Source organism: Saccoglossus kowalevskii, chromosome 14 (genome assembly GCF_978046115.1).
Source record: "Saccoglossus kowalevskii chromosome 14, keSacKowa6.1, whole genome shotgun sequence".
NCBI lineage: Eukaryota > Metazoa > Hemichordata > Enteropneusta > Harrimaniidae > Saccoglossus > Saccoglossus kowalevskii.
Window position 1 is genome coordinate 23,673,241 of NC_140654.1, and position 72,089 is coordinate 23,745,329.

At 36.5% G+C, this 72,089-nt stretch overlaps 5 protein-coding genes and 2 long non-coding RNA genes across 7 annotated transcripts; 1 reads left to right on the forward strand and 6 right to left on the reverse strand.

Annotated features, from left to right (window-relative positions):
- Positions 1-6,237: 6,237 nt before the first annotated feature.
- LOC144355215 (coagulation factor XIII B chain-like) lies at positions 6,238-14,659 on the reverse strand. Its single transcript, XM_078010610.2, has 5 exons — positions 14,593-14,659; positions 8,385-8,570; positions 8,087-8,257; positions 6,938-7,117; positions 6,238-6,437 (listed from the first exon to the last, which is right to left on the reverse strand). The coding sequence occupies exons 1-5, from the start codon at positions 14,657-14,659 to the stop codon at positions 6,238-6,240; spliced, it is 804 nt and encodes a 267-aa protein (XP_077866736.2).
- Positions 14,660-20,902: 6,243 nt separating this feature from the next.
- Positions 20,903-26,527, forward strand: LOC144355238 (uncharacterized). Its single transcript, XR_013421197.1, has 6 exons — positions 20,903-20,955; positions 21,332-21,478; positions 22,202-22,276; positions 24,389-24,440; positions 25,671-25,713; positions 26,385-26,527. It is a non-coding gene; the product is annotated as an uncharacterized LOC144355238 (long non-coding RNA).
- Positions 26,510-31,687, reverse strand: LOC146734606 (uncharacterized). The gene is made up of 2 exons (XM_085507703.1): positions 31,564-31,687; positions 26,510-28,940 (listed from the first exon to the last, which is right to left on the reverse strand). Exon 2 carries the CDS (start codon positions 28,906-28,908, stop codon positions 28,378-28,380), a length of 531 nt encoding a protein of 176 aa, XP_085363829.1. The 5' UTR covers positions 28,909-28,940; positions 31,564-31,687; the 3' UTR covers positions 26,510-28,377.
- Positions 31,688-34,427: 2,740 nt separating this feature from the next.
- LOC100374559 (uncharacterized) lies at positions 34,428-36,512 on the reverse strand. The gene is made up of 2 exons (XM_002731056.3): positions 36,292-36,512; positions 34,428-35,216 (listed from the first exon to the last, which is right to left on the reverse strand). Exon 2 carries the CDS (start codon positions 35,146-35,148, stop codon positions 34,513-34,515), a length of 636 nt encoding a protein of 211 aa, XP_002731102.1. The 5' UTR covers positions 35,149-35,216; positions 36,292-36,512; the 3' UTR covers positions 34,428-34,512.
- A 1,608-nt stretch (positions 36,513-38,120) lies between these two features.
- On the reverse strand, positions 38,121-44,309 carry LOC100374404 (uncharacterized). The gene is made up of 5 exons (XR_438077.2): positions 44,152-44,309; positions 42,894-43,030; positions 40,607-40,690; positions 38,751-38,811; positions 38,121-38,261 (listed from the first exon to the last, which is right to left on the reverse strand). It is a non-coding gene; the product is annotated as an uncharacterized LOC100374404 (long non-coding RNA).
- A 7,800-nt stretch (positions 44,310-52,109) lies between these two features.
- Positions 52,110-55,473, reverse strand: LOC102810228 (cytochrome P450 2U1-like). Its single transcript, XM_006811885.2, has 3 exons — positions 55,090-55,473; positions 53,533-54,498; positions 52,110-52,540 (listed from the first exon to the last, which is right to left on the reverse strand). Exons 1-3 carry the CDS (start codon positions 55,445-55,447, stop codon positions 52,353-52,355), a joined length of 1,512 nt encoding a protein of 503 aa, XP_006811948.1. The 5' UTR covers positions 55,448-55,473; the 3' UTR covers positions 52,110-52,352.
- Positions 55,474-56,910: 1,437 nt separating this feature from the next.
- LOC100374257 (cytochrome P450 2U1-like) lies at positions 56,911-65,004 on the reverse strand. The gene is made up of 3 exons (XM_006811884.3): positions 64,842-65,004; positions 59,970-60,929; positions 56,911-57,901 (listed from the first exon to the last, which is right to left on the reverse strand). The coding sequence occupies exons 1-3, from the start codon at positions 65,002-65,004 to the stop codon at positions 57,705-57,707; spliced, it is 1,320 nt and encodes a 439-aa protein (XP_006811947.3). The 3' UTR covers positions 56,911-57,704.
- Between the last annotated feature and the right edge of the window lie 7,085 nt (positions 65,005-72,089).

A 72,089-nucleotide genomic window follows, 5' to 3' on the forward strand; every position in this document is an offset into this window, starting at 1 on the left:
GATATAAAAGCAATGAAATGTAACTTGCAGAGCGCATGGTAGGCATGTATTAGGTTGCAAAGGTGTAGAATGTTGAAGCAATGTTTAGGATGGCATTAACACTCACTCACCAGTACAATTGTAATCATCTACCAGTAAATAACCATTCATACATTCACAATAGTATGACCCATTTGTATTAATGCAATTATGATCACATTCATTTGTGCCAAGTTGACATTCATCAGTATCTATAATAGACAAAGCAATGTTATGAGATATAAAAGCAATGAAATGTTACTTGCAGAGTGCATTATGCATGCATTACGTTGCTAAGATGTAGAATGTTAAAGCAATGTTTAGGATGGCGTTAACACGCACCGGTGCAATTGTAATCATCTACAAGTAAATAACCATCCATGCATTCACAATAATATGACCCATTTGTATTAATGCAATTATGATCACATTCGTGCGTGCCAAGTTGACATTCATCATTATCTATAATAGACAAAGCAATGTTATGAGATATAAAATCAATGAAATGTAACTTGCAGAGCGCATGATATGCATGCATTACGTTGCTAAGGTGTAGAATGTTGAAGCAATGTTTAGGATGACATTAACACTCACCAGTGCAATAATAATCACCCACCAGTAAATAACCATGCATACATTCACAATAATATGACCCATTTGTATTAATGCAATTATGATCACATTCATGTGTGCCAAGTTGACATTCATCATTATCTATAATAGACATCACAATGTTATGAGATATAAAAGCAATGAAATGTAACTTGCAGAGTGCATGATATGCATGTATTAGGTTGCTAAGGAGTAGAATGTTGAAGCAATGATTAGGATGGCATTAACACTGACTCACCAGTGCAATTGTAATCATCTACCAGTAAATAACCATCCATACATTCACAATAATACGACCCATTTGTATTAATGCAATTATGATCACATTCATGCGTGCCAAGTTGACATTCATCAGTATCTATAATAGACAAAGCAATGTTATGAGATATAAAAGCAAGGAAATGTAACTAGCAGAGTGCATGATATGCATGTATTACGTTGTTTAGGTGTAGAATGTTGAAGCTATGTTTAGGATGGCATTAACACTCACCAGTGCAATTGTAATCATCCACCAGTAAATAACCATCCATACATTCACAATAATACGACCCATTTGTATTAATGCAATTATGATCACATTCATGCGTGCCAAGTTGGCATTCATCAATATCTATTACAGACAAAGAATAGTAAAGAGATACAAAAGCAATGAAGTGTAACTTGCAAAGGGCAGGATATGCATGTATTACGTTGCTATATTGCAGAATGTAAAGCAATATTTAGGATGACATTAACACTCACCAGTACAATTGTAATCATCTACCAGTAAATAACCATCCATACATTCACAATAATACGACCCATTAGTATTAATGCAATTATGATCACATTCATGCGTGCCAAGTTGGCATTCATCAATATCTATTATAGACAAAGAATAGTAAAGAGATATAAAAGTGTAACTTGCAAAGGGAAGGATATGCATGTATTACGTTGCTATATTGTAGAATGTAAAGCAATATTTAGGATGACATTAACACTCACCAGTACAATTGTAATCATCTACCAGTAAATAACCATACATACATTCACAATAATACGACCCATTAGTATTAATGCAATTATGATCACATTCATGCGTGCCAAGTTGGCATTCATCAATATCTATTATAAACAAAGAATAGTAAAGAGATATAAAAGCAATTAAATGTAACTTGCAAAGGGCAGGATATGCATGTATTACGTTGCTAAATTGTAGAATGTTAAAGCAATATTTAGGATGACATTAACACTCACCAGTACAATTGTAATCATCTACCAGTAAATAACCATCCATACATTCACAATAGTATGACCCATTTGTATTAATGCAATTATGATCACATTCATGCATGCCAAGTTGACATTCATCATTATCTATAACAGACAAAGCAATGTTATGAGATATAAAAGCAATGAAATGTAACTTGCAGAGCGCATGATATGCATGCATTACGTTGCTAAGGTATAGAATGTTAAAGCAGTGTTTAGGATGACATTAGCACTCACCAGTGCAATTGTAATCATCTACCAGTAAATAACCATCCATACATTCACAATAGTATGACCCGTTTGTATTAATGCAATTATGATCACATTCATGCGTGCCCAGTTGACATTCATCAGTATCTATAATAGACAAAGCAATGTTATGAGATAGAAAAGCAATGAAATCTAACTTGCAGAGCGCATGATATGCATGCATTACGTTGCTAAGATGTATAATGTTAAAGCAGTGTTTAGGATGACATTAACACTCACCAGTGCAATTGTAATCATCTACCAGTAAATAACCATCCATACATTCACAATAATACGACCCATTTGTATTAATGCAATTATGATCACATTCATGCGTGCCAAGTTGGCATTCATCAATATATATTATAGACAAAGAATAGTAAAGAGATATAAAAGCAATGAAGTGTAACTTGCAAAGAGCAGGATATGCATGTATTACGTTTTAAATTGTAGAATGTTGAAGCTTTGTTTAGGATGGCATTAACACTCACCAGTGCAATTGAAATCATCTGCCAGTAAATAACCATCCATACATTCACAATAGTATGACCCATTAGTATTGGTGCAATTATGATCACACTCATGCGTGCCAAGTTGGCATTCATCAATATCTACAATGGACAAAGCAATGTTATGAGATATGAAAGCAATAAAATGTTACTTGCAGAGTGCATGATATGCATGTATTAGGTTGCCAAGGTGTAGAATGTTAAAGCAATGTTTAGGATGGCATTAACACTCACCAGTGCAATTGTAATCATCTACCAGTAAATAACCATCCATACATTCACAATAGTATGACCCATTTGTATTAATGCAATTATGATCACATTCATGTGTGCCAAGTTGGCATTCATTATTATCTATAATAGACAAAGCAAGGTTATGAGATATAAAAGCATTTAAATTTAACTTGCAGAGGGCATGGTAGGCATGTATTAGGTTGCTAAGGTGTAGAATGTTGAAGCAATGTTTAGGATGACATTAACACTCACCAGTGCAATTGTAATCATCTACCAGTAAATAACCATCCATACATTCACAATAGTATGACCCATTTGTATTAATGCAATTATGATCACATTCATGCGTGCCAAGTTGACATTCATCAGTATCTATAATAGACAAAGCAATGTTATGAGATATAAAAGCAAGGAAATGTAACTAGCAGAGTGCATGATATGCATGTATTACGTTGTTAATGTGTAGAATGTTAAAGCAATGTTTAGGATGGCATTATCACTCACCAGTGCAATTGTAATCATCTACCAGTAAATAACCATTCATACATTCACAATAATACGACCCATTTGTATTAATGCAATTATGATCACATTCATGTGTGCCAAGTTGACATTCATCATTATCTATAATAGACAAAGCAATGTTATGAGATATAAAAGCAATGAAATGTAACTTGCAGAGGGCATGGTAGGCATGTATTAGGTTGCTAAGGTCTAGAATGTTGAAGCAATGTTTAGGATGGCATTAACACTCACCAGTGCAATTGTAATCATCTACCAGTAAATAACCATCCATACATTCACAATAGTATGACCCATTAGTATTAGTGCAATTATGATCACATTCATGAGTGCCAAGTTGGCATTCATCAATATCTATAATAGACAAAGCAATGTTATGAGATATAAAAGCAATGAAATGTAACTTGCAGAGGGCATGGTAGGCATGTATTAGGTTGCTAAGGTCTAGAATGTTAAAGCAATGTTTAGGATGACATTAACACTCACCAGCGCAATTGTAATCATCTACCAGTAAATAACCATCCATACATTCACAATAATACGACCCATTTGTATTAATGCAATTATGATCACATTCATGTGTGCCAAGTTGACATTCATCATTATCTATAATAGACAAAGCAATGTTATGAGATATAAAAGCAATGAAATGTAACTTGCAGAGGGCATGGTAGGCATGTATTAGGTTGCTAAGGTCTAGAATGTTGAAGCAATGTTTAGGATGGCATTAACACTCACTCACCTGTACAATTGTAATCATCTACCAGTAAATAACCATCCAAACATTCACAATAATACGACCCATTAGTATTAATGCAATTATGATCACATTCATGCGTGCCAAGTTGACATTCATCAATATCTATTATAGACAAAGAATAATAGAGAGATATAAAAACAATGAAGTGTAACTTGCAAAGGCCAGGATATGCATGTATTACGTTGCTAAATTGTAGAATGTTGAAGCTTTGTTTAGGATGGCATTAACACTCACCAGTGCAATTGTAATCATCTGCCAGTAAATAACCATCCATACATTCACAATAATACGACCCATTAGTATTAATGCAATTATGATCACATTCATGCGTGCCAAGTTGGCATTCATCAATATCTATTATAGTCAAATAATAGTAAAGAGATATAATAGCAATTAAATGTAACTTGCAAAGGGCAGGATATGCATGTATTACGTTGCTAAATTGTAGAATGTTAAAGTAATATTTAGGATGACATTAACACTCACCAGTACAATTATTGACATTTTTAATGTTTGTTATGACATGACGTTTACAAATAAATGATTAAATACTCATTTAAAAAAAAAATCACAACTACGCTATTATTTTCATTAGATTGTCGTCGATCCCCAATGCATACTAAAAAACAAAAAGCAATATTACCTGATGCAATCACATATTTGCGGAATACCACCAACTGGATGGCTGTATTAATGTGTTGCATTTTGTGAATAATAACGTGCTGATATGTGTGCGAAGTATAAGTAATAATTCACATTACCTATTTCGCAATTGATTCCATTATACCCAGTGCTACATGCACAGATATAAGAATTTATTTCGTTGTGACAAGTTCCAGCATGTTGACAGGGGCTGCTTATACACTCGTTTGCATCTGAATTAAAAATAATAGTTATGTAAGACTACGAACAATACTGATATAACAATGTATGTACATACCAATTGTTTTGTTACGTGGATAGCAATAAAAATAATAGACCTAAGTGAAACCAATAAGTGTACACGATTAATTGCGTAACCATGGGTGTACACCAGATGAAATAATACAACACGATCTCTTACCTGTCTCACATGTGCTTCCTTCATAGCCAGTGCCGTCACAATCGCACGTAAACGATCCAACGGTGTTAATGCAAATACCTCCATGTAGGCATTGACCAGTTAGTGTGCATTCATCAATGTCTAAATGCATAATTGAAATGCCATTAACTATCATCATTTTTTTTTTTTAAATCATCAATTGTTGGTCAAATTCACATTTATTTTGGTTGAGTTTATATCGGTTTGCACGCCGCTGGTGGTCGTCGTCCTGTTTGATGTGGGACTCATAGCACCGTTCGCACCGCGTTTAAAATACATTGTTTGTTTACAAGAAATTCGAACACGCGCTGCGCGACGACCACCGCTCTTTAATGTAACTCAATGTAACGTAAACTCATTTGATATCGTCCAAAACAGTACGGTGTTCATTCTTCAAGCTGATGTACCGACAATCCATAGCAATGGCTTCACAAAAATCTAATGAATCACTTATGAATATCTGAGCTACTCTAACTGACACACTCGACAACAGTTTTGAATCAATGATATCAGAGAAAAAACTGATGTGTAGAAGATATAAATCGTGGTTTTATTAATATGATTCCCATAGGGCATTGAATTGTGATCGTAGTAAACATAAACACATCACTGCCCACATAAGACGCCATTATTTTCCCATTGCCATATCTGAGTCAATGCGAAGCTAGTTACACAATTGTGTCTGATTGGCTACCTAATTTCTAACAATCAGACCAATCAGAGAGCGGCCTGTTTTTTTGACAGATGTTGGCAATCAAATGTTTCGACTCATCTATCTTTTTGGAATAAATAATCATGAGACAAACAGGTGGAATATTCCATAATTTTTATTTTTAAGGTATTTTCCCCGGTGTTTTCCGACAATATAACTTGGAGTATAAAATAACCTATGTAATCCTGGACATGGTAACGGCCGCGAATGGAACACTGTTTGAGGGACAAAACAAATCTCACGATTTCTCGCTCTCAGTGAGACCTCACCGGTTATTTCCGTCTAATATCTATACATCCAGCGTTTTCAACATGTAACCAAAACATTTACCTTGGCATGTTGGTGTAGGTGTCCACGTGCCATCGTCACACGTCACTGTACCCGATCCTTCATATCCCTCCGCACAGCTGTACACGACTGCACTCTGGTGGATGACCTCTGTCCCATTATAAATAACATTGTCTAATACTTCCGGTTCATTACACGGTGCTGTGCAAAATGACAAATATTATTGAATTACTGATTACTCATTGTAGATTATGACGTCAAATATTGTAATATCATGACAATATTGAGCTTGAAATATAATATCCGAAAATCTTGCTGACACAACCTTGATATCACTCACTAGACGACTTTGTACCATCATCGCCCATGCCATCGCTGATGATAAAAAACCCACGGCCCAGTTGTGACGTATGTTGGGTATGTAAGGTAATGTATTTTTGCGAGTATTGCAGTATATCCTGTAGCCATATTTTCATATTGGACACAACGCCATCACTCACATTCATACCCCCCCCCCCCACCAACGTCACAGTGCTAACCTATCGCTCTATTATATTTATATGCAAATGAAGCAGACGCGCGCTTGCTCACGGTGCAGCGTTATTGTAGTAGCGTTACATAAAATGCCATCCTAGAAAAAGCAAACAGGAAGAAAAAAAAAGAATTTTCAAGGGGCAACGCACCCGACCTCACATACTGACCTTTGCATTTCGGCAACTCGCCGTTCCAGAACCCATCAGTGCAAGACAACTCACTCGATCCATACAAAGTATAGTCTGTGTCACAAATCACGGTAATCAAATCTCCATGTGAATACCAACCGTCTACAGACGCTGGTAATATTGTGCTGTTAGCAGGCGCTCCTTGATCTGCGCATCCCACTGAAATAAATGAGAATGAAATGTGTTTTTAATGGCGATGAAAACAGTTTATTTATAATTATATCGTACATATGTACTTAAATTCACTGTGGAATTTAGTTAATTGCGGTTTGTTCGGCTCGCATAAAAAGTTGGTAAGGCACTGTGAGTATGATGAGGATTATCGAGTTTGTTTTATATTGCACGTAATATGTGATTTAATGTTAATCTTTAGTGTTACTATGACTGAAAACGCTGCAGTATTCGTTCGATGAAATTGTGAAAACATAAGTCTATATTAGACTTTCCGTTGATTGCGAGATTCCGCGTTGTGTGTGAAATTGAACGTGAACACAGGACAAACAAAGGTCATAGCGTCGTAGTGGCGACAAACATCGCGTGAGATTTGACAAACGCAAACGTATTTTAGAGGATATATTCCACGCTTACTAATATACACATTTGATGATGGTCAATTTCGATTAAGTAATGGTATTCTAACGCAATATCCCCTTGTCAAAGATCGGTCTTTTGAATTTGTGCTATAAAAAACGAAATTCGAGTTCAAAATCAAATTCTTACTCTTAAATGGTAAGTACTTAGTACTTCATTCATTCATTCAGTTCTTAATTGAACGAATACAGATATGTTTGCTGCTAAAACAACATTTTTATTTTAACAATAATTTTAACATCATGCTGTACCTTTCATTATATAATATGAAAAAAATATATTTAAATATGCTCAAAATACTCAAACTTATTCACAGTGTCTAATTTATGCAAAACTAATATCAATATGTGGATATATGGTGAGCTTATTCGTATCATGTTCGATTACGTCGACGTCAGAAACCAAACTACAAAGCAAACAGTTAGCTGTATAACATAAATATCTGGGAACGAGGATGTACGTAATTGGGGATTTGATGACGTACTGAGACCATTTGTTTTCACTGGACACGGTAACCAGCAATTTACAAAACCTTACCTTTACATACTGGTAACGCCGTCCACACACCGTTATTGCACGTGATACTTCCTGGTCCTACTCTTGAAAATGATGTTGAACAGTTAATTTCCAAGACAGTGAATGATATGTATGGCGCTCCATTGCCATTATGGTTACCATTCAAAGGGGTACCAGGGTCACCGCATGTAGCTACATGAAAACAAAACACATACATTAAATAATGTCATACTTAAATAAAATGAAATGTGCCAAAAGCAATTTTGTGACCACCGTGAGCGATGAAATAATTTACAAATTTGCGTATCTGCATAAATACCTTGACATCCTGGTACATAAGATATAGGGGGATTCCATGAGTTGTCGTTTTCACATGTTATATTGGGAGGTCCGAACAACGTCGTATTGCCCTCACAGCTAAATGAAACTGTGGAATTTTCGCTGTATGGTCCAATGGGGTTTATGATTGACTCTCCAAACGGTTCCAGAATTGGTAACATACACTCTGTAAAGGTAGAAATATAAATAGTTATTTTGTTCAATGTTCACCGGTTTTAGATTTTACTATCAAATATATATGTTTAAAAAATGTATTGCCGGTATAGCACATACCCACTGTAGTGTACTAGTCGTGGTTCAGTGGAAAATACATTATATTCGAGGCATTGCCGTAAACCATAGCTCAATAATAATTACAAACCACGCAATCCATAACCAATTATATCAACATTTCATATTTTATCCATACATTTTACACATTCTCTGTATTGGAGAATTTCAGAAAAAAAATATATTTCCTAAGTTTATCATCATAGTAGAAATAGTAGCACTGTTTTTAAATCAGTCATCTCCACTCTCCACAGTTTAAATTATATGATAAAATATTTATGCTAGCTCAGCCATGACTATTATATATTAGATTTGTTGCAGTCTACGAGCCAATCTCATCTTTTTTTTCTGTTCTCTGGCTATTTATGTGAAAATTACCCTGAAGTGTGCACCGAAAGTTCGCCACTGCAATATCTGTATTATTCACGGCATTGTAATTTAGCATGGAGATAAAATCCGAAAATGTTGTTCAATAAATGATGTGTGACAACTGCTGTCATTTTAATAATCCGTTAATGGCATTTAACTGTTAATTTGCACGTTGAAAAGAGGTTTCGAAAACAGTTAACTAAAAGCGGCCACTCATAAAAAAAAAGTACCCAGTATTTATTTAAGGTGCAATAAAGTCTACTCTCGTAATATAATATGTAATATAATATGTAATATAAAAATATTGACTTTAAAAAGTTGGGGGCCACCAGCCTAATTTTCGAGAAAACAAGTCATTGTTAATGACACAGTCCCCGTCCAAACTTTTGTGATCTGACATATCAATGTGATGCTGATGAAGTCATTGAGATTAGATTGAAACCATTAATAGGAAATGGATTTGTAAAAAAATATGATTTAGTGCTTTTACACGAGAATTGAACATTGGAAAGTCATATTGAATCAAATTACAAAAATAATGTTCACGTTGATGTATCTATTGGTATACTGTCTTTGTACAAAATTTAAACAGAACTGTTCTTTGCATTTATGGGAAAGTAGGCATGGGTATCATGCAAAACAAAATGGCCACCAGTCAGCCATATTAGTTTGAACCACAGAAAAAAAATGACGTGCGCCTTTAACCCAATATGTATGATCAACATATCAATTTTGATCTAAATTGGCCTAGTCATCTCTGAGAATCAGCTCCGGGCATGTAAAAAAATGACGATTTAACGTTTTTACAGAAAATTTGGGCGTCGGTCAGCCATATTGAATCGAATCACAAAAATAATGTTGGTACAAATGTATCCCTTGGTATTCTATTTTTTTACAAAATTTAAAGAGAAACGTTCATTGCATTCAAAAGAAAGTAGCATGGGTACCATGAAAAACAAAATGGCCGCCAGTCGACCATATTTACTTGAATCACGGAAAAAAAATATGACGTGCACCTATAACTCAGTATGTATGATCATCATACCAACTTTGATCCAAATCGGCCCAGTCGCCTCCGAGAAACTGCTGCGGGCACGTTTAGGTATCAGAAATAGCAAATTGTACATACAAAATGGCCGCCAGTCGGCCATTTTTGCTCCGATCATAAAGTAACTTGACGCGCATATGTAAGACATTATGTATTGTCTTCATGTAAAGATTAAATGAAATCCGTCAATGGGTTTCCGAGATATAGCTCCGTACGTACGTACATCCGTACGTACGGAAGGGCGGAACGAACCCAAATTAATAGTACCCGTTTTCGGACTTAGTCCGAACGTGGACTAATGATACTTGTATTTTAGTGGCCATGTTGTTAGTATTATAACGCTTTTACCATATAACTTCCTATGGCACAGATTTTATGCCATATCTCAAACTGTAAGCTGTTGATATAATCTGTATTGTTGGTTGTCCTGATTTAAAACAAAATCTGGGTTTCAAAAATAGGTCAAAATGCATAATTTCTTTAACAGCATTTTCTATAGAATTTTTCTAAAAAATAACAAATTTTGGAAAATATTAGGAAAAGTTTCTCATGTCACTGTAAGACCCAAAAAATGCCAACTTTCTCAAAACCTCCATGAGTAGGCTACTATATTATCGTTAAACTCTTTCCAAATGACCGTATGCTATTTAGCTAGCTATTGTATTGTTGTTAATGCGGTTACGATATTCCAATTCATGTTTATTTTTCGCCACTATGATAGAAATGAACATATTTATTTCTACCGACGCCAGACAGGTATTGAATTTAAAACGTAGTGGCGCACAAGTTGAACACAAGAAGCGTGAACGTGAACGCGTTATGATCGTTCATTTGACGAAAACGGTCAAAGAGACGCCGATAGATTTTTTGATCACACACCAAAAATATCTCTCACGACGTTTCATTTCTAGAAATGTTACATAAATCAGAAACACATCATTAGCAATAATGTTTACAGCGGGATTATTACAAAACATTCCATCTAAAAACATTGTGATTTGGACTGTATTATATTCAGCGAAAACGAACGCGTAAAATAAATTAAAAAGAGTAATTATTGTGACTTTTTTAATGTTTATCTTGAATCGTGTTCTGTTCGCTATTCACATCGCCTGAACCACGTGACCATTGACTGCGTTGAAAACATCCGTGGTTACAATGTCATAATGTCTCGTTGAAAGCAAACGATTGTTTTTACATAGTAGGATTGAATGCCGTCAATGAAACGTTTGTTAAAGGGCGGTGGTCGTCGTACCGCGTTCTGTTCGACCATACCATAATCATAGCGACATACACGGCGCGTATACTGCATTGTTTGTTTACATGAAATTCGAACACGCCATGTTACGGGGTTGATATTAGAACGATATATATAGTTTTCATGATACTTGCATCAACTCGATAGTCGAGCAGTTAAGGTATAGATGCAGGTTCGTGGACACTCGGAGTGACATTTTTTTTTTGCTTTTCTTACCCAGACAGTCTTGGCTAGATAGTGTTAAAATTTCAGAGCATTATCAATGCTGTAACATACTCAAAAATCAATTTTAAAATATAGGGAACCGAGGCACGCGTATGTGATTAATAGTCCCAGTGTACATATGGGCGACTAATGGTTACACGACGGACACAATCATTGTCTGCGAAACACGTGCAACCAAACTGGCGTCGCTGATTATAATTCCCTTTCTAAGTGCAGTACCAACCGTTCTTTGTTTTCAATTGATGTGATCTAAACACCTAAACACTATATTTATCATCGGAAACGCAATTTTATCTGTTAACACATTCACGAGAAAACAGCTGACACGCCTACTTGTGTTCACCTGTAAACAGGCGTACTTGTACCCTCAGTGGGGTCTGGTTGTGCGGATAGTGACGGATCTTAAATCAACTCGAAATCACATTCCCGACACTAGCATGTTGTCATTTGTAGATTTATATCACTGCATCTAGTAAAGACTTCACAGCGTTTCTTGTCCTCGCATCTCTAGACTTCACAGAATCGCCTTCAGCAAAGTGTTCGAACCGTTGACTAATCGCGGATTGTTCTAACACATCGGGGATGTGTTCTAACATCTATTAGTAGTATTTTGCCGAAATTCACGCAAACTCAGACTACTTAATAGTCACGCGAGGGGACCCCAACAAAGCCGACATTCCAATGCAATGACGTATGCACGTCAAACCCCGCAAACACGTTGTGCTGACTGCCAAATTTGGAGTAAAATGAGTACGGACAGGTTTAGTGAACTCGATTACTGCGACTTGAATGGTACAAGCAGCTCACAAGATCACAATTCTTCCAATCGCTGGTTTTACAACACACATCATGTCGGCAGCGGGGTCGGCGGTCGGCCAATTAACATTCAAAATATTCAGGTCAGGTACTTGAACGCCGCGCTGGAGTGCTTGCCGCTGAGACTACGGTTATTCATATCACTACACAATTTTGACAAAACAATTATCAATTGCAAGTTTCCCGACGATATGACGATATATCTTATGTGTCGATATATGACGATATATCTTATGTGTCGATATATGACGATATATCTTATGTGCCGATATATGACGATATATCTTATGTGTCGATATATGACGATATTTCTTATGTGCCGATATATGACGATATATCTTATGTGTCGATATATGACGATATATCTTATGTGCCGATATATGACGATATATCTTATGTGTTGATATATGACGATATTCCTTATGTGCCGATATATAACGATATATCTTATGTGTCGATATATGACGAAATATATTATGTGCTGATATATGACGATATATCTCATGTGCCGATATATGACGATATATCTTCCCGATATAACAGTTATTCGTCTCGGCTGCTCAGTTACAGTTAATAATTGTTAACAATTATATTAATATATGACGACACCGAGATACAGAATCAGAATCAACTATTAAGGTTATCTAGTAAAACCTGTGTTAAATGACGTAAGACTATACATTTTTGAATGACGATTTCTGTTACCCATCTACACCATGTTTCGTCGCTAGAGGGCGTTACAATTTTGGACAAGCCATACATCGCCGACAATCAACTTGAAAATTACAGCAAAATGCTCATTGAATACTCCATTGAATGGAAACAGAAACATCATTCCATATGTAGCGATAATCACTAAAATCAAGTAACCCGCCTACCTAGAGTGATGTTTGCCCACGACAAATTCTCGAATTTAATCGACAATACCCGAAGAAATGAGACACACTTCGATATATGTGAACGCCCTTCAATAGCGTCATGACCTCGGTACGTGACCTAAAGCATAGAACGTTGGGGATGTACAGCTAGAAATGTAACTTCCTAGTGTCAAATGACTCCTGATATATCGCCAAAGAGTACTCTTGAGGTCTTTCTTTCAATCTTCAACAAAGAACCCCCCCCCCATCCTGACTGTATTGACTCGTGACAGAAAACGTCGCACCCAAAATAATTTAATTATACGACTTTTCCGTGACTTTCGGAATAAAAATAACCCTCACGGGCAGTGTTCTAAAAAAAGCTGTCTTGCACATATCGGTCATCAGTTTTCTTCATCAGCGAGCTGATCATTGAAGGAGCCTGAGAAGTACAGTGCCGACTATTACATTTGAGTCAGACATGTACAACTTTTCAGTCTCAGTTAAAAATGGGTCTGAATTGCGCGACAGTGAACGATATTGTATGCACAACACGGATGTAGAAAATATGTGATGTGTATTGTGATGTAGTCAACTGTGACGTAACACTTCAGTATATGTATATCTCTGCACGCACCGCCGAACACAATGTCGACTCACAATGGGTGTCTTAAGGGAGTCGAGACTAATATAACTAAGACTATATGTCAATCATGCGTTTAAGCGCAGTGTGTAACTAATTGTTTGAACTAACATTAAAATAAAACAATATACTTTTTCAGAAGTTACATACGCCCTTTTTATTGCCCACCGAAACAAAAGTGTAGATAAATATTCATCCAAATTATCTATTTGTATGACGTAGATACGGAGTCGACCGACTCAGAATACTATGTATACCTAGCCAATTTGACTATCCCGTCAAATTTCCCTAACTTTTAGCATCCACAAACTCCAAACTAACGTTAACCACGCTCTGGTTTTACAACAATTTGTTCTAACAACGCAACGTAAGCCCAATTTGACCTCCAAACAGGGCCATCCATTCAAACGACCAGCGCAATGTTCAAGTGTCCAAGCTATGCACACCCTGTCAGACCCAGTACCACTACATACCACTCGGATATACACACATTATGATAACAATTTCATAACGGGTGCTCTTCGCTACTGCCCGAGATATTTCCAATAAAAATGCGTCCCGTTGTAGATTGCATCAATAGTTGCATTATGGCTAATATTCAGGTGACATGTACCACAAAGTTCATTTTGAATCGAACTATTTCGGCGTACAGCATACAATTTTTATTTCTAATTATAGGAAAGATCAATTTCACTGGCTTACCTGAGGACACCGACTTGCATGCTAACAGCAGCACAGCGACACGTATCCAGATAACTATTGAACTCATACTGCGAATACGGATAGCGAGATTTAAGCCGATAAACTGGACATTGTCTGCCTGGAAAAAACGCGTACCTGTAACTAATGTCGTTACTGGACCAAGAGAATGACAATTGACCCTTGGGGGCAGCGTACTCTGTACAAACTCTTTATGCTGGAACTCAGCAAATTACGTAATATTACCGAAACAATCGTGCCCAATATTCTACAAACGCCACTGTTTAAAAATAGGGTATTTTTATTCTCATGGAATAAAAAAGAAAACATGTTGTCCTGTCATGGTTACACACCAATTATTATCAATAACAACCAGCTGTGACTCGTTTATGGGGCCATTAGTTTACGTACACGGCGTTTGGGGCAGTGTAAATGTGGTCACGATCAAGGTAGAAACTGATGCCAAATTAAATTTAATTACGCCATTGAACGCTGTGATGAGATCGCTAGGGTGTTATGAGCAGTAAGCTAACTTTTATTAACATGCAATTACAAACTAAGTCAATGGAAGTAAATAAAGGGGTTAAAAGTGTGATGTTGAGTAATGATGTCTTCGTGTTGCGTTGAATGTGAGTGCACCCAATTTCACTCCATCCGGAAAAATGTTGTCCGTTGAACTATAACGTGTTTCATTGACTTTATTTATTTATTTGTAATTTTATTCTTCCAAAAAAATAAATTATTTTGCAATTGTTCTCCAAGGTAATAATTAATCGGGGAGGGGGGTGTCACCAGGCTAATTTTCGAGAAAATGATGGTTGTCATTTTGGCAGTATTATAACGCTTTTACCATAGGGTCTCTAGCACAATAGTATGTTAAATCAGATACCAATGACGATGGGGTATTTTTTGTTGTCCTGAATTATTTTAAAAATCACTATGTTCTTTAGAATTGTTTTAAAAGCAGCGATTTTTTTGGGGGGAAAAATAATAAGTTTCTCAAAAAACATCCCTATAACACACATCAGAATACCATTTAATGGTACCATAGGTCGATGATTTGATAAATCAATGGCCATTGTCATGCATTTTACGAACAACTTCCTCAAAACATTATTACAAACTTTCCGTAGTAGTGTAGCTTTGAGTGTCAGATAGTTTGTACTATTGTACGATCGTGTGTAAACTCGCCGGGATTCGATCAACACAAACACAACACATACACGAAGTTGCGTTATTTGAAATAAACAACTATTTTATCCATTGAAGTCACTGTTTTTTTCGAACAGCAACAACATGGCCAGCTAGTTTCTAGCTGATCTGCTGATCAATTGGGTTGATCCCACCATTTTCACGAGTCACCAATCACCAGCGGACCTATGCCAATTCCCTCAAACCCTCGAAATAAAAGTATGAACACTAGGGGGCAGTATGAACTCGATTGAAGTTTTCTTTTAAAAAAAACTATTCGCCTTCGTATGCAAGATTAATTTCCCATAATACACTCTGCTCCCGCTCATTCCATTCACATAAGTCGTTTTTATTTAGCTTACATACATCTAAAACATTGGGATATATAAATGAAATATTGATTTAACAGTAATATTATATTGTTTACCTTTTGAATTTTCAATTTGTCGACAACAAAGAAACCGATGTCCCTCGAGCCAGCAAGTCACACTCGGTCACTTCTTTGTTTATAGTGCCCCGAGGATGTCCCTGTATATTATTCGGGTCAAGCCAATATAATATCGTTAAGTACGGCAATCAAGGAGACGGACAGACGACCAGCGTAAATTAAACCAAACTATCTTTCATACGTTGACAATCTTACTTATAGTATTACGATTCTCGTATAACGCACAGTGTTATTTTTAACGCTGTTAACTGGGTGACGCTAAAATGTAGAAGATACAAATATATACACTGTTGCAAAAATCGTTCACAAATTTCTATTCCTGTGTGGGACCGGGATTCATGTTCACCTAATGAGGCATTGAGGAAAAATATTTGTGTTATACCAAGAGAGAAACTACTAGTATATTATACCAAATAAAATTATTTAAAACAATATTTGAAAGTTATCCACAGAAGTATCATTTTTGTTCATATTTCTCATAAATTGTAACCAATCAGAAAAAAATGCCTATTTAGTTCAATATTAGCATGGAAATTATTTTTTTTTAAATTACATAAAATGTGCAAAATATTTTACATTTTGGCGGTAAACGTTACAGCGTTGCAAGGGTTAAAACGTTTCACAAGAATGATGTTTTTGAGCACACACTCGGTGACTCACGGGAGATGAGCTCACGACTGACTCACGTAAACGTGACGCTATATAGCCCCATTGTTATTAGTCAGGTCGAATTCCACACAGAGACAGCTTTCAAATGTAAACCTTCAATGTGTTGTTCTAGACACCTACGGCAATTGAAATATATTGTTTTCTCACTTTTTAGTTTACATTATTACACTTTCATATAACCTACCATTCCCATGGCAACTAATGTCGTTTATCTTCTGATGCTTTTACTTTTTAGGAAATCATTACTCATGGCAGAAGTGTCAAATTAAAAATAATTTTGTAAATAGTGTCAACAAAATGTTAATCTATCATTAATGGTAGTTCGCCGGCTACCATTAAAAATCCAATGTTAAAATTTCTGAAAAATAATATATGTTCGCCAAATTATGTTTTCCATAAAACGGCGTCCAAAATTGAACAACAATGCCTTTACCGTGTCTACAATTAGTTCGTATGGCAGAAACATTCCATCATATCATTTTTCTATAAAAAATGTTGAAAAGTTTGTATAAGTTATACATAGAATAATCTCATGGAAAATGTTCAAAAATGACAACTTTTTAGATTATTTTGCATACGATTTCTTGAAAAAAAATCTTCTTTTTACGTAAAACATTAAATATGAAAAACTTGCAACAAAAACAATGTGACCGTGACGTACTCACGTAATGTACGGGTCGATCACATTTCAGGTGTTCAGTACCTGATACGATTATACAAACGCTACATTACTTGTAATAAGCACATTGCAGTTCTAGCTTTATTAAAACCCAATACGTCAAGAGCAAGTGTAAGTACTAGTAATTAAATGAAAGAATTCTTCCGTGTACGTAAAATTGCGAAGTGTAATAATACTTCCGGTATTTTGTAAACTCCATATCATCGGTGTATTTAATTTTACGTCTAAAATATATTTTAATATTCTTTATATAAGGGTTTTTCAGTTAGCGGCTTCGTTTCAGTTACTCAACTTGACGTATGACTAGTTATCGATTGAAACATTAGTATTCCGTGTAATTAACCGTAATCTTGATTCCAGTAATTGTCCACATTGTTGAAAACATGAATTAAATCAAAATATGATGTGTGATGCCTTTCGACAGACTATATAATTGAAGATAATTAGGATCTGATTTTAAAAAAAGAATATTTCAAACACAAAAAAAAAATAACAAAATAATGCTATGAGTTTTAAGTTACTATTAAGTACCAGTAACCCAAAGTACTTGCTCAGTACGGTAGTTAACGCAGTAAACTAATTATTCGACTACTTTGCGATAGCCGTAACTTGGTAGATGAGTCAGCATACAATATCGAGCTAGGTCACTATACCCCAAGCTTATTTTACCAGAAACTGATTAAAAATTTAAAAAAAATGATCCTTAGAGAATCTATTTATTATTATGTCAGTTATATATTAACTTTAGTGTCTATATTCTAGCATACGTAGCATACGAGTGTTCCATTGCAACTGTGAACTTGTAGCAGGTGCGGCTTTTTCTTTTTGATATGTAACATCTTTTGAGATTCGAATATGATAACGAAAGTTCGGCGTGCATGATTACGTTCGTATATTCTACGATATATGCATCAAACACGTACATGTATTTTACATGAAAATATTAATAACGTTTTTCGATGGACGATTTTCTAAACAAACCATGTCTACGCAACACATTATTGACATAGTAAACTTGGAGTGAATTTGATAAACTCTGATGCCTCGAAAACCGTTTATAAACCGGATGTGTGACTCAATCAGAGTAAACCTTTTTCATAAATTTTCAAACATAAAACATTCCTGCCTAAACCAGTTTGTTGTAAATATATTTGATACTTCGGGCTGCATACACTTGCGGACGTAATCCTCAGGGCGGACATCCGGGCATTTTCACCACCTGGCAACCACCACGATGAAAAAAAAGACCTGAACTCTTGAAAAAAAACTCTACCTTGGCATAGTTGTTGAAACTCTACTGAACAAAGTTTGTGCAGTTTCCTATACTTTAGCCGTTTTCGCCGGCGTTCTACAGCAGCTTGCGCAAAGCCTATAGTAGAGTGGTGCGCGACTTTGCAACATTCCTCGACGTAGTTCCTCCCAAAGGATAGGAACGTGACCCATTGACGCTACAGGTCGGCGTCCCCTCAACACCGATAGCAAGTGAAATGTGACGACACAGCGATTTGTCTCGTCAACCTGCGCCACAACGAACATAAATTCGATTCCCATTGATGTTTGCCGCAATCGCCTGTCTCTGTTAGTGTCTTTGCTTTAACGATATGGTAGGGTCATAGTTAGGTGACTAACATTTCACGTATTCGGCGAAAGTCAAGAAAATCACTTTATTCAATGTACACCGACGAATCGATAACATATATGACACTGCGGGACTAAAATCGCATTTATGCACAAAATCATGGCGACAATTATGTGTTTGAGTTCAAACTCAATATAATCACATAATAATGTTTTTAATTGTTTAGCAATATCCAGGAATTATGTACTAAAATGGTAGCAGCTATTTTTCGCAAAGGCAAATCCAATGACCAAATATTACTGCGTAATTCGCGTATATCCATGCCTTAAATTGTGTTACATAACAGTCACAGAAACCCTTTAAATTATTTTGGCCACAAAATTGCTGTTATGCATGTTCCTGGACACTAAGTTGATGTTTGTAAAAGCTATATATAGCTGGCTTTTGCAGATTGTAGTTTGAGTTAAGACTGGCAGAATTAGTTTCACGCGCCACAATGCGTTTATATCCGATATTAATTATTGATTTTGATTGCTGTCTATTTGAAATTAAAGACAAAATAGTTGGGTGTATATTGCCGTTAAGGCCTTGACCGAGTTAATAAACTGGCTCCCATGGGATACTCATTCTGCTGCGAAATTACTATTGTATCACGTGACAGGATTTTACACCTTCGCGTAATTAGTAGTATAAAGGGTTTGAGGAATCGTAGCAAACCGCAAAAACACTGCAGAGTGACAGTTATGATCTGTCCGTGCTCTGTGATTGGTAAATAACTATAATTTATGCAAGGCGGCATAATCTACTGATATGTATGCGGTGTTTAATTTGCAAAAGAAAATGCACAGAAAAAAAAAACGAAATTAATAACTGTAAAGAAATATATTTATATCAATACATACACACACAAAGTTTACTCGATGTTCCACTAATCTCGAATGATCACTGTTTAAGCGTTTATTTGTTTACTAGTTGTGTCTGCATTGATGCGTTTATTTACTGTAAAACATGTCATTTTAGCTAATTTAGCTAATGTGTAATTTCGCTAATTCAGAATGTCGCCAATTTAGAATAAAGTATATTCTCACAATGAGATTGTTGGCATTTTAGCTAAATTAAGATTTTGTTAATTCATGTATTGAGTCAAATTATCTAAAAATGGCATGTTGCTATTTCAATGTGTTTTACAGTATTTATTCGTTTGCCATTTTTATTAAGCGTATTTACATGCATTTATTTTTTATGTATGTATGTATGTATGTATTCCTGAATATTTCTGTGTGACATAACTCAGGCTGTTTATACATTTATGGTTGCTTTATTTGTTTCTGAGTTTATTTTTCAATATTCAAGGTTCTGAAGCCTCAATAAAAAGAGAGAAATATTTCGCTGCAAAACTGATGTTAGTAAGTTTTACAATAATATTGGGTTGCGTTATGAGTTCAAACATTGTAAAGCAATACATGATAACCTTACCACCTCGTTTATAATTCATCCCATTTACTTCACAAAATAAAGAAGATGTTCCATTAAACTCGAATTATTACTTGTAGACAAAAACAATAAATACGCATTTGTGTGAATTTAACTTTTTCATTTAAATGAGACGATGTATAACGGAAGCCATAATGACATGTATATCGATTGATTGTACTCACGGCTCTAATAAAGGTTAATTGAAATAGCCTCACAACGTTCCCAGGAGAAGCGTAAACCCATAATGCAAAAAACGTAATTTACTATAAAAAGTTGTCATCGCACAAGTTAGTTCGTACTCCTTCTCACTACATCCAGTATCAGGTACGTATACACTTGTATTTCGGCCAATTGACATGAATTGTGAATTGTATCATGTTAGTTAGTGCGTTATCTTGTCGAGCGGCGGTTTTGTACATGTGGGATTTGATCGTATAATTGATATTGTGAATTTTTATTGTATTTCTGAATACGGTCATAAGGCGTGGCAGTCGATCGCTTAACGCAGTTTAACTATTGAGTCTAAATCCCTCCTGTATCATTTCGTTTACAATGTACATTACACTTCCGGGTGTTCCAAAAGTATTTTTTCCGTTAATTTTTGAAATATGATAATAGTCAATCATTCATATTAAATAACCATGTTGGTACAATATCTGTCGATTTTGTAATAATATGACACTTATCCATGTTCTTAAAGACCGAGGACCTATTCTCCGCTACCTGCATGACATGGCGTTGACAAAGGAAGTTTGTCTGGTGGTGTTAGCTTGCCTCGTTTTCTTCCATGGTACAGCCAATGCTTGGAGGGACTACGATGAAGATACTGATTACCCGGACATATTGAGTAGGTATCTTTACGATTGGTCACGTATCATCATTTAAAATAGATTAATACCCTTATACGCGGACACTCAATCTTAATTCACACGGTACATTGATTATGTGTAAACTGTCGTGAACCTAGCGGGATGCGCGGAAATAAAATTTAGTTTGACGTCGTTTTAGGGGTGATCCAAACAAATGACAAATCTAGGCGAAATAATATTGTGTTCAAAAATGTGTAAATTATGTTCAATAGCTGTGTGCTAATATGCATGCATTAAACTGCAATTATACCGTCTTAGCGTAAATATCTATATTTTCAGTCGTAACATTCCTTTCAAATATTGTCCCTATCACTGATAATTGCAGAAATACAGAGTTAATACTCATTTCACAGCCGTTGCAGCGCGCGTTGGATTTTGTGAAAATATTGTAATGATTTAAAAATGATGAAAATGTTATCCTTATTGTCTTTTTTTGAAAAGCTCCAAATAAACATCCGCAAAATCTCCAGCCTCTGCGATTTCTTGTATGGTCTGTACATATTTGAATACATATCCCATCGACGCTCAAAATTATGTGCAAATATTTCATTATAACCTTTCTGCACTAATTGAGATTAAAAGTGAATACGATGTGTATGCAGATCTTTCATACTCATAATAGTCTGTATTGCTTATAATGCGACCAAGGCTATGTCTGCTTAATGAAACCAGTTTGTAAGGTACTGTGTTATTATTTTCAGACAATATTTATTATAATCAGTTTAGAAGAATGCAGAGAAATGGAAATACGCCAAATTTGGGAAGAATGTTTGGAAGTAAGGATTAGTTTTATTCTGTTGTACTTGATGAACTTTGACATATGTTGAATGGGCTACACGCACAATAATTTACCGGTCTTCTGAGTCACATGTTGTGAAGTCAGACTACGTCATCAACCTTAGGCTCGTTCGAGGCCGGTCGCAACTGAATGCAACTTTTTCAGGATTTCGCAGTGCTTAAAAGCGTATATCTATCTGTCGTACTGTTGTGATATACAGATATTTGGCAGATAACTTTATTGAATATTACACGACTTACCGGGAACGAGACATAATTATACACCAAATGCATGTCAGGTGACAGTATTCTCACGAGAATTTGTATCGTGATTTATCTCAAGAGATCGCCATGTGTTCGAAAACATGCTATGCGAAAACAATATTTTTCGGAAACTTTAGTAGTATTTAACGATAATTACCAAACGCAGTACTGCACGAATGACACACTTACCTCGTTCCATGAAATCCATATCAGTTGAAGTCAATGTTCCTAGAAAAGTGTTTTCCTTTTTTTTTTCTTAACGTTGACCCATTCCCTTCTCAAGTCGGGGTGTTTTTTTCTGTTCATTATTCGATCGAACGTGTTTACGTATTACTTGGTACAATTCGAATTATGTAACAAATTTCACAATAGATCTTAAATGCAAATGGCCGTCGAGATCTCGTCGGGATCGAGAGAGGCACGATATTTGGTTTTGCTTCCCATTCACCCCTGTCATCCGAGACAGCCATGGCTCGAATTATCATCATCGGATTACACATAGATCGATAAAACAGTGGGTGCGATGACGAGAGAAATGAAACACTATTTGAGGGGCGGACCAAGTCCCGTGGCTCACTCGCTCTTAACGATATCTGGCGGCCATTTTCGTCTGAGGTCTATTTGTATCCACGATTTAGAAACGCTGAGTTCATGTGTCGAGTTCACCTACGTTGAGTTCACCTACGTTGAGTTTTCATGTGTTGAGTTCACCTACATTGAGTTTTCATGTGTTGAGTTCACCTACATTGAGTTTTCATGTGTTGAGTTTACCAACATTGAATTTGTATACGTTGAGTTCACTACTTTGAATGTTCATATGTTGGGTCATCGTCCGAATCGCACAGTTTCGCTAAAGCCGGCCATTCATAACCGGCCCACGAACCAGTGCGTGATCGTGTGAGGTAAAGCTTTATTTCATTGCAGCTAAATTGAGTCATTTGATTGGACGCGCCAAATAACTGGTGCCGCCAATCAGAGTTGCTGTATCATAAATGTGGAGATCAGAGAGCTCATCACAAATTAAAACAATGGCGACGTGTAGGCTTTGCGCTGTTTCACTGGGAGCCAGAACATACGGTCTATATTCGTCGACACGTTTTCAAAATTTTTTATTCTAACGTTAACAATTTGTGGGCAAGTGAATGAGGACGATGGAATGTCTAAATATTTTTGCAAACTGTGTTTTAGTAAACTGACAAAACTGTCGAAACTGATAACATATCGCCCATCCAGTCTTCGTTGCAACCCAGGCTCTAGCGGCACCGTGGTTGCAACAAACACGTCATTTCTCTCAGATACAGCACTAAGTGCTTTCTTTTGATGGTTAATAAGCTCGTTCAGAGAAAAGGCTAGCAGCACGATTTGATTCCGCTATTTTAATTTTACCAAGTAATGTGTCATTTCTTTCATGAGTTCTGATTGGGTGATGCATATGAGCCGAAGTGAATCTTATAATCGTGTATTTGAGGGCGTGCGACATACAGTAAATCGTGGTGAAATCTGCCAAGGGTTAATGCTGAGGCTTTGGCCGAATAAATGGTTCTTGGCAGGAGAAGATGATGTTGGGTCCTCTTACGTTGGGTTATCTTACCTAGAGTTCACCTACACTGTATTTCTATACATTGAGTTCACCTACATAAAGTTTACATACGTCCACCGCGATACCGATAGTGAATGAACGCATTTTATTCAAGTCTGTACAGTATTCATTATAGATCCGATGTGGAACAAATATATTTCGTATCGGTCTGTCGTGCTGGCTCATAATAGCGATATAGCGATGCCAACATTTGTATTGGTGTATATTTCTTGGTATTCCAATAGAACATATTATTATTTACCTACAGAATTTCGACAGAATCTTCCTCCTAAGCAGAATGTCCCACTGTCCATATTACGGTGAGTGTGTTCACTAATATTTTTCTATCACACACAAATATCTGGTTATGAATAGTATCTACCGTTTTTTCTAATGTAAGTTCTTTGTCTGAAGTGTTAATACATGTAGTTAAAAACGTTTGTCGTGTTTTTTTTTCATATTTACATTAGTATCATTAACGAATGACGTCACTAAACGACATAATGCTTTAGATGCTCTGCTCTACTTATTCGTTGAAATTTACATTCAAATATTATAATGAGCTCGCGCATTTAATATTGCCTTTGCGTGTTTCAAAAGGTCTGTGATCTTCAGAACCGTACATCACATGTCAACGCCAAACATAGTATGTACTCGTCATGCTCTCAAGATTTTGTCACGTGTAATTGCCAATTGATATATTAGGCATGACAGTATTTTACTCAATTATCTTCAGTGTGTGAGCGCGTTAATTTCCGTATGTCTGACTCAAATGACACGGCCCGGCGTTGCCCATATATGGCGATTTCCGTAGAAACACCAGGCATGCCGTAATGTTATGTGTGGTTGTGTTATTTTATTCTGAAAATATATTTGAAATATAGCATAATTTGAAAGAGCGTGTTTAGATTCTGAGGATCGAGGCGGTTAACAAACTGACCATTTTTTGTTTGCAAAAAAGTAAATTAAAACAAACAGAGACAATATTGGCACCACATAGTATGACATTTCCGAACAGCTTTAAGCCTTACTCTGCTGACTATTATAAACTGAAAATTATGAGACAAAAAAGAAAATGGTTTTCGATAAAATTTTGTATTTGGACTTTCAAACAGTCATTCACGCGGAATGGATTGGCAACGTCGTTTCATGACATTCTTAAGTCGTAATTGGGTTACTAGTATTTGCGAGAAGAAGCCCTGTAAGCCGCGTGTAAGCGATAGTTTGCCATCTGTACGCATGCGTACGTAAATGTCAACTATAAAAACGGTGACATTAACTTCAGTTCAATCTATGGTGGCACTGTCATAAATAATAAATGTACTGATAAAACACGACATGTTGTTTTATAATATCGGTTCATTGGCCAATCACAGGGATGAGGAATATAACACGTCGTAACGTTGGCATTAATAATATATTTTTTCAATCAGCTCCTTAATCCCACTTATTTTTATTTTCTTTTTAATTCCTTACTGTTCTTCCTCATTTTCGATATCTGTAAGAATAATTACTCATCAAAACATGTTATATGTTATATATTTGTACAGACGGTGATTGGACGTACATGGCAATGTTTAAATAGCTAACAAGGTAAGTTCATTCATATAAATGACCTCCATTATAAGCCTCTTTCATGACAATGTTATAATTTTTCCCTAGGAGAAGGGGTACTCCAATAGTATTTTGGATTTGCCATCGCGTTTTCAACAACATTGATGCGCGTACATTGATGTTTTTCTGATTAATGTGATTTTTTTTAAGTTTAGTGATTTTTGTTGGTTCGCTGTACACTGTGAGAAGCAGAAATTCTAATAAAAATGAAGCTACATACGTGCGCATGCCCAATATTGGAAATTCTGTAATAGCATTACTAATAATGTAAAACACGTTTAAATAGCTGCATGCCATTTTAGCGAATTTGAATCCATACATGAATTAACTGAATCTTAATTTAGCTAAAGTGCCAACAATCTCATTGTGAGAATATACTTTATTTTAATTAGTGACATCTTGAATTCACGAAATAACAGATTAGCTAAATTAGCTAAAATAACATGCTAGCTAAAAATACATGTTTTACTGTATATCAGCGCCCCCAGAAGTCGGAATATATCATGGAGTATCATTTGTTTATGTGCTGTAACACAAACATACCAGTATAAGAATCAATGTAGCCCATATTGAACTTTTGTTGTCACATGTCCCATTTTATGATGTTTTCATGATTTTTCAATACTGATATTTCTTATTTCTTTTTCCAGATAGTATGCAAGACGTAACAACTCTGCCATTTGCGTCATGATCTTTATCTTTTGTTTATATGTTCTATTTGCCAATAAGATGTAATGATAATGTTTTGCTCAGTAATTCAGCCAATAAAGTCATATTTTTCAGATTCGGAAAATTCTGTTTCTCTTGTGCTTGATACTAGTATTTACATGATATGATCAATAAACCTACCCTATAAATCACGCCCTCTAGTGACAGAGTCACAATGACGTACTATACAAGTGAAGACAATATCGTTCATATCGACTACTGTGTTTAGCTATGTATTCATTCGTCATCTAGAATATTGTCAAATCCCTCAAAACTGAAATCTTTATTGATGTACGACTACGGATCATCACGCTTTGAACGGCCTTCGTGCCCGGCATTCAGCGTTTTTACAGAAAAAGTGTACTGAAGTCAAACTAACACCGGTATCACCATGCAGCTGTTGTTGTATCGGAGGCAAGGGGTTGAATACCAACAAGATTCTTCCAATTACGGTAATTAAAGAAGAGGAATCTTAAAGTCTGTTTATGATTTATAGCAATACTGAATTGCCATTGTGTCATTATGACAGGAAGGTAATTACTCAACCCAGTTACGTAGTCAAAAACGTATGAACCAGAGTACCATGGTTGATAGGAGACAAATTAATAATAGGCCACGCCTCCAACTGTGCCGGTGATTTATTCTACTTATATCGGTAATGTAAAGGGGAAATTGTATTCTCCAAACTGGTATTTTTTTTATAAATAGAAATTTCACTTTTCTTTCGTCAGTTCTTTTTTTTTCTTTCGAGTTTTAAAAATGTAGGATGCTGGAATCTTCATCCCTTCTCTATGTTTATAAACTAGATACCAGCCGATATCAACTCCACACCACCCCATACAGACTAGGTGTACAGTACATTATTGTTCCTGGACTCCCTGTGATATTACTTGAACTATTCTCAATGTTTTCAATAATTGAACTAAAGTGATACAGCACAGGATGTTGAGTTCAATTTTCAAGTTTCAATATATCTAAAATGTATTCATGTTTAATTTGATTGGTGTACATTTTAAAAATCGTACTCTTTCATAGAAATGAATGATACTACGATATAGGGATTTCTAGACTCTACTGACACATTTCATTACCATCAGTCAGAAAAGAGACCAATACTTTGCTTGAAAGCTCGACGGAGACTCGGGTCGTTGGTATTGTCACTAGATAGGATTCGTTTTTAACCTGAAGAAAAGGCTGCACTCTGACTTTCAGATCAAAGACAGGTGCCGTCATGGGAGAACAACTTTGTCTGAAAGTTCAATAGAAAAGAATAGAAGTGCCAAAGGGATGTATGGTTCTTGAAATTCTTCTTGTTGTTCTGGTCAAAGTTGGCGGTTATTCTCCGATGTACAATGACGTCATGTTCGAGTTTGTAATTCCTGGAGCAGTCGCCTACAACAGAAATATTTCATAGACTGTCTTCTTCAAGAGCTTTGTCTCAAATTGATAACATTCTTCAAACTGAATACACTTTAGGCATATATTTTTGTTGAGCAATTGTTTAAAGACAAAATAAACATGTCTTGAGAGTAGCCTTGTCGCGGTTAGAACGTAAAAGAATGTTGTAATGAGGTTGGATTCGGGGATCCTCGATTGAGACCAATTAATGTGACTGCAATGTTTCATCTTCTAGAATGTTACAAAATGCATATTTTTAACGTGTACCAGGGTCTACTCATAAACCGTTATGGATGTTCGATTTTTCCATTTTTGTTGGTTAATTCTTTCAATAATGACGTCACGGTGGTATATCTACGTTCATTACAGGCTCCTAATTACCATGATAACATAGTACAGTAGACGCGATGACGGATGAATGGAACAAATAGCAAGACAAAAAAAGTCTCGTGGCTCTCTCGCGCTCAACGAGATCTCGGCGGCCATTTACGTCTAAGGTATATTTATTATTCAGTCAAAAGTCTTCTATAAGTTCATTTATATTATGGTAACTTCAACTGAAACGCTGTCTTCATTCACTTTAGAACTATTAACGTTTTCATCTGCAGCATCCTCGCCCTCGTTCGCCGCATCGTTGTTGGTATCGGTATTACTCGCCTTGTTGTCGTCAGTATCCTCGTCCGACTCAGGTGCAATATTCACACATCGGGATATACTCGGATGACGAGTCAATTCTGATCTTGTTTTTGGCGCCAATATGACGTCAGAATTACTTTTACTGGTGAAGGAAAAGTTTGAAACGTCTTGCTGAAGAACGAGGCGGGTATTAAAAATACTTTTGTTCTCTCTGTAGTCGAGTTCTATATTTTCCTTCATTTTGTCTATCTTTTTATCATCTTTACGAAATATGAATTTCGCGTAGCATACTATTCCAATACCGAAGAGGACTGCAAGGAAAAAAGCAGTCAATGACAGTGCCAGTACAACTGATGTCGGAATCACTGGCTCTGTAATACAGCCATCATGCATGCAAACAGTTGTTGATACTATTGCTGTTGTGTTCGCCATAGTGTCAGTCTTCTCTTGTAATTTACACCACACTGCGAAAAACAAGTCGAGTTAGTTCTTACAAATTTCAGATCAAATTCTCATACGCTGACCAATACAGAGGAGCTTATTAGAAACCGATAAACGAAAATATTTTCTAACCGTATTTAACTATTGGCCATTTGTAGGTTTCATTGTCACGTGACAAATTGTAGATTCCACAAGATATGTTTGTTCGAGTACGTCATTAAATCCGCCATTTTGTAGCTATAGTTGATTGTTTGATGTTTGATTCACTGAAACACCGCGTGACTTGGTGGAACAGAAGAGATCTCGCGAGAAAACCACGCAACATGCCCCTAATACTGTGTTCCATAATCTCGCGCTATCTGGAAGAGAATGAAACTCTAATTGGCAAAAACGCATGGATTTCTCGTGCTCGACGGACGAGATCTCAGAGACATTTTCGTCTACGATCTATTCAGGTATGGATCAGTGAGGGTTCAGATTGATTGAGCCTCCACGTCGATGATGACGTAATCGAACACAATACCACGTGACCCAGAAATCCGCAAATGGTCTAATTTAAAGACGCAGTATTAATGAAAACATGTAATTTGAAATACCCCTGTTGTTGCATGTTGATGAATACGTTACATAATCGGCATTCGTTTGAAAAATGCAATGTGCACTGACTGTTTTAAGGCGTACATTCTCTGTATAGATGTGTATTAGTAGGTTTAGTGTGAATCAATTTATTTTATTTTCGCCACTGTAAAAACATTAGTTTTATGTTCACGTTGGTTTCTTGGTTCTAAATTCACTACACTGAATTTGATAATAAGACAATATGGTTTCTTAAGTTTCGTTAATTTCACTGATTGTTGTAGCGGCGTTGTCTCATACATATTGAACAACATATTAGCAAGATTACTTGTGTATTACATTTTGATTTGGCATCAAGCAAGAATAATTTTACAATCTGTCATGTATTTGAAAACAAAACAATCTGAAAAGTTAGACAATTATCATACGACATATTTTGAAACAAAAACAAGTATGCCCTGCCTAGTTCATATGAGATGTTCCTGTCGATATACGCGTAGATGATAGCCTATCATACACAACATATCCCCTTGGACCATCCCTGTTCAATATGAAAATCATGACGAATCAATAGTGAACAATTTAACATTTCCCATATATGTCGCTCTATTTCACAGAACTTCAAACCAACATACTAGTACTGTATGTACCAATTAAATCGTGGTCACGTGGTCACGTGATCATTACGGTATATAAACGAAACGGCATATAACTACAGAATTTCTAGAACGCCCATTTGCCAAATTAAGACTTGATATTTAATTCTGAGTAGAATCCACTTTTACATATTCAGCTAACGTATCCGCTATATTATATACTTTGTGTTATCTGATAAAGTCACGTGACTTTCCTTGATCATATATGTCTTGAAATATTGCGGAATCATATTCACAATAGGAAATGGAATCGCTTGTATATGTAGTTTCTCGAGTACATTCTCCGGGAACTTTGAAACCGGTCGACATCATCAAACTGAAATTAGCTAATACTAAGACTCAGTAAAAGTCTTGTATTTTGATGGTTTTGAGTTAACAGAAAAAAATAACGATAATGGTAGAGTATTAGTTCCACCAAGCCCCTCCCCCGTGTTAAACCTGGAAGTTCGAAATTCATATGATCACCACAACTTGAATTCGTCCGCGATATATAGTCATTTAGAAGTTCTGCGAACAGTTGTTCACTGAATGTGGTGTTAGAACTAGAGAAATGTCCCACTTCGCTCAAATTACACGTCGTTTATTCTAATTTCCTTAAACTACTAGTAAATTTACCGATGTCGGCAAGTGTATAAATCCCGCTGAGCTCTATGCCTTTTTTTCATTATCATTTGGATAAATGATGTTTCAAGGAGATTTCGGTTGTCTATAACAAGCTTAAGTGGAATTCAACTTAAAATTACAGTTAATTGATTAAGTTTCAAACATTAGGATTAGTATATCTAAATCTAATGCCAAGACACATACTACTTTAGTTTTAATGTTAATTTTCCAGTCACGAAACGCCCTCTTTTGATACCTTGCCGACGTATCGCACATTGTTAAACCACACTTAAATGCATAACACGGGAATGTAACTGCCAGAAAGAAACGTTTGTTACGCCGCCGTTATATCACGCTAACGTACGAACGTATTCTTTCAGCCGTTGTTTATCGCACGGTCTACTGACCGGTTCATGCATTATGTTCTGTTGAGTGGCTCATAACTAAAAGCTAGTATATTTGAACAATTCACAATTCGTCCGAGAGTCTACATTCAACGCCCTCTATTGATTCTATTGTGTGAACGGGGTCAGTGAATTGTTATGATATTTATTCAATTTAGTTTGTTTGCGATAAAAGTAGAGGAACACCCTGATGAAACGTCGACTAATATAAATAGAAGGGGTTTCTCGTAAAATAGTGCGAACCACCCTTAAGCACCTTGATTTCTTAGAGGTTTTAGTCAAAACTTGAAAACAGAAATTATCCTTAATAACTGAAGAAGTGCACTTCCTTATTTGAAAATATGGTGGTGCATGATTTGGGTATAAAGGTCACGTGTCAATAAAGTGAACTGTGTAATATACTGTACCTTCAGTTTATCCTCGATATGATGAGACTTTCCGGCATGTGACAGTTTCTTGACTTCTAGACTTAATAATTAGTAGTAGTAGAGTTGACTTAACTGCAGTTGAACAGTCTATAGACACGACCCCCTAAGTTACTAGCACGTATTAGTATATTAGCTAATGTTAGAGGGCGCTATCATGATTCATAAGACTCGTCATGGTATCACCAACTGTTCTTTGGTTGTGTGTTCATTTCTCCGACGCCAGGCTTGATAGTTTTTGTTTACGCAGATTAGTAATTCTCACATTTGTTATATGTAGAATAGTATATAGTCAGGCATCTCTGAACTTCGAATGTGAAAATGTGAGTTCTTCCTCAACTAACTAGGGAGGATAATTACATATATACATTGTATATTAAACTGTTAAACCTAAGTTTATTTTTTAAAACCATAAACAAATATACTGCAGTACGTCGTATGATTTCAGTCGACAAAAACGTAAAGACAGTTGCTAAGTCCAGATACTATATTTATTGGGTGACACGAATATTGTGAAAGTATTGTGAAAGTATGCACTCAGATAGTACTTCGTCGATACTCTAGCTGTACTGTCTTCGTGCATACTTTGAGGTGTCCTCGTAATAACCTTATTATTATACATCTTTTCATTCCAATGATACATCGTGAGAATGCCGAAAATCCAAGTAATTTAGAACAGATCAGCGAACTTCTTTGTGTGGAGTCCGGTCAAACTCTGGTGGCATCCAAGTTTGTTTTTATTATTAGAGGACGCTTACGCGCGTAATCATTCCATATTTGGAATTCGCATTTCCTTATATGGTAGGATGAAAATATCCCGTAAAATACCGCAAAATTACGGCACGCTGTAACTTATGGCGTTACGGTGACAGAAGTTATGAAAGAAGTCAGTCCAATGGTATGATAAAAAATATTCTTGTTTACAAAATGTGGAATCTACGTATTTATGAAGATAATGGACGGGTAGAATATGTTTCTGGTTTCGAATTGATCAACACATAATTGATCACATTCAATTGGTCGCATAGCCGGACGCATTCACTCGAACATCATGATCGTGTAGAGAATGAAAAAGACTCGAGGGTAAAAACTACCAGACCGAAATGATGTAGGTAGTCACGAAATTACTTTTTTGTTTATATTACTTTGTACACTCCCTGTACGAGCCCAAAGTGGTATCTAAGAGTAAATACTTTCGGGAAATTGAGGGGGTGCCAGTACATTTCGACAAGGGTGTATCGCCGAATGAACTTCGGATTTACGGATTTCTTCTGTAATACAAAACTGTATAAAGGTGTGCCTGAAACTATTACATTTTGGTATTAGCTGCATTTGAGTAAATTTGACAATTATTCAAAAGTTCCAATAATACAATCTTGTATGCATACTTGCCCCGACTCGGAGATGCGCATGCGTAGACATCATCATTCAGTTTGATCAGGCGATGTTTTTCATCTTTTTGTGAGCATATATTTTAATTCTTTGTCATATTATAATTAAAACGTAGAGCCAAAACACATCAACCTTTGTGAACACGTTAATTTTTCGTACCGAACTGGCAGAAAATGCAACATTAAAGTCGTCGCTCCACATCCATGGACTCATAGCAACGTATAAAACACATGTGAATCACAATGTTTACTTTACTAAACGAAATTGGAGCACGCGTGAAATATTCGTAATATCCTCCATATTAAATATACCCCCTTTGCCCCCGTCGAGGACGAGACTGACACACCAACTCAAAAAACAATGTACTGTCACAATATGAAGAGTTTTTACAAACGATAACTATTTGACATGCATGAGTTAGGTAATCGTAAGTACAGATGTCCTATCCGTTGCACCCCCCTGGCGTCAAAATGTTTCTGTGACGTCAGTATGGCGTAGATGTTTGAAAGCAATGTATTTGGTTTGACGGACGACAACAGATCAAAACACTATTCTTGTGATAGTGGGCCTTCCTTAACCTGTATACGTCATAGAAACACCTCAGTCGTCGACAGATGGCGCGATTTATGGAAAAGTTGTATTCATGCATACGACGAGACTTTAAATGAAAGTATAACTAAACGGAATTTAGCGTCTAAGGAATCTTACGATTGGTGAAACGGTACGGTGGAGTGGTGACTGGATGGATTGATACGCAAGGATAAGCATTGACTAATGGGTGACTGCGATAGTGGATAAAATGGTGGATGGGGACGGGGTTAATTGCAGTCTCTTCACTATTTCGTCATTCATTCCGGTATCTATACGATTCTCACAGTTTTTCTATAACAATAACAGCCGAACGAATGAAATTGGTTAATACTAAAATTGTATTAAAAAAACGCTCAATACTGCATATAGATTATATAAACATATCAGTTTATAAGTAGTCTTCGTATAAAATATGTGATCTGATTGTCATACTTAGTATAATGCAAAATATAAAAATAACACTTGCATAAATGTATTATTTGGCAGTCCAGGTGACATAAATATCAGAAGAATTTTTGATCCGCATAAAAAGAAAATCGTATACAATGGGTGAACAAACTTGTTGTAATAGGACCAACGGTTTTGTTTCATTTGATTTAGTGTAGTGTAGTCACGGTGTAGTGTAGTTTTGGGTAGTGTAATTTTGTGTAGTGTAGTTTTGTGTAGTTTTGTGTAGTTTTGTGTAGTTTTGTGTAGTTTTGTGTAGTGTAGTGTAGTGTAGTGTAGTGTAGTGTGGTGTAGTGTAGTGTAACAATTAATGAAGCGAAATTTAAGTACTCTGTAACGCCATAATTATAAACAATTATAGAGTATTCCCAACATGTTTGTTATTAACGGTATTTAGCTTATTAAAAACTCATGTCTAAGCCAATAACAAAATAATGGTACAATTTATCGCCAAATTAAAAATAAATTTGATCAATTTAGACATTTTCACTTTTTCAACGGTCAAAGGACAGATAGGTCAAATGTTCCATCCCCTCGCTGTGCCTGCAGTTCCAAAGCATATGCCAAATTCATGATGTCATCAATAACGTCAGATTCATTTAGGTCATCGTCATCATCGTCACAATTGTGCATATCAATTTGCATGTCCTCGTTTTTCACAGTCTCCGTATTAGGTGTATCATCGTTGAGTGCAGCATTCTTGGCAACCGGTTCGTCATCGACAAATGCAGCATTTGTAGCAGCGTATTGGGCATCGTTTTCTGGTTCAATATTGACATATCTCGATACATATTGCGGCCTGTCGTCTTCGGATGCTCGCGGGGTTCTCCCTAAAATAACTTCCGAATTAACTTTACTGATGAATGAAAAGTTAGAAGTAGTTTGTTGTTTCGGGGTGCTGAGGTTTATCGAACTGACATCTTGTGGTTCGCTTACAGTTGGGTTCTTAGTCGGTTCTTCATTTTTAGTTTCTTTTCGGCAATGTTTTTTCACATAACAAATCATCACTATTGTGAATACGATGGCACAGAAAAATGCCACTAATGATATAATAAGCACCAGTTCCGATGAGAGAGTGGGGTCAGAATCGCAGCCATTTCCCGCGCAAGGATCTGATGTCGTAGTGATGTTTAGCATTTTCTGATCTTTGTAAGTAACTACCGTCTGGTAGTACCTGTCGGCCGTCCCAGGTATGACGTCATCCACTGTGAAAATGAAGACAGGTTACTAGTATACTAAAAAAGAAGTCATTTATGTGCTTCAAATGAATGAACGAACGAACAAGCGAATGAATAAATGAATGAATGAAAGATCACCGTGACGGTTATTAGGAAACCGTTGATAGGAACGAGGGACTGTGTTTAAGTGGATAAAAATGTTAAGGTGTGTGTACATGGCTGCGTGTATGGGTGGGTGGATGTGTAAATTCATGTGCCCTGTGCGTATAATTAATCAACTATATCTCACAAATGCATGCATATACTAGAACATACAGTGCTGTTTTTTTAGATTTATAAATACGTGCGTGATGGTTATGGAAATATACATATCTTGAAAAAAGGACGGAAAGCGACAAATGAACGGCGTCGACATTTCGATCAATAATTAATAACGTTTCCCGCAGTTTTGATTTAAATGATTATTAGAAGATGAAATAGAAGATGTTTTGATATTCAATATAATTTGAAATTGCATTATTGTGTTAATAGTATGGAAAAGGTGATTTCATTACAGTTGAATGTCGACAGCGCCATCAACGCTAGTATGATTAATAAAGTATGCCGCGCAGTGTAGATTTCATTAACAAGTTTTGGAGGTTTGGGATATTAACTCTATTCATTGCAAGGTCTTTAAATAGCCGAGTATTCTCAATGGTATCATTGTCCTGACGGGGCATTGGTGTGGTCACTTTTGTTATTCACTTTTGTTATTCAGATCCAAGCATCGCCTTTACTAACGCCCTCTGCTACGTGATATGCATCGCCATGCACGTCGTGACCTGCTTACGTAGTGTGTATTACACGATAACTACGTTTATTTTCAACTCACTACGAGACCTTTTGCGATACATAGAAACCTAAGATGCCATTGTATCCAGTGAATTTGACATGTTAAAGCATTGTCTGACACGGTTCACTGCTATTGTTCGTAAGTGACCCTTACGTGGTGATCGTACCGTCGTTGCGTTATACATTTAAATAAATTTAAACTACGCAGTACATACGTCCAACTAAGTGTGCTGTTATTCAGACGTTTAACGAATTGAAGTACTACACTTACCTGGTAACGAAGACGGTTGTCATGGTGTTATATCTTGATCGTCGTCTTAATTAATGTCTCAGTGGCACGACATCTGTCTATGTTGTTGTCGATATGTACATATGTCGAGCTGTCGGTACACAGTTCGTATCCATAAAACAACTGTATGGCGAATGCGTGGAATGTAACAAACAGTATACACTATTCAAATCGCTCAATACTGCTATTATGTACAGGTAGCGCCATTTTTTCTTTGCTTTGGGTTCCGATGATGCGACCCCCTAAGCTATTGAAAAAGTGAGAGCCACGGTTGGCCAGTCTTATATAATGCGAATAACGCGACGACTGACACGTACGTCGACAGTAAAGCAGTGAATTGCGTTCACAGGGATATATTATTGCAATAGTGAGAATACTTGATGTTGAAGCGTCCCCATTAAACACCCAATTACTACGCAGCGGCGACGATTTTGTAAAACTATATTACTATGAATTGATGTTGTTTTAATCTCAGACTAGTTGTATTGCTAGTCTGAGTTTTAATGAAGAGTTGTAAAGTCACTCACAAATGGTTAACATGTCTATATACATATCCGGAAATGTCAAATTAGCTGCGTTTTTTAAATATGTTTTAATTCATGATGTAATACTTAGTCAAGTAGTCTGGCATAGTCAGGGCTTTATTTCCTTTGTGTAAAAACTGTGCATTTTCAATGTTATTTCGGGGTCTCGAAAATGTTTTTAACGTGATCGCTAAACCACTGTGACCGCAATGTTTTTCATTTAAACAAAAAAGAATTCCCAACGGTGCCAGTCTACTAGTCAAGATGAACTATGAATGTGAAAACAAGCACCTGAATAGTCGGGAATATATTCATGTTTCCCGGCTAGTTGCATGATATTAGCAAAACACATATGCGATATACATAACATAGGCACCACGTGTACCACAATGTCAATTTTTAATCAGAATTCCAGATAGACTTATGCTTATTTGGCATTTCATCCAGAGGGCCATTAAGTGGTCATCCTGTACCGTAATTCACGAGGTTCGCTTCATTGGCAAAACTGGACTTCAATATATAGCGCCCTCTAGACACTACGGCACAGTCTCGCGACCATCTTTGCACGTGATTCAATGTACATCGCCGTTGTATAACATATAGGTTATGATTTCAGTGTCAACATTTCAGCAATTGCCTTTACAAATTGGCACTAATATTTTATTAAAAATAAAAATCGGAGCGAAGGATTGCTATTCACACATTCACGCTTTAACAGCCGATGATTTGTTGCAAGAGATAAAAATTGTTGTCACTGTTGCATATTTCCGCACATCGAACCTGGCTTTTGAGTGGTCATTCTCAAAAATGGTGAAAATTAGAAAATGGTTTAAATTTGTTGATGAGGAAAAGTATATCGACCTTGTATAGCAGACACTACGATAACATGCACATATTTTGTCGCATTCGTCATTTTAGTTTAGTGCGGCTTCTGTCACCGGGTCACCCGCATTTTATAGTTTGCTTTTTTTAAAGATTCATCGTCGTGACCAAACATATCACAACAAATTTACTGCGTGATTATTTGTACGGACGATTAAAAATTAAAGTTGTTTCACTTCACGAAATTTCCTAGCGCATTAAAATTATATAAAATTTCCATCATACGTTTGTTATGGGTTAAATTATTAATTAAAAATACTAATCAAAATTCATAGAGTGTCACGCCGATATCAAAATGTTATCTAGTCACACTCATTAAAATTCATCGCACAATGTGAAATAAGACAGTGTGACGAAATCACGAATAGACAATAAATTTATGAATTAGAAAGTACCATTAACGGCTCACTTTAATGACTTTATTCATATGCATTAAATTGAAGAAAGAACATAATAAAATGACAATATAGAAGCTATGCTTAATCGCACGCCAAAGAAACAGCAGGCGGATATGGAATGGGACTCCAAACAAGCTACCTAACGTATCTGCAAAGAAAAAAAAAGCGTTCTATAAATATGCCTTGTTTACTTCGCATTGGATTAGCATGCCGTGGCAAGTGGAACAGTAGACCTAGTAGACCTTATCGGACCTATACGCATACAATCACCTCTTAAATTCAGTGTCAATAGCAACATCTATAAATGTTTTAAAGAGGCAAAGTCGATGTGTTTGAGAATGTTTAAATAATCATTCTTGTATTGTAGGTTCATAAAAATATTATGGCACCATTTATTATAAAATAAAATCCCAGTTTTGGCAATACTCATAACAGTATTAGTTTGATGGAAAACTCGCCATGTTATCAAACGAATAATATTATTTTTGAAAGCAAAACATTATGTTTATTTCACGATAAATCATATATGGATACAATATGGAAACACAATATTTAAACATGCTAAACAAGATTCAAAACTTTCTATTGTAGCAAAAAAAACTTCAATAACACTTTCACGTGCTAGGAAGGTTATTACCTCAATATTGATATTGGTACAGTTGGGGTTCCAGGTGGGTATCCATTCTTTCTTCTAAGAGCTGAAGTAAGAACACAAACTAGCATTGTAACTTCCATATGACACTTTTCCCATAGTAGTCACGCCCTCAAGCAGCGAAGAGTCTCTATGACGTCAAAATGGTGCAGATGAATGAAAGCTTTGTCTTTCAAATTAACACCTGTCTACGTTTTATTCAAAATATAGTAACTTTCTAATATGTATATATTGTTGATAGAAGACTACGTTGCCCAGTTACATCATAGAATCGCCTCGTCGCTAGAGGGCAGATCTCAAAAATAGCAAATCAGTGCAACAGTATTACCAAGTAGTACTCGGGTTGTCCAAGAAAACGTGCTCTAATCATGAAAATGATTGCTCATGACTTTGCAACTGTATCTGAAAACTAGTGTCAAGATCGAGACTACTAGTATCACATTATATATTCACATACTATAAATTGTTTATAAACCAATTTGCATATTTATACGTTTGTTGAATAGTTAGTTATCCATGCTAATGAGTCAGACGAGGATTTGATACACCTTGAGCATGTATAAATAAATAAATTAATAAAATAATCCGTCAAAAACGAGAGCGCGATTTATAGCTAGGATACCCAACTGAACACAGTCGGTACGCTTTAATATCACCGCTAGCTAATTAAATACTGATTTTTTTTCTATCTTTGTTAATCGGTCATTGACATGACCTTGCAATCAGCTTCCCTGACAGGATTAATGATCAGTGCGTTGAATGGGACTTTTATTGTCAAATTTGTGTTCGATGTTAGACGTACATATTTCCTGGACACGTTGTTATTCGAATACGAATACTTATTGTTCGATAATATATTAGGCGCTCATGTACGTTGAATAGTGGATGTTCCGCTCACTGCGAGATCCCGCGAGATACCCTGACAAGCTTTGCTTCAAAATATCGTCCTAGCATAACGTTATGCGATGTACTATTTTCCACGCTTGCGATCCGTCGACAAACTCACAATGCTACGGCTCAAGAGCCTTTTACATAAATTTGGTGTTTCGACATCAAATTCTACTCCCATTGCAGTTGCCAACAGTCTGACCATTGTATTCCGATAAAGTGCAGCGATCATGCCCTTAATTTGACTGTCTAATCATAAAATTTGGTCTTTGATCATTGCTTAACCAATACTGGTAGTCGTTTTTATATGATACAGCTTGGATTTCGACCACCGGATGATGGTTAAGGACGTAACGCTTGGTCACGCGAGATCTCGCAGTGAGCGGAGCATGGCGTATTAACAGTACGTACCAGTAAATTAACGCGCATGCGCATTTCTATATTTTAATTAACGAAGTTACGATGACCACGTCTGAAACAGCATTGGTTCTTTCACATGCAATATCAACCAAGATTTTTAAACAATCCTCAGCTCATAGTCAACAAATGTATGTTTAAAGCGGGAGGGTCGTCACCTGCGCACGCGCGGGAATTGAGTCCCAAGCGACGATGACAACACACGCTGAAAAACGCAAAGACTCATGGGTGGACGCTTGCTTGTAAACAATGACACGCCATGGCCATCTGACGATTGCACAGGTGATGACTCTTCCGCTTTAATAGTGACCAAAAATATGGGATACGGCATTACTACATGCAGTCAAGCGTAATGTCAGAACGTTTCCAATAAAAAGGCAAAAATAGTTGGTGTTTATCCGCATACTAATCAGCAAAAGCATTATTCATTATTTTTTACATCGCTTGTTTCAGTATTTTCTGTATTTGCCACAACTTCTAACAACTCGTATTAATTTATGCGCATGCGCATTCTTGAATTATATACAAGTTCTTACCTCCAAATAAGCTTTCTAGTTGTCCATTTGCCATTCTACGACCGCCTCGCTGTGTTCTACGAAATGCTTTATAAACTATATTATCTGTAATTAGATACGCATATGTTTGTTATTGAAAACAAATGTTAACGCGTGACGTCATTTGATCTGAGACATAGATGTAGTTCTCAAGAGACCATTTTCCGTTGACTGCGAGATCCCACGTTATGCGTGAAATCGAACGTAAAAACATGACAAACAAAAGTCATAGCGTCGTAGTGGCGACAAACATCGCGTGGGATTCGACAAACTCGAAAGTATTGGGGGGGGGGTTATTTCTATGCTTAATAATGTGCTGTACACATTTGATGATGGTCAATTTTGATGAAGTACTAGGGTATTCAAACGCAATATTTCCCTGTCAAAGACAGGCATTTCGGTGTGAGCTACAAAATATAAAAAAATCGTCTTTCACGCAACTCGCAAGATCTCGCAGTCGAACGGAAAATCACCTATTAGGCAGTACGAATAATTTTACTATATTCAACAATGAACTGAATATAAAATTTTGGAAAATTTAAATTTTCACGGCACACTATTGTATTCGTTTGGCGTATTTTTTTTTCACATGGGATAATATTCTATGCTCAATGATTATAAATATGTCATTGTCTTATTCTATTGCCGTGTTTTCGCAACACTTCAACGATTTCACATTTTAGTGGACACAAGGGAGAAACAACTCTTAATCTGTTTTTTAAATGCCTGATAAAGTACAAGCGTAATACAGTACCGCGTGCATTATGGCAGCCTGAGTGTGCAACGCATTGATATCATGGAGTGTGATGACATTGGTAACACCACGCAGTAAACTTATATAATTATATCATATATTTATATACATTTAATATATGTATCCAGTGTATCTTCTGCTTTCATTCGATCTACGGCCTCTCAACATAATTAGAACAATAGTAAGTACGTGCCATAAGAGCTAATTTAAAACGTAAATAATAAATGTCGTATTCCTGAATTTGGATCACCAGAGTCTATTGAGGCGGACAAACTGTTGAAGATTGCATTTATATGGGTCATCGAAGTGCAGTAAATAATTGAGATGTAAGAAAAAAAACGCGACAAGAAAATAAAGAGTATTGTTCTGAATAGAAAGTTTAATCGTTGCACATCGCGGTTTTTTATACAACTCTCATTAACTGTAATTTTAAGTACATAATGGAGATCATGTCAGTTGTCACGTTGCATGAATCGTATTTGTACAGACGCTACGCAATGTTATCGTCGAGTCGACAAACACTCCGTGCCATTTCGGGTTGGAATACATGATTATGCAACTCAAATACCCCCAAATGTATTTTTATTACCATCACTCTGCCAGACGACAGTACAACATGAGCTACGATGAAATGAAATAATTTAGAAAGTACGAACAATCATCAATACGATACGAAGTGACATTTTTACCAAATAAGCAAAACAGAAGTATCATTTCGATACATGAGTGTTAGTTAGGTTATATGTTTACGAGACAAAAAAAGATTTTCTGAGAGAGAACCAAATTGAGTAGCTTGAACTTCGCGTAGTTAATCACGCAAGATTTTGGGGGTGAATGTGACGTGACACTTAGCAACCAATTCATACGTAATATTATGTTAGGCGATTGGTGAAATACAAGTATTGATTATACAAGTATTCAAGTCAAGTGAATGTTACGTTAAATGTAAAATGTTCAGAATACCGAGATTGCGTCACATGTAAAACCGTGCAATTGAAAGATGTACGTAAGTTGAAGGGGAAAACCGCAAAATAAAAAACCGTATCAGGTGGTAAAAAAGTGAAATGTGGTGATCTAATCAGGTGACACTCGCGGGAAGTGAAAGTCGTGAACCGCGAAAGTAATAACATATGGATTCCGACGAAAACTGCATAGATGAGTTGTTTTACAGATAACCTTATTGCGATGTACTTGGTTATTTATTCTATACAGTTTATTGATCTAAATTTGAATTGCAAGTTTTTAAATAATCTAACAGTAAACAAAACACATCTATAGGGTTTTTACAATTCACACGGGCCCACGCACAAAAGTTATTTCATGGAATAAACAACCAAACCCCTCTAATGTAAAATTTGAGAAAACTGACACATATCAACAGGTATTTTCTGCGAAAATCTGTCAGGGGCCCGGGATAAAAAAAAAAGTCATCGCCAGTCGACAGTCTGTTGTCTTATTTTCAAACTAATGCTAGGAGTACATCGTCTATTGAGCTGAAGATTGGATTTCACTTACTTAGTATCTGTGGAAAGTCTGGGTGATATTTACTATCCGTCCATGGCTGCGTTGCGTCAATTAGAATCATGCCACTGATCACAAGCAACAATCCCAGATATCTGGTTTTCCACGGAAAGCGCATTACAAGATTCAATCTAGAGTAAAGTGGAGGTCTGTTAATATGGCATACGTGTGACGTTGTCTTGATCAGATAGTAGTACGCAAGTCGAAACCCGGTGCACTGAAGGGTGGTGTTCATTTGCATAGCGATGCAAATGAAGCTGCATTGCAAAAAAAAAAAAAAAAAAAGTCGACGTCACCCCGAGAAAATTAGGATCTAACACAAAACAAAAATGTAATAGGGCGAATAGAGCAAAGACGGGTGAAAAGTAAACACGTGCTCTAGATTGTTACTTATTTATAATTGCAATGATTGTGGATGCTACATTCACTGCGCTGTGTGTGAAGAAAACGTGGACATTCCCTTTTTTCAGTTGCCTTAGGTAAGTTTAATACAGGCTGCTATAGGCGCATTGGTCCATTATCTAAATGGATGATAGGTACGTACTCCGAGAACCTGTGCTTATTAAACCCGGGGGCTTCAAACGTGATAACAATCAAATATGCATATCTGATTGCAGATAAGTAATTATGAACGAGATAAAAATCGGTGTATGAAGTATAGTATATAATTCCGAAGATTATTTCCATGAGTTTTCATGCCTGTATTTTCAGACCCAGCAATAGTATTGTTATATTTATTAAAACCGTAAATCTAAATTGTCTAAACCATAAATACCTTTGAAGCTGACTTTATTTCCATTAGTTCTTATTTATAAAATTTATTCTAGATATATGTTGAACACGATAGTCGTTAATATCAATTTCCAATCATTATATTTTGTGGTATAAAGTATTTTAAGGAGTATTGAATAGATAATCCAACTCAAGTTAGATATGGCCGCTGGGCATACGAGAATATAGTATCAATTCTGACCAGAAACGTTATTTATCAATATTTACAAGTACAATACAGCGCAATGATCGTCGGAGTGCATTCAAAAATAAAACTGACATATATAATTAAAAGACAATGGGTAAATACAATTACAATAGCTGTTTTTTTGTCATCAACAGTTGTGCCTAAGACTATTTTGTTTTCAACGCATACTAGTATATTGGCACACTGTCGGTAATAGATAGAAATAACTTGTACGTTCGTTCCTTGCTAACATAGAATGTTTATGAATATTAAATGAGATCATTCTGTACTTACCTGTGTGGAGCAATCAAACCGGTTATAAAACAAAAAAGACTTCGATCTGCGAATGTTTCAATATAAAGTGTACACCGTAGGAGTGAAATGATGCTTTATAGTAGAATTTAGTTCAAACGAAAGTATAAATTGACGCAGAGTATGTTATGTGTATCGTGGGAGCACGCAAGTGATAGCTTATTAGCGAACTGAACTCTCATTCCCTAACTCCTGAATAATAAATGACGTAAACTAAGCGTCTCCTCCTACAATAGTTAGTGTTTGTTTATTCAAATTACAAAATAATAAAAATAAAAATTAATAAAATAAAGTCAAAAGATTTAACGGTATAAAAGGAAAGACATCTAAACGCAATACGAGGTTATCCCACTATAGCATGATACATTCAAAGTTCGTTGAGATGCTTTGTACAAGTGACGTCATCAACTTCTTCGAAAAAAATATTGTTATTTCTTGTAACGATAATTTATAAATAAACATTATTGGGAGTTCGGATCATTAAATCCCGTGGGTATCTTTTGTTATTCGGTGTGGAATCATCAAATCGATATATGGTACCATCCTTGATGGCACAAACCTCGCACCTGTTTTATTGGTAGTAAATGTACAGCTCGGTTTACTACTTAAACTAACAAGTTCATTTTTCGTGCATGTTGGACTTTGACATGGTATACAGTTTGAATTACAGTCCACGTATCTTATTGTTAATTTTTTTTATGTTTTCGATATATTTATATATCCTTTATATTCAAGAAAGCGCACGTTATCAAACATATGTGACGTAATTGTTAGCGTGGTCACACTGTGTAGGTTCAATGTCCGACCTGCCGATTGGGCAATTACAAAATATACTGTAAATGTATTAATTATTCACTGGGTTTAAATTTCGCTTTTTTTTGCTGATAATTATAGTCCGCTAAATTAAATCCAATAAAAAATAACAATAAATCTCATTGTTTCTTTGACAAATTCGTGAAGTTAAAACACAATGAATATGCTCAAAGCATTAAAGTAGTGAAATTAAATGTCAGTGAAAATAAATGATTTTACAGTATGATCCATTCGGCTCGATTAATTTGAAGAATGACGGCGCAAAGAGGTCGTAAATGTGTTATGTGATATGTTCCAGTACACAGTGAACATGCCCCCTGTGTAGCGGGCTACCGCACGATAGCTGAAACTTGTTCTCAAGTGACAGGGTCACCAAAAACAAAAATAACCGACAAAAGTGAATAGCTAACAATTGCTTGTTAAACGCCAAGACATTTCTTGTATATGCACTCCTAAAAACCTGTAGTACGACATGACGACTGTCAGCCGGTCATCTTAAAATATGGTATATCAGTATCTGTATGGATTGTATCTCGGTCATTATTTCTCTTTTCGTTCATAATCGTGGATCATAATAAATAACCCGCGTGTTTTCTATTAGGGTTTGAATGGCAAGTGATGTGCATTCATAAAACAAACTCTCCCATTTTTTTATTATACAGTTATAAAATATTAATTATTCACCCTAGACCTTCATAATGAATGATTTTTATAATTTATTTTGAGTAGTGTGCTTCTGATGGTATACGAACGAGTTTATGTTCTCACCTCGTCGTAAATTCTTGCTTGATATATACTATAATCTTCATCGATCCCCCAATTAACTGTATTTGTCACGCAAGCGCAAGTTACCACAATTTAAATAAATTCTAAAAACGTGTATTCAACAGATTCCGAGTATCCCAATTACGGTACTGACGTGGGTAGACGTGTGAACACCACGGTAGCCTAAGGTGTTGAACTGGCAAACCCATTAATGCATATTAAGTCACTGAGATGATGTACGACTGTTCATATTATGCTGCTGAATAGGAGTCAAAGTTCACGGTGAGTGGTGAGTGTCATGTCATCGCATTAGGCGTGTTGTAAATAAAAATAAAATACAAAAACTTATAATTTGTCAAGGTTTGTTTACAATACGTCAACATTTAGCCGGTTGTGAGTCAGTGAGACGTCCTTGGACGAGTTTATGATGATCATTGATTACTCATCACGCTGGCCACGATGGTGTCACACATAGTAGTAATAACCAACGTGTTGAACTTGAACGTGCAGTTTACGAGTTTCCTCATATTTGAAAATCTTGTCGTTTGTATACATTTATTCACCAGCCTATCAGCACGCCTATGCATCTATCTGTGCTGTGGTATACATATTCACTAAACTATGCGTAATTTTTATTCAGTTTAGTTTAGACGGATATAGTCGCTGAGATCTCGTTTAGAGCGAGAAAGTCACGAGTAAAATAGTCTTTTATTCTTTTCCAACGAGACACTTTTCATTCCATTGATTTATGTAACGATGGAATTTGAAACAATGGACGTGATGACGGGGTGGAACACTATTTGAGAAGCAAAAAGAAGTCTCGTGGCTTCCTCACTTCTAGCGAGATCTCGGCGACCATTTGCGTCTAAGGTCTATTGAAAGTTTAAAGCGGGTAGACGCTTGTTTGTAAACAATCATGACAGGCTATGGCATTTTGGCGCATGCACAGGTGACGATTCCCCCGCTTTAATGTACTGTCTTGCCCACGATTACGACATTTTGACAGAAAAATGTGTAGCCGTGCATATATTAAAATTTATTAAGAGTGACGCGGTTAAATTCGACGTGACACTCCTGAAAATATATTCATTCCGAAACATGTAATTATGCAATTCACAGTAATACCAGCAGACTCACTTCATGACATTGTTTTCAATTGTCAAGCGATAAGAAGACAAATAATTATAATTAATAATGAAAAACAATAAATTGAAATCAAATTAAAAAATTAAGCCAACCAGAGTCTTATTTTAATCAGATTGGAGTTATGCAAGCAGTGATTGTGTGTTTTCAAATTACTTTAGCAGTAGCTAGACTCTGGATGCTGTCTAGCACTAATGTATTTCTACAAACAGACAAACAAACACAATAACAAGAAACTCTGATTTAATAGCCCTTATACGCAAATGGACGCGAAGATGTCACTTAGAACGTGAGGTCTGTTAGCTCCCGCCATTGCTTTCACTGCCCCTCTGATTTATGTAATCATTGTACTTGGAACAGTAGTCAGAGTGAAAACAAAGCACTGTTTGAGGGCGCACAAGAGATAGGCAATGCCATCAGAAACAATAGATAATTGAGTATCCTGCAGTGTAATAATACAACATACTTAACAACGGAAAAGAGAATGGTCGAAGTGGCTTCTAGCAAATTTTAGAAATCCAATATGGACAAAACAAATATTTTAAAATACTGTTCTTCGATACCTAGTTGGAATACGATTTATTGTATACTACAAATTTTGACTGTGTAACACACTGTATAGTATTCCTTTAGTGGAAATGAGACAGCTGCACATGCGCAGTGATTATTATCGCGCGTATCAAAACAAATAGCATACATACGCTATAGAGAATTTCAATGTTTATTTATATTCAATGTGCTCAAACAAAAGTATTACAAATTACCCGTTCTGGTCATTAATTGAAATAGGAATATACCGTACAAAGGCTATCGTCTCAATAGCAAATTATTTTTACTCCACGTTTAACCGCATTTAATGTGCGCACAAACTAGCACAGATCTGAACGAGGATGAGATTTTTCACAGATTATTTCCACGTTGGATAATGATCAAAGGAAACTCAGTACTCGAGTTTTCTTGTGAGCACACACGAGGAACACGCTAAGGTAGTGGCTTTTTATTTTATCTTAATGATGAGAATAACAGTTAGTGGGAGTCTTGTAACAAAAACACATTGTAAGATTAATTTCAATAATTTCTAAGACGCCAATGCGACCGGTTGTGGGTCTACGTCATTCACATATGGCCTTATGAAAGCATTTAGGCTATATCAAAATCCATTAGGAAAATATGGACATAGTGCATTTTCTCCAGAACGAAATTCATGCCTCACTGAATGCATTTGAAAATATTACACTCCGGACTCCGAAATAGGCCGGGTGTTTACATATGTTATTTGAGAGGAAGGGGTAATTTTTTTTAGTCGGATAAAGCACCTAAGGCCTCGACATTTCATCTCCGATGGGGTCGTCTGCTTGAGTTCAGGAGCATAATCAAAGAACAACGGACCTCACATGTAAATGCGAGACTTGTTTTTCGTCTCTCAAATAGTGTCCCATCTCCCGTCTTCCTTCATAGCCTCTACTATTTCACTGATTGCTGCGATCATGATATTTCAATTGGAACCCTGATGATGGCAGGAAAGAACCTAGATAAGCTAGCAATATTTTCCAAACCAACTGGTTTTATCATTTAATCGCGGTGTTCAGTGAAAGTCGTTCTGTATATCACATAATATGAGTGTAAATTTAACCACAGACATCGCAGACATGTTAAAGGCCAGTTGACAAACTCCCACTGAAATGAACATGTGAGCTATCATATAACCAGGCCGTCTGTAACACACGTTGCTAAGTTGATGAATAAAATTGGGCGTCCTGGATATTATTTCATATCATTTATATTTATTAATGAACAGTAACACAGCCAAGCCTATAAAGAATACAATAAAAAGCCGATCTGTCATAGAAAAATACAATTTGTTACTAGTAAACAGCGTTATATGGAATAATTCAACGAGACTTTAAGTAGCAAAGAGATCCCGTGAGATCCCATGGTACCATGGGATTCATTTTGTTCATGTAGCGATCGAGCCTTCTTAAGGTTCATTAAAGTATATGAGTCAAACATGTTGGCTGTTCGCGTTTAATAATAGCTGTATATAACCGATAACTTTTCATGAAGAAAAGGTCTTATATTTCTCACGCTCTTGCAATCGCCTTATCGCGTTTTCGCATTAATGCCATTGACTGCAATCAAGCGTACTCGCATAATTTTGGCAATGGCGACGGTAATGTATGATGGGTTTGGTGTATCGTGTAAACACGACAATATCACAATGACATGTGTCAGTTTCAATATATCGTGTAAACACGACAATATCACAATGACATGTAATCAGTGATGATTGTCAGTATATCGTGTAAACACGGTAATATAACAATGCTATGTGGCGGGTTTCGATATATCGTGTACACACGGTGATATCACAATGATATGTAATGGGTTTCAGTATATCGTGTACACACGGCAATATCACAATGATATGTGGTTGGTTTCGATATATCGTGTAAACACGGCAATATCATAATGATATGTAATGGCTTTCAGTATATCGTGTAAACACGGTAATATCACAATGATATGTAATCAGTGATGATTGTCAGTATATCGTGTAAACACGGTAATATAACAATGATATGTGGCGGGTTTCGATATATCGCGTACACACGGTGATATCACAATGATATGTAATGGGTTTCAGTATATCGTGTACACACGGCAATATCACAATGATATGTAAAGGTTTTCAATATATCGTGTAAACACGGGAATATCACAATTATATGTGGTGGGTTTCGATATATCGTGTACACACGGCAATATCATAATGATATGTAATGGGTTTCAGTATATCGTGTAAACACGGTAATATCACAATGAAATGTAATCAGTGATGATTGTCAGTATATCGTGTAAACACGGCAATATAACAATGATATGTGGCGGGTTTCGATATATCGTGTACACACGGTGATATCACAATGATATGTAATGAGTTTCAGTATATCGTGTACACACGGCAATATCACAATGATATGTAAAGGTTTTCAATATATCGTGTAAACACGGGAATATCACAATGATATGTGGTGGGTTTCGATATATCGTGTACACACGGCAATATCATAATGATATGTAATGGGTTTCAGTATATCGTGTAAACACGGTAATATCACAATGAAATGTAATGGTCTTCAATATATCGTGTAAACACGGATTGTCAGTATGACATCTGGTGGTTTCAGTGTATCATTTATACACGGCAATATCATATCATGATATATAACCGGTTTCAATTTGTCGAGTAAATAAGGTAATATCACCTTTACATGTGGTGATTTCAGTATATCTGATAAACATGGCAATAACTCAATGGTATGTGGTGGTTTAAGTATATCGTGTAAACACTTCAATATCACATTGATATGTTGTGGTTTTCATTAAAGCGACTTTTTCGAGTGAGAATGACGACGTTACTATGTAAAATGCGGCGACCATTAACCTTCAAATAAAGTCACACAACTTGAAGCAGCACGTGTGACCACGTACGAGATACCATTTTAATCACAATTAAGGTAGAGATGCAGTTTATTTATGAATTTCAATCAAAAATAGTTTTTTTCGTTTTTTATATAGATTTTTATCTAAAGAACATTCTGTGAAAATTTGACCAATGTATTCTTATTGAAACACCGTTAAAATTGCTGTTTATTTTCTGGTTAAAAATAAAAAAACACTCACACGTGGCAATGTTTATGTCCAATTGCCTAATTTGCATGAGCAATCAAATAATTGATTGACAATATGCAAATCGAGATTGTACGGGTCATAGTTCATTCAATTCATGCGCATGTGCAATTATTCTCAAATCAGTTCTCGCTCGCTAGCAAACCAAACATTATATTTCCTCAGCGTTTTTTTCCTAATGTTTATCATTACATTATGCGTGGTATGAAAAGAAAGAGAGATAGAAAGAAGATTCAGATTATTTTTATGTTGGAAGAGGCAAAAGCTACACTGAAGGCATCAGCCCGCCGAACGAAAAACAAAATCGATGTGAGCGTCCAAACGTGACTTTCCCTGAAGGCGTGAATCCGAGTTTCTGATTGACTGAGAGATATTATTTTTAAAAAATAAACTGAGCATGTGAAGAATAATTTAACATTGTTTACAGTGATAACAGCTCATTGTCGAAACGAAGCTTACCCATTTACGCTACTCATACTCTTGAATAGGCGTCAATGACTACGGTAAAACTTAGACTCTATTTTAGGCATTAGGAATAATTGAAATGTCCGAAATACACCTTAAAAGTCCCATTTTATTTATTTCTAAATCCCATCCCTAATTTACGGCAAAATCTGGTCCCTCAATTAAGGGACACGTGAGCTTTGATTCTAACCGGATATATTGCACTGGGTCGGGGAGATACAAACTTTTGTGTATCTTTTGTCTAATGGTACCTGTACTTCGATCATTCGCAAGTTTTGCTCGGTGGTGCGAGACAGCTTTGTTTGCAACCGGACGAACTCCGTTTAATTCAATGAAGCAAACAACTGACAATGCTAAAATAAATTGCAGAGGTACGCTAAAATTAATTGAAAACAAGCAAATAATTTCAATGAAAAATAAATCACAGAGAGAGGTAACTTGATACATTAACAACTCTTTTGACGCGCTGACCGCTTCTCCGCGTCTGATGTTTTGTTTTCCTTGTCATAATACTTACTGATTGATGATTTTTTTTTTGATTTTTGAGGTTTTTTTAGCAACTCGGCCACGACCTTTTCTTTTTCCGTGAAAAATGGGGAAGTTTACGCCAATTTCACACATATATATAATATATACGATTTAAAACTCAAACGTTCTTTTAATTATGGATAACGCCATATGTATTATTATGTACATGTTCTGAGTTACATGTGTCTTCGCTGCTACTATCTCGTCTCTACATGAACAATACCTCAACAAATGCTGGCACCAATGATACATCAAACTCATATATTTACAAATAACGGGACTCCATATATCGATAGGTTACATTTAGTGTGCATGCTGCCATGGCCTTGAAAAACCGTGAATTTGACGGACCTAACTGAAATGGAAGCTTTTTTATTTTCAGTACGTCAGCAGCTTTATCGTTCCGAATTGAAATAATAACTAAAATGCGATTTGTTATATGCACGTTCATTCGTATTTTAATCTGATATACTAGCAGCCACACACACACATATCAGACGTAATGCCTCACTGGTGCAACGTACTCTATTTCGTGATTTGATTTAAACAGTCGGTTTGTTTTATTATTCTATAATAAATGCAAAGATTTATTCTCAAAACAAATTTTGAACTTGTGTCCCGTGCTCGGTCAAATAAATCGTGATTTAAATTTACAACACAATACCCCCTAGAGCAGAAATAACGCACCGTAGTGAATATGGTAATAAGGTAAAGACGTGTGCGTGGCTCAAACTGACTCACATATCATGTCAGTTTCCCGTAAGTTAAAGAGACCGTTTTTAGCAGCGTTTATTAGCTCGTAGTTTGTAAGTTCTCGGCGTCAGGGTGAGTCCTTCCACTGGTTTCAGTATATTAGGATCTGTCGCGATGTCTTCGTCAAGTTCAAAACGGAATCTATGCAGTAGATTACTCAGAAAAAGAAATAATTCCATCTTTGCGATTTGCTCTCCAAGGCAAACTCTCGGTCCTGAAATCAAATATAGTGAACATTAGCTAGACTAGAAATGTCTGATTTATGTGAATACGAAGGTACCACAACGAGCTGTATATGTAGCCAACAAACGGTATGTTTACGTCCGATAGCAGATTCGCAAATACGATGACACATAAACTAAAAAAAATGCATTCTTAAATAAAGGAAGCAATTAATTCATGTTTACGTTCATTATTAAGTATGTTATGAAGGTAAACTAACACACATTAATATCGACCATTATTATTTATCCATGGGATAAATGCATCACTATTGTCATCGTGAATTTGGCTTGAATAGTAACAAATATTAATGGTACCTTTCAGATGAATGTGATTACCACATGTATTTACATATTAAAGTTATAACAGGTGGACGACGTTACATTGCTCAATTCATCGTGAATATTTATAATCACGTCTTGAAGGTGAGGAAGTGTGACAACCGATCATGACCAGCATTGAATTTATGGTTGATCAAATGACAAGAGAGTAATTGACAACATGTTGTGAATTGTTTTGACATTGCCCACGTAGCGGGCATTATCTAGATATTTCCCACGGCAAGGCATCTACAGACATTTCTAGAGACTGTTAAAGGCACTGCCATATGACCTTGATATATTAAGTCCCGAAGTTAACACTGAAAACAACATTCAACATTCTAATTCGAACTTCTTCAGTTTGTTCTTTGATCCACGAGGAATTATGGCAGACACTGGCATTCTGATCTTGCCAAGTTTAAAGTATAACAATAAATACTATAATAAAAGTTGATATAGGCAATGTATGTCGTCCACCTGTGATACTTCTAATATTCTGTGAACAAGAGAAACAAAAACACGTGTACACATTTTTGATTGGCTAGTACCAACTCCAGACAACGCACTTGTGTCGTTTATCGTTCAGATATATAAGCTCTACGCGGACTTGCGCCCTCGTGTGGTCAATATCTGAACGATTACATCCCAACTCGTATTTACGCACCAATGCCGAATGGAATAAACCGTTCAGGTCGTATCACATTCTCCATGCCCTCGTCCAGAAATCGTTGAGGGCGTAATTTCTCAGGTTCAGGCCATATTACCGGATCGTGCAAAACAGACCATAAATTCGGTAGAATTTCAGCCCCTTTAGGAATTCTGTAACCATGGAGATGAGTCTCAGTTGCTGCACAATGAGGCACGCTCAAAGGGAATACTGAAGATATTCGCTGGATCTCGTATACCAAAGCCTGCGTGTAAGGAAGATTTGATTGGTCACCGAGATCTGGTTGCCGATGTCTTCCAACAACATGGTCTATTTCATTCTGAGCTGTTTGTTGGACGTGCTTATTTAAGCAGAGGTAAAGAAGGCCCCATCTGAGGGTGGTAGAAGTTGTCTCCGTTCCAGCTGTAAACAAATCCGCTAAAGTAACGAGTACGTATCCTTCGTCTGTAAAAGAACAGTTCTCGTTCTTTTGTCTTCGTTTATCACTTTCAATCAAATAAGCGTCAACGAAGTCACGGGGGTTGTCTACATCGATTGTCCGTTTATGCTCTTCAATTATCTCTCGTTCCAAAGTAAACACCTCCTCTTTCACTTTCGCAAGTTGTCTAAATTTCGTTCGCATGAAGATTTTCATCATAGGAAAAAAATGAATGGCTGCCGCACTCCCTACGATTCCCATCAAACGACGAAGCATACTCAAGAGCTCTTTGAACTTCCCATCCGAGTATTCAAACCTTCGACCAAACGTAAAGAAGCATATAATGTTGGCAACAGCATGACTAATCACGTCTGTAGGTTCAAACAGGGCGCCCTCTAGAGATTCGATTTCATTAATAAGAAATTCACATTCTTCTAGTATGTGATGCTCGAGTTTACGTGACTGACCGACATCGATTCGACGCAATGTTTTTAGAAAGAATGTTCTCTGTGCTTTCCAATCATGTCCATTCGCCCCGACAATTCCTGTTGAACAATAATAACAGACTAAAAACAATAAAATATCACATGGAACCAGTCAATACATGAAAAAGTAGGAGATCCGTGCCTTCGTTCTAAAACCGGAGCGCTGATTGGTCATTTACTTTCAAGGCGTCATAAATATTCAAACCTCAATTCCCAAATACTAGCCTTGTTTGTGAGTTTTGTCAGAGTGTGTATGCAAAGGAAGAAACATAATCTAGTGAGCGAGAATGATTGAATCGATGTTGTTGCCGTTCTGCGATTACTAATCTGGAAAACGTAAGACCGCACACACTAGTGACGATCAAAGCGTCGATATCGTTTCGATCTGTAGATCTGAGAGATTTTATCTATATTTTCCTATAGATTGATGAAAGAATATACAACCAACGCAGTTCTAGATTTGAACGACACTGTTTTTATTCTTATATGTCACAGAAGTTCCCTATCACTAGAGGGCGACTTATAGAAAGGGTGTACTAGTAATGAATGACACTTTAACGGAATATAAACACACAAAAACGGCAGGTCAAATACAAAAAGAAGGCATTGCTTATTGTAACTGATGGTGACCTTTGAATAACATAGACTGACCTTTGCCGTTTGACAGCATTTCTAGGACCAACAAACTGGGTCGATTGTTCAGTACATCAGCTCTGTTAACAAATGCCTCCCGTATAGCGTCATATCCATTTAAAATAATGACCAGTTTGGAACCGAAATATAGGCTAAAAACATCGCCATAGTTTTCAGCCAGTTTTACTAAGGCGACGTGCACGCCCGCTTTGTCTCGCATGAGCTGGAAAAGATTGCCGATCACTGGCCATCCAATGGGACCTGGCGGGAGGCCGCTGCGTCGACTGAGATATACGTATGTATAGTACAACAACAACACAAGTAGAAATACGCAAAGAGTCGACCACCCGACCGATATAGGGATCGTTTGTAACATGGCGTCGTCAAGATGAATGTTCGAAGCAAAACAAGGTCAAAGTTCATAACAACTGATAATTGGTACTGTACTGTAATGTGTTGTTTGTTTAACTGTTTTCCGAACAGGTCACGTGGTATATCACGTGGATAAGTGGGAACGTGAGCGAGTGAGTTTGTGTTCTGTTGACAGGTTTGACAATGTGTGTATGTAGAGGGGGTGACTTACGTGAAGTGTATTATGTTTTTGTTATTCGAATGGCCCGCTTATTTGTCTGTTTGCCATTTTATTGCAGTGATAGAAATTCATCGTGAACGTGAGTCAGTTGTTGTCATGGGAACAAATCTAGCAAGCATGTGTATATTACGAAATATTTGTTTGTTTTGTACACTCACTGCATATTGTGCCGTATCGAAAAGTTTTATAACGCTGTTGGATAATAACAAGTTTCGAATACAAGGCTATCAAGTCGCTGGGTAATTATCAGTAGGGAAATTTCAGTCACCTTTTGCGGCAGGGGTTCTTTGTCTGAGTTCGCAATTTACACGGCTCGGCCGTCGCAAATTACAAGGCGGGGTGTCATCGGTTATATAAGAGACACGGTGAGGGATTTGCATTCCGTATACCGTGCCATAACGCAGCAATAACCTGTAGTACCATACGTTGTTGAATGTTCAATTACCAAGCCAAATGAAAACAGCTTCACGGTAGAACTGTGGACAAAGACTATTACTAAAATACATAATTTATTGGATATTGATTGGAACTTACACACTTAATAAATGAAATTGTCTCTGCACTACAGCCTAGCTACGATGCTTGTAATATCTCATGGCGTACTTTATTTCTCTAGACCATTATACCATTCCTTATTGTGTGTAACGCCGGTTTGCCTCAATGAATGGGTAACGAGGTAACACTGGCGTAATATACGGAATGTCGTGCAGCGAATGAAACGTCGCATCGGTTCTTGGCCAGTAATATGTCATTGTATAGCCTAGAATCTAAATAGCGTTCCACTAGATATACGTCACCATACCAACGCCTAGCTATAATGCTAGTAATATCTCATTTCGTATTTCTCGAGACGCCTATGACGTAAGTTATTCACAGTGTGTTTCGTTTGCATAAATCTGAATGCAGTTACGTGTTAGTAAAGTGGTGTATAGCGAGTGGAACCTTGCATAAATTCGGTGAGCAAAATTGAGCAAGTCAACAATTTTGCTACCCAAATCAGATAAGGAATCCTTGTCGTAAACGATGAGTAAAATTCCCCTTGAAACAGATGAAAGGTTTAAATCCCGGGTTTAGATACCACTAGCATCGTAGATTAGCACATGGCGAAGACCCCGCCGTATATGGTTTGTAGTATAACTTACACATGTTTTTGTTCTTCCTGTTGTTGTTGTTTGTTATTTAATGTATTTCGATCAGTACAATAAGAACATTAAGAACATATATGTAATGAATGAGTAATGATTTTATTCTTTGCCATTTCACACTGGCAGATAAATAACGTTATAGAATATACAATGGTTACACAATACATATATTGAAATATCATTAAAGTGAAAGGGTATGTGGTCATAGAAAATAATGACTTTGTCGATGTGGAGAGTGGGGAGTACGACCTGTCTGCTGTATAATGACGACAAACTATCGTAATGCGCCCGATTTATAAACCGAAAGTGGTGAAATTTGTCTACATTGCCTTTTGAGAGGCGTATTTACCGGAATTGAGACATAATAATTCGCGATGAAATAGTTCCGATTCCGATCGATACGTCCACACACACGCGCAGATTGCAGCAGGTAGTCCATTTCAAAAGCTTGTATTCATACGCAGTGACCTAACGATGATCTTTCTGATTGGTCAACGACATTTCTCAAATCTATAAATCATGTATGTTTATAAACCGTAAATTCTGGAAACAACTTTTCGAAACAATACTGTACGAAATCAGCTACATACACATGTCCTGTTCGCATCTAAATTAGTGAGAGAACATTTTAGCAGAGTGCACTGGCGACGACTATGACGTCATATTCTAAAGCTGGACCCTTTTCAGCGGACCGGAACGTCATCCAACAGTTGTTATTTACGGTGAAAGTTGGCATTATACAGTCAGGTAGTATAAAGTTGACATTGAACACTTGAAAGTTTTTCTATTGAAACGTGTATGTAAAAGTAAATAATGCAATATTTTGTGTGTTGTATATTTATATTATTGAAACGAAATAAAAACAATATTTAAATACAAAAAAGAGTCATACACATCTACAATGCGTGTCGGTTAACTGCTTGTATTTTGTATGGTTGTGGCGACAGAGTGATACCGGCGACGGGCTTCAATAGCGATGCCATGTCTTGATTTTCTTCTTCTGCAATGGTTATAGTAAATTGATGCAAGATTTGTGTAATTATCAAAAACAATTCCGTCTTGGCTAGCTGCTCACCCAAACAAACGCGTCGTCCTGTAAGACACAACAAAAGCTATATGCAGTTGATCAGATAACTCTAAACGTATAATACAGTCCGACAGATTGTGAACAAATATAATTTCAGAAAACGAACTGAGTTCCAGTTGGGAAACTATGATGCATAAGAAACTATGATGGATAAGAAACTATGATACATAAGAAAAATATGATGCATAAATAACTATGATGAATAAGAAACTATGATGCATAAGAAAAATATGATGCATAAGAAACTATGATGGATAAGAAACTATGATGCATAAGAAAAATATAATGCATAAGAAACTATGATGCATAAGAAACTATGATGCACAAGAAACTATGATGCACAAAAAACTATGATGCATAAGAAACTATGATGCATAAGAAAATATGATGCATAAGAAACTATGATGCATAAGAAACTATGATGCATAAGAAAAATATGATGCATAAGAAACTATGATGCACAAGAAACTATGATGCACAAGAAACTATGATGCACAAGTAACTATGATGCATAAGAAACTATGATGCATAAGAAAAATATGATGCATAAGAAACTATGATGCATAAGAAACTATGATGGATAAGAAACTATGATGCATAAGAAAAATATGATGCATAAGAAACTATGATGCACAAGAAACTATGATGCACAAGAAACTATGATGCATAAGAAACTATGATGCATAAGAAAAATATGATGCATAAGAAACTATGATGCATAAGAAACTATGATGGATAAGAAACTATGATGCATAAGAAAAATATGATGCATAAGAAACTATGATGCATAAGAAACTATGATGGATAAGAAACTATGATGCATAAGAAACTATGATGCACAAGAAACTATGATGCATAAGAAACTATGATTCATAAGAAACTATGATGCATAAGAAAATATGATGCATAAGTGCGAAAAGGCAGAGTGCATGTAGGTCTATGCGATCATTTGTTTTGTGATGCTCTTATTGAAAGAAAGGCATATACATGGGCAACTTCTCATTTCTCTAGAGGTCAATCATATAAAATTATGGGGGTTGCTAGAAAATTTGCTAAAAAAAGTAAGATAATTATGTTCTAGCGTTAGGGTTTCTGGGGAACACCAACGTAATCCTCGTGATGCGTACCCACGGAGTAACCATTACCATGCCCGTGAGAATACTACGCTGATCGTCAACCACGCACCATTCACGTGTTCATATCATGATTTGGACACATTATACAAAGCATGATCATTGGGTTTTTCGCAATGAACCTCTCTCAGATTTGTTCATTTTGTGACGATATCTTTAATTCTCTATTTTCGACTTCTTGTTAACAATTACAAATCCGATTGCTTAGATATTACATATGTGAGTACTACATGCCAACCTCTCTCAGATTTGTTCATTTTGTGATGATATATTTAATTCTCCAACTTTGATGAATATTTTTGGTAAAAAGTGATATTATCGACTTCTTATTAAAAACCGCAAGTCCGATTGCTTAGATATTACATACGTGAGTACTACATGTCAAACTCTCTCAGATCTGTTCATTTCGTGATGATATCTTTAATTCTCTAATTTTCATGAATATTTTTGTAATTTTTGGTAAAAAGTGATATTTTCGACTTCTTGTTAATAACCGTATAAGTAAAATTGCTTTGATATTATATATACTACATAGGTACTACAGGTAGACCTATCTCAGATATTTTCATTTCGTGATGATTTTGTTCTTCAATTATCTAATTTTAATGAATATTTTTGATAGAAAATTATAACAAGTCTGATTGCTTTAATACTATACATATTGTTCATTTTCTGATGATATTTTCAGTTCTTCCATTGAAATGTGCATTGGTAACAGCGGAGCTATCTCAGCCGACAGACTGCTAGTTTTACTTTTCTTTGGCCATCTTCTATGATCTTGTTTGCAGTTCTAACGCTATATCGACGGTGAATGTAATGATCATGATAATGCAGACAAATTAATGTTTCCTTGAAAAAACTTGAAATTAATAATAATTACAATTACCGTTCACTGTTATTACTTACAATCCAAACTTTGGTACCATGGCAACATAGCTTACCTATACTAAACGGAATCAGCTCATCGGGTTTTTCCACCTGGCCTTTGTCGTCAAGGAAACGTTCTGGGTTGAACTGTTCTGGGTTTGTCCAGGTGTCTGGGTCGTTGAGGGCCGACCATAAATTCACCATAATCACCGTGTCCTTCGGAATGTAATGCCCAAGTATTTCGGTGTCTTCGCTGGCAGCGTGTGGGATACACAGCGGAACTATACTGCTCATGCGCTGTATCTCGTGTATAGTAGCTTCTGTATACGGTAGTTGTCGTCTGTTAGCCAAAGTCGGGGTTCCCATGCCAACCACCTCGTCAAGTTCAGCCTGAACTCGCTTTTGAACGTCGGGATATAAAGCGAAGTATAGAACAGCCCACCTCAGTGTGGTCGATGTGGTCTCAGTCCCGGCAGCGAATAAGTCACTAACTACGGCGAATAAGTTGTCGTCGTTAAAATGGCCGGGCTCGCGTTGTTCTTCTTTTCTATTGTTCATTTCATGGAGATAAGCAGACACTACATCGTGGACGTTGTCAGGATCGAAACTTTGACGATGCTCTTCTATCTTACCATTTAAAAATTTTCGATATATTTCGAAATTGTCAACAATTTCTCGCATCGGACCGAAGGGTATATATTGTAAGACCGGGAAAAAGTTGGATATGGCCACACTGCCCGCCAATTCAAAGTTTTTATTGCAGAGACGAAGCAGTGTTCTAAAAAATGGGTCGTCATATTCAAACCTGCCACCGAATATGATAGATGATATGATATTAGCTATTCCATTGGTCAACACGTGTGTAGGATCGAACGAATTGCCGTCGAAGCTCTCTATTGCCTTTTTGAGGTGGAGACACTCCTCCGAGACCCGATCCTCGACAATGGATCGTCCCATGCCAAAATTTCTCAGCACGTGTAAGGTAAAGGTGCGCTGTTCCTTCCAAGAGGGCCCAAAAACAGCATTCACTATGCCTGAAATTAAAAAAGTATATGTCGTCATATAAAAATGGACGTGTTTCGTCTCGATGTTGACGTAGTAGATTTCATGATGAGAAATTACGAGGAAGCCGTTCAAAAAAACTGCTTGGATATTCTGCTCACATCACGGTAATAGTGAACAAGTGACCGCTATTTGTTTTACCACGACGTAGCCACAGTGGCACACATAACAATATTTGTGTCTCCAGTCTGAGATACACCTAAAAGTACATTGAAAGTATTCCCTTTGGCTATATGAGCAATCACAGAAGAGATTGCTGCCCGAATTGTAGTTCACTCAGTCGCTGTGGGCGCACTCCATTTCGCATGATTCGCAAGAGAGCGTAGTGATCTCAAGGTAACACGATACATCCCACAATGCAACTTTACGAAATACGACAGTAAGTTCAGTCAGAGTCAGAGTTAGAGTATAGTAGAGTACAGGGGAGACAGAGTGCAGGGTAGACGGTAGAAGCCTGGGTGGACGACAGGTGGGTTCAGTACGACTCACCACTCTGCGTTGATGTACATTTAGACCTCGGAACGTGCAACTCTGAGTGTGTGTTAAATTATAAATGAAGAAAATTACATGCAGTTACTAGTATTTGCGAAAATATTATTGAGAAGTTAAAATATCAGCTATGCGATTCCCAAGAAACATTCCCCAAATGCAACCCAGAAAGCGTCACTTATTTTCCCCTGACGGCGAACCACATCGAACCCTAACCCGAGAACAATTCCTTCGTCTGAGAAACTATTAGATTAACTGTTAAAAGGTAGCCGCCGAGAAAATATAGTAGATACTAAATGGACGGATTCAAACGCAATGCCTGCAATTGCTAGTAGTATCTCAGTCTTAGTAGCCAGGGGAGAGAGGGTACTGTATGGGATGCAAATCTGGCGATCGACGGCAGAGCTCGAGGAACACAATAACAAACGTCAAATTATTAGCACCACGTTGTGTTAAACTGAATATGGATTCTATGCGACCGTGACGTCAACAACACGTGTAAAATACACTGTTTACACAAATTTCGTACTGTAGTTATTTTTTTTGCTTTCAAAAAAATGGTCCCATATAGTCATATGTTGCACCCTAACCTAATTCACCGGTCTCTTGAGAACTAAAAAATAATATATAAACATTTTAAATACAATTTATTTAGTATATATTGTTGTATTACCGTAAAATCAATTTTTCGAGTGCCAGTCTTCGACAGTATGTTCGGAAGTTTGAATGAGGTATTTAATTGGCATGTACTACCACCGTGTGACGCAGTCAGCATAAACACGTGTTCTTTATGTTGTCAAATTAATGGGATCGAGCGTTTTATCGAAGGTATGGTATTCAATGTCTGACTGCATGTCACTAAGGTTGTTGGTTATCGAGACGCCCGGTTCTTTGCTTATTATTGCTTTGTTCTGCTATGTACTAAATTCAATATTTTAGTTTTACTAAATAGTTTTCTTAATTTTTAAGATGGTTTTATATCAGTTTGTTTTGTGATGGTCATCGTGCACGATATGGGTTTCAGGTGACGCATCCAATGGGTGTAAAGTACATTGTTGGTTGACATGACCTCCACATGCACACTGACTGCACGACGATCATTGACCTCTATTGTTCGAAATAAAATAATCTAAAATTGTTTGGAAAAAAAAAAGGTTACATTAGTTATGCTAGTTTGCAGCAAATCCCCGATGAAATAATCATCTAAGCCAGCATGGCTATCGGTATAATCGCTTCGTTCCAACTTCAAATCTTCACACGCGAATTATGAGAAATATTCTGTCAAACATTGCTAAAAAAAATAACAGACTCCTCAAACAGTACGCATTTGGCGGGTAAATGGATGCCGAACACCATGCACAAAGAACACTAGTAAACCCAAATTTCATGTAGAGGTCAATGCTTCCAACTTGACTTTTTAGTGTAATAGTGTTCACTGCGAGATACCGCGCAATGCGTGAAATCGTATGCAAAAACAGGACAAACAAAGGTCGAAGCGTCGTAGTGGTGGCAATACATCGCGTAGTGTGTGTATTTCCACGCTCAAGGATGAGCTATAACAGTAGATGATGGTCAATTTTGAAGAAATAATGGTACCTGTGATATTCATGTTTCAACTTTAGATTCTAAAATAATAAATTCAAGTTCAAAATCAAATCATTCAATTTATGCGAAAGATGTTCAGTCCGCGCCTTCAATACGCGAGGTCTCACAGTGAACGGGAACCGCATCTATTGATACAAGTTGTTATCTATTAGCATCGAAGTATGCCGGGCAAATGACCCGCATGACTTGCAATAAACAAGAAATGCGATCGACGCCCAAATTGCCACATGCCATCTCCTTGTTTTGTATTGTTGTACCCTAGCAACCAGCATGCCTTTCAAGTTCAATGTCGTCCGTGTTGCTCAAAACTAGTGCTACAAAAAAAATGACCGTTGAAATTGGAAAGAACATTGGAAAGAACTTTCAAAGCATCATATACGTGATATGCAAATGTTACCCTATGCGTTGGCCTGATTTACTTACATACATTATACACACGTGTTCTTTTATAAGTGACCAATGAACGGTTACTAGTATGTCATTTCATTGTATACACGTAATCTTTTGTTACATTCCCTCGTGTGTTCAAACATTGAATGACTAATTATCGACGTATTGTATTTTGAAGTTGGGATTGTACAATACACTACGCTATTCTACGCAATAAGTGTATTTATAGTATAGTTAACTGACACACGTTTTATCAAGCGACACCTGCTTTATAACAGATATCATTAAGACTTATGGGTAATTTACACCGGAAATCCTCAAAAGGAATATCAGCCATTAAGGTAGATGCGCAGGTTCATGGGCACTTGGGTGTGAAATATTTTTTTTTTTTTGCTTTTTATTATCCAATCAGTCTTGGCTATAGACTGTTAAAATTTTGTAGAATTGTGAATAGTGGAACATACTCAAAAAACGATTTTAAAATATAGATAATAAGTGCAAACATTCTCTCTTTTGTATGCTTAGCAAGATTTAGCAAGGCTGTACATAAATAATAAAAAAGAAACATGGTGAAAAAAAGAAATGACGGGATCTCCATATTATGCACTATATTTAACTTTAACAAAAAGATAATACATTTAAATTTTGAACTGTTACAGCCATTTTAATTATGAGTATTAGCAAACTTCTTACTGAGTGAATTGTTATGCAAATTAGCAATTATCTCAGCTTCGTTTTAGTGCACATCCCAGAACTTTAAACAAACTAGCTCCTAGACGCTTTGACCCTTTGTTTTGAAATTTTCACAAATGATTGACAATGTGTTTATCTTCAAAACGCCGTCGGGGCATTGTTTTTGGTTGAACAGTGTTACAGCAATCGTACAGACAACTAGCCTGTGTGTTAATTTATGCATAAACTTGAAATAGTGAAATTTGAGCTGCTGCCCTGCAAAATTGACAACTGGTAGACAGTTTTCAAGACGGCACTTTCTTCATAGTAAACAAATGTATCCATAAACAGGAAACAGAAGAATGGTTTAGAAGCAAATTTTTTTTAAATCACTTTTGACCAAAAAAGCACATTTTTGTGTATATTTCAAACTACAGTGTCCATAAAAAAATACTAACAAAACTTTAAAATTCATACAATAAGCTTTCCGAAAATAGTTAGTTTTGTGGACAAGGGAGGTCATCTTGGTTGCCTAATTAACTAACTAAAATACATGTCAGGTATACTGCATCTCTACCTTAAACTACGACTCAGATGTCGTAATTTAATTGAGGTTTTAAATTAGGGGGCGAACTAAAAAACAGCACTTTTCGACTGTATATATATATATATATATATATATATATATCTCATAATCATCAAAAAATAATATAGGTCAGTAAACTCACCATTTCGCCTGGTTGTTCGCTCCATAATCGGCATATGTGGTCTACTGTTGCAGAATTCACCCTTCTTTACCAATGCGTCTCTAATTGCGCGGTAGCCATTCACCACAACGACTAACTGTGTACCGAGCCTAAGACTAAATACAGGACCATATCTACGACCCATATCAACGAGTTTTCTGTGTGGTTGGCCTCCAACGAAAGAAGGTAAGCAACCGACCAAAGGCCAGCCGAAAGGTCCGTCTGGAAAATGTCGGCCATACCATAGATAGGACAAACTGTAAGCGGCCCACAAGCATACTGCAAACGTTATCAAAATAATATGGATATTAGTTAGCTCGAAGAAAGTCATAACTGTGGATAAGTAGCGTAGATGTGGCTGTCGCTGTGAGCCGATACAACTCTGCTTTTAAATGCCAGTACGTGGGCTGGACATTCTTTTCATACTAAGTAAATCGTATACGTTTCATCGGACGTACGCCATTTCCGACTGAGATTAACTTAAACACGAAAAACGTATATGGGATTGATACCAAAGTAACAATAACGTAAATCATGGACATATTTGCCAATACATGTGCTCATGCGTGAATGATGCGATTCAATTGCCGGCAGATTGTGCTATGTTGTGATACTAGGCTTGCACTTTCAACTACGTCATACTACGTCATCTAGGAGCAAGCACAAAAAATGACACCTAATACACGGCAGTAAATACAAAGTAAAATCTACTGCGTGCGTGACTCGTCATACATAAATACGTTTCGGCACGTCTTCTCCTCCACCACCGGGTAAACCTTTTATTGTTACACACATAGACCATAAAACCCGCTTACACCGTTCCAAACTACATATCGTAGTTAGAGATAAAGGCAAAGACAAAAGCCCTGAGAATAATTGTAAACTCATAATAGCCGGTAACATAGGTAGTATAGTGTTTGCTGAAAAATCTAGAGACTCAAATAATCATTGCTGCTCGGTCACTCTTTATGATGAATCGCTGTCACTATAGATGCATAGCTGCCGCCCTGTAATATTTAAACTTAGATCGATGGCGGGGGAAAATAATCTTACCGACAATAAAGAACGATATACAGTTACAGTACTCGAGCCAATGATTGCTAACTACCAAGCAACATTCGAGAGACTCTGATTTGAACAATATTTGTGCCCGACGTCAGAGTGTAATAACTTGATTTTTTTAGCGGAACACAGACGCGCACGCATTTACTAATAGCTGGAACAAAGGGTGTGTTACGTTTATATTACTAAGTATTCCACAAATCAAAACAAGATGTACCACTGATTCAACACATAGTACATCTCATTGTGAAGGAGCGCTTCACAGTGCTCGACAGTTCGAATTTTTTTTCATGTTTATATGTTCGTAATATGCCTGCCAAATATTTCTTCGTCGCTCTACCTAGTTCAATGAATTAAAGCTATAACCACAAAATACATTCGACTATGTTTAGATAAATAAATCAAGGATGCATATGTTAAAATATGTTCACAGTCCTCTCTTAGCTCGATGATAATTCATTTCACTGGATCACCCAAAAACGTGTTTAAATACTTCTTTTGTTTTATTTTTGCAGACGCGATGTAACATTTTCGGCTCAACGAGGCATTTTTATTTACTTGGACCGAGTTATGTTCGATGTGAATAACTGTAACCGGGAGATAATCATCAAACAACACAATTAAATCAGTCAGTGCAACCGCAGTCGCCGCAACATGTACCTAACTACTTGCGTTTAGTGCTTCTATTTATTTCATCAAGGTAATTTTTTTTACTCGGCGACGCCCCCCAACATTATTACGGGGGGGGGGGGCTGTGCCGCCGTCACTCGGATTTAACCAGTAATATGTTATTATATTGCGTTTTATTTGGCTCCGATCAGGGTCCGATTAACCCTCAGTGTAGTGAGCGTTTATGTATAAACATCACGGTTTCGAAAATGTCAGACAGTTGTCCGGCGTAGATAGTTGTTACCTACAAAAACATTAAATGTGAATGTAAAATGTCATTTTGGAGGGAACCATTGGAAGTATGATGAAAAAGCTACTTGTGAATAGAAAACATTTTGAATGTTGTCATTGAGAACTTGGGCAAGAGAAATCCTGCGATTCATCCTTTTACGAAATGTTTTACTCTTTATAATACAGATATTAACCCTAGCCTTGGTCGATATACAGATTTGTCGACACTCAGAGAGTGGTCAATGCTCCATGCTCTCTTCGGGTCAACACAGCTATATATCGACTTTGGCCCGGGTCAATATTTTTATATTAACCTCGCTCATCGTCTTCTTGATATATATTTGTTTGAATATTTAATATCGTGACATTAATGCACATCTATTGTCACAGTGATTGATTTCATATATAACAATATATTCAAATCATGTGACGTTTCATCAGCAGTAACCAATAGTTTAACAGAAGAAAACGCCATTTCAGGAGCAAAATCTTGTGGTTATTTCGCTTTCAACGTGATCTCGTGGTTATATCGCTTTCAACGTGATCTCGTGGTTATCTCGCTTTCAGTGTGATCTCGTGGTTATCTCGCTTTCAACGTGATCTCGTGGATTTATCGCTTTCAACGTGATCTCGTGGTTATCTCGCTTTCAGTGTAATCTCGTGGTTATCTCGCTTTCAACGTGATCTCGTGGATATATCGCTTTCAACGTGATCTCGTGGTTATCTCGCTTTCAACGTGATCTCGTGGTTATCTCGCTTTCAGTGTGATCTCGTGGTTATCTCGCTTTCAACGTGATCTCGTGGATATATCGCTTTCAACGTGATCTCGTGGTTATCTTGCTTTCAATGTGATCCCGTGGCGACCATTTGAGTTTAAGGTCTGTCAAAAACACACATCACATCTCAGACAACTAATAAATAAGTTATTAGTTGTCTGAGATTTAATGTAACACCTGTTCGTGGAATGCAAGATTGACTTGTGCATACTCAATTATGGGTATGTCCTCATAGAAGACATACACGAATTCAATTCATTTGATATTTTGTTTAAATTCTGTTTGCTAATATATGCATGAGAAATTCAATTGTAGATCCTGTAATTCTAAATAGAAATATTTAATTTCCGAAAGTATGCCCTTGCCTGCCTTTATATGTACCAAACATAAGCATAACATTATTTAGAGGAAAAAGACTTACAAACAAACATACATCCCTTCGTCACCCAGTCACGTAATAAGAAATCTTTATCCTTAATGATGTTGAATTCGAATTTATGCTTAGATGTAAGTTTCCTCGTACATTCATATTATTGCTTTTTGCTATTATGGTAAGCAAATGAATAAAATGATGTTTTTTCAGGAAAACACTAATGAAAATGTCATCATGCATTCAGTCTGTATTTTGTCACCTGGGTTTTGAAGGTGAATGAATGCATATCTTCATATCTCGAAATTTTACTCGGTGTCACAATTTGAACACTATTTTTGTTAAAAAATAATATTCAAATTAGTGTCCTTCCAGTTTTATATTATTTACAACAACATTGATTGGAAAGTTTTCTCCTATAATATATTGCACATTTTAATAGCTTTCATTATTTTCGCACCGTGACTACATCAAAACCATTTGACATTAAACAACGTCTTGTGCAAATTAACCTCGTTCTTATCAATCAAAATTTGTAATCTAGTGCTTCCTCGAAATTTCCGGTATGAATAACCTTCTTGTGACGTCATAGGAAAGATTGATGAGATAAAATTCCATCATCACTGTTCCGAATAGAGACGAAAATAACCGAATAAATATTGATACGAGAAAGGTGTGTGTGACTTGGTAACATTTTGCCGGTTCAGGTTACAGCAAATTGAACATTTTTATTGTCGAAGTATTTTCATATTTTTTGCACAAACACGGATTTTGCTGTGTCTCTAAATAGCTATGTTAAAATATATGCCCGGCGTCTTATCCTCGGGGGCGGACATCTAGTGTGGCAACCCTCGCGGTGAAAACAAAGGCCAAAAACTCGCAGAAACAAGATTAGCTCTACGTGTGTAACATATATAAATTTGTTTTATCGGGATCACTTCAAAGTTGAGTTTGTGTTGTTTTCTCGAATTTTCACCGGCTCGACCGGCGTTCTACAGCAGCGCGCACAAAGCCCATACAAATGCATGTACAGCGGTGCGCGTCTTAGCAACGTGGAACGTCTGGTGACGTAGCTCCGCCCCGAGGATAGGTATTATGATTTTTAAAATTTATGAAAATATCAGCGACAAAACACGAACGTGTAAGAAACCTAATTGCATAATCTTGCAGATCGATGTACCCGTATCCCGAGCAACGCTGTGATACTCTGCGATATGAGTTCAGTATTTAGAGAATCGTAGTCATTTTGACCTTTTTAACATTTAATAATTCCCTGAGAAGAATCGTATCGTCATTGGTAACGAGGTACACATCTAGAAAATCATAGCAGTATTTTTCGTTTCTCATGGTTAAACATACAACAATGTTTTATAAAGTGTGGTCTTTCAAATAACAATCTGTGCATAAATATTTTTCGACAAAATATTTTGTTGTCAGTAGACATGAAAATGTTGTTTACCACCAGTCACCAGATTTGTGCACATTTTAACGTTATGTTTTGTCGTGAAAATTTATATTTTTAAATAAATTAAATTGTAAATTCGCATGGCAAACGTCCGTTAACTTCTAAATGAAAGATTTAAATGGAAAGAGTGTCTTGATCCGGTCCGATTTTTAAGCCACAATGCTAGATGGTGAGGTTGGTTTAAGGTTTTTTTCTTGGAGAATGTATACCTAGGAAATATAGTCAATTTGAATTAAGTATGTATGCATGTGTCTAGATGGATCTGTTACAGTGTTGTGTTCGAGACAGTGAACGATCTGACGTAAAATGTGTGAAAGAAACAAGGGTATATGACGTATATTAGTAGCTCTCGAGTTAGGTAAATTGCCCGTATCAATTTGATTGAGCAGTGTTAATTTCCGTCATATCTAGCTAACTGACAACACATTACGCACAGTCTATTTACTTTCTTCAAAACATGAACTTTGGTAGCTTATCGCGGCAACTTAACCTATAATTTGTGTTATTCACGCCCAATAATCGCAATAATCGATGCGACTGATGACGTCATTGCGAATTTTCTATTTTAGCACCGTCGATACATCCTTGCCTAATTACTGCAGCAAATTAACGCAATCTTTCATTATACGGAGTATATGTATCCAAACTATCGTATGACCACCCGACAGTGAGTCTTCATATTAACTGGCTAGTTTATAACCAACCATGTAGCATGCAACAATTCTGAATATTCACTCGAAGTCGTTTATTGCACATACAGCCCTATATTAATACGTGAAGACACAGAATACGTATGTAGACGTACTATATCGATCCAGTGTTATTGTAGAACCAGAATTGTAACTGCATATTACAGAGTATGACGTGGTGGGAGTGAGTATACATCTTCCCCTATCTGAGCAGTCGCTGTACTGTGTTGGTGTGGATTGTTAGCTTGTGTATATCTCTGGTAGCGTCGCTTATGTGTGGGCTTCGAATACGAACACAACGTTCAGCACCATTAATGAGGTTTGATTAGCACACCTCAGTGACGGTGCTGAACGTCACTTACACAATGGATGTAGAAAATGCTCCATGCTTACGCAAAACGTGAATGCAATTGACCTCACTGTGATGAAGCATGCGCACTGCGTACACAATATGTAAATAACGTTTAAAGGGTAACCGCTCAATCCCATGGATTGCACCACGTGCTCATGGGTAATTAACTCCGCCTCTGTCCACTAAGTAAATGAATGCTTATTACGTTATGATGTAGACACATCTTGATGATGAATATTATTTAAAAGTGCAATTATTAATACAAAGCATTTATCATGAAACGCCGGAATCACGTATATTCGGTTTGACCACTACTCTGTCTATTGTGGTAATTTGAAGACTGTACACGCTTTCTATCATTCTAAAGTAGTCGGTCCGTCTAGATTTAGGAACGTGTTAGATATTTACGACCAGCTGTTAATAATCGATATAACGCATATACCGATGAAACACACGCATGTGGGCGATACACGAAGGATTATACCGCTGTAGACGCCGCTAAGTTACAGCGTGGGCTGATCTGTTTTAATTCCCTTAATGAGGAAAATAATCTGCGAATAAACACGGCAGATTATTCAAATCCGTGTGCCGATATTGTCGGCAATCCGGAAATATCGCATATTTTAACGTTATGATTAACGACCATGACCATTGCCTGGATAACAAGAGTGACTGTGACAGTAAACACAGTTCGTTTGACAATATCATTAAATTTGCTATTGTGTGAGGTTATTACTGTTACCAAATGACGGCCCTGAACTTGCGTACGTTGAATTCTAAAACTTGATTGTGTAGCACCGTGTACAATAGCAGCGTGCGTACCAAGTAACTACTTAATTGCAAGTTGTCATGTGACAGAGTTTGTTTGGGTACGTCATCTACGCCGTCATTTTCATGATCAAGGTAACTCTTCGTCTCAAAGACGTAATGTTGGCATAATTGATTTGTGAAATTTTTGACGTTTCAAATAAATATATGCACTGTACTAAAATCAACAGCTGAGGTATTCGCAAGACACCCACAGCTGAAAAAGCTCGTAATAATGGTTGTAATTTAGTTTCTACATCTTAGAGTATCATCAAATCATCGTACCACACGCGGTCTCTTTGTTCGGCGATTAAAGATGAAATATATAGTATACTTTAAAATACTTTATTTTCGCTTGGAACTAATTTTCGCTATTTTCGCCGAAGGAATGATTCAGTGAAAATGTAAACCACCGAATATACTTTTACCCTATATTTTGCATTCAACTCGTCAAAATCAGTGAAAATAAATTCCATACGAAATACCAAAAAAAGTATTTTCAGCGAAAATTTTACAGTATATTATATGTGAACCATTTTCATTAAAATCTGTCTGAGATGCACTACGGACATTTAAATTGTTTTCTGTATAGCATTAGGTCCCTCGGCCTCCGTTTCGAAATTATACATCGGCTATTTTACTTATGTTATATCTACGTCCGAGCGAACTTCGATCAGCAATGCATGATGGAATTTATTGTAGTACGGGCAATATTAGTCCATAAACGAACGAACGCAGAAACTTTCGTTGTTGGTTGAGTTGAAAGTGGAAAAGGCTTTTAATTGAGTTTTGCCGATAATACAACTGTA

Bases quoted from the DNA above. Each gene is read 5' to 3' on its own strand.
- LOC146734606 (XM_085507703.1), bottom strand. From the start codon at position 28,908: ATGGCGAACACAACAGCAATAGTATCAACAACTGTTTGCATGCATGAT.
- LOC100374559 (XM_002731056.3), bottom strand. From the start codon at position 35,148: ATGCTAAACATCACTACGACATCAGATCCTTGCGCGGGAAATGGCTGC.
- LOC102810228 (XM_006811885.2), bottom strand. From the start codon at position 55,447: ATGTTACAAACGATCCCTATATCGGTCGGGTGGTCGACTCTTTGCGTA. The intron at 54,499-55,089 runs GTCAGTCTATGT...ATTGTTCAACAG, and splicing joins AATGCTGTCAAACGGCAAAG to GAATTGTCGGGGCGAATGGA. The intron at 52,541-53,532 runs GTGCGTAAATAC...ATTTGATTTCAG, and splicing joins GTTTATTCCATTCGGCATTG to GACCGAGAGTTTGCCTTGGA.
- LOC144355215 (XM_078010610.2), bottom strand. From the start codon at position 14,659: ATGAGTTCAATAGTTATCTGGATACGTGTCGCTGTGCTGCTGTTAGCA. The intron at 8,571-14,592 runs GTAAGCCAGTGA...CTACCTTTACAG, and splicing joins ATGCAAGTCGGTGTCCTCAG to AGTGTATGTTACCAATTCTG. The intron at 7,118-8,086 runs GTAAGGTTTTGT...CATTTATTTCAG, and splicing joins GGCGTTACCAGTATGTAAAG to TGGGATGCGCAGATCAAGGA.
- LOC100374257 (XM_006811884.3), bottom strand. From the start codon at position 65,004: ATGGGTCGTAGATATGGTCCTGTATTTAGTCTTAGGCTCGGTACACAG. The intron at 60,930-64,841 runs GTGAGTTTACTG...TTTTAATTTCAG, and splicing joins GCGAACAACCAGGCGAAATG to GCATAGTGAATGCTGTTTTT. The intron at 57,902-59,969 runs GTAAGCTATGTT...TGTGTCTTACAG, and splicing joins GCTGATTCCGTTTAGTATAG to GACGACGCGTTTGTTTGGGT.